Here is a 72,089-nt window from a genome sequence, read left to right as displayed (position 1 = left end):
TGGTGCGTCACGGAGTATACGGGCGAGCCGGGGGTCGCCCATTATTTGGACGACTTCCTGTGCGTAGGCCCGGCTGATTCCCCGCGTTGCGGGGCTCTCCTGAACGCAATGCAGCAGCTGTTCTTACATTTCGGAGTCCCAGTCGCGGAGGGCAAGACAGAGGGGCCGACTGAGTGCCTTTCATTCTTGGGCATTGAGATTGACACGCGGGCCGGGTGCTGCAGGTTGCCCCTTGATAAGCTTGCACGGCTGCAAGGGGCGATCTCCCAGTCCCTGGCCTCCGGCAAACTCCGGGTACGCCAGCTACAGTCCCTACTGGGCCTGTTTCACTTCTCCTGCAGGGTTATCCCCATGGGGAGGGTGTTCTGTCGGAAACTGGAACTGGCCATGGCAGGTCCAAATAGGCCCCAATTCTTTGTCCGCCTGAATGCGGAGCTCAAAAGGGATCTCAGAGTCTGGGATGTTTTCCTCCGCGACTTCAACGGTGTGTTGCTGTGGCCTAGCCCCCCCGCGGTACAGCGGGGAATTACAGCTATACACCGATGCGGCCGGGGGAATCGGCTTTGGAGCCTTCCTGCACGGCTCTTGGTGCGCTGAGACCTGGCCGGAGGAATGGGCACTAGAAGGCCTCACCAGGAACATGCTTCTGCTGGAGCTGTTCCCTATTGTGGTGGCCCTGGAACTGTGGGGCAACCGCCTACGTGATGCCTGCATCACCTTCTGGTGTGATAACCTGGGGGTGGTGCAGGCCATCAACAGACAGAGCTCTTCTTCTCTGCCTGTTGTGCGCTTGCTCTCTCGCCTTGTATTGGTATGTCTGCGGCTTAACCTGCATTTTGTGGCCAGGCACGTTCCCGGGGTGGACAACTCGGTGGCCGACGCCCTGTCCAGGCGTGACTGGGCTAGGTTCCGGTCCCTAGCTCCGGGAGCGGATTTGGTTGGTGAGCCGTGTCCTCCTTATGTTTGGCAGGTCATCAGGCCGGCATGGAGGAACTAGCCATGCGGGCTATTGCTCCAAGGACGCTGCGTTGTTACCAAGCTGGCTGGCTGGAATGGGAACAATTCAGAATGTCCGCGTCACAGCAAGGTAAGGCCCCGGGCGACGCCATGCTGGCGTTTGTGTGGAGTTTGTACTCCGGAGGGCGGACTGTGTCAGCCGTGAGACGGCTGTTGGCCGGCGTGTCGTTCTTCTCATCGCTGTATGGGAGATCGGACCCCGGTCGGTCTTTTCTTGTGTCTCGGGCCCTGAGGGGCTGGCGGCGCGCTTCCCCTGTGGCTCCAGATAGCAGAAGGCCCATTGACGTGTCCCTGCTGCCTCCCTTATTGGGGGCGGTTTGGGATGTATGTCACTCTGAGTATGAGGTCCGACTGTTTCGCTTGGCATATGCCATGGCATTCCATGGAGCTTTCAGGGTCGGCGAGCTGGTAGCCCCATCGAGGCATCGACCTTCTCCTCTGTTGTTAGAGGATGTATTGATACAGGGCGATTTGGTTTGGTGCCGGGTAAGACGTTCCAAGACGGATCAGACTGGGAGAGGCCAATGGCTGTCACTGCAACCGTGCCCGGTGGAAGGGATTTGCCCAGTGGTGATGGCAAGCGCCTACGCCCTGCTGCGTCCTGACCGCCCTGGGGCATGGTTAATGCATGAAGACGGCTCTTCATTGACAAAATACCAGTTCTGCCATGTTTTGCGACGTGCCCTGGGATCTCTTGGCCTGGATCCGCGGGAGTTTGGGACACACTCCTTTCGGATCGGGGCGGCCACATCTGCTGCTGCTGGGGGTCAATCCGACGCAGAGATACAGTCTCTGGGTCGATGGCGCTCGGCAGCGTTCCGCAGATACATTCGGCCTGGCCTGTCTCTCCATCTGCAAGACTGTAACCGACTGGACGCATAAGTACTCGTCTCACTTTAGCGGGAGTCTTGAGGTGGTCCACTTTCCCCCGGGGGCACAATTCGGCTTAATTCCAATCTGACATGGCGTCCTGGTTAGTTTACTCCGGGGGTTTTCTGTGCAGTGTGCCTCAAGGTCTGGTCGGTTACGGTTTCTTTATCTTCGCCTTCTCCGGTGTGGTTGGTCTGTTAAGTGAGGTGTGCTTTTGATGGCATGTGTCCTAACCTGTTTACATCTTACAGGTCGCAGGGACTCCAAGATGGTGTGGGTGATGGGACACTCTTTTGTCCACTGGGCATCAATGGCGTGTGGCAGCTTGAATGAAAGTATGCGAGTGAAAGCTCAGAATGTGCGTTGGTTGGGTGTGCGAGGCATGCGTTGGGGAGCGCTACAGGGCCTTTTGCTGAGGTCGGTGCGGGACTTTGGAGTCCCTGAGGTGCTAATTTTGCACCTGGGCGGAAACGATATAGGCCAATGCACCGCCTTAGAACTGCGGTCGATTATCATCAGAGACCTGCATATTGTGGCTCAGGCGCTCCCTTGCTGCAAACTGATTTGGTCCTCAATGATTCCTAGGCGAGTCTGGAGGAATGCTAGGTCAGGGCCCCGCTTGGATAGCGCACGGAGAAAGGTCAATGCTGCGGTGCAGCGATACCTGTTGGCTAATGGGGGAGGGGTCATCAGGCATGACTCCATCACCTATAAGCGGGTTTCCCTGTATAGGCCGGACGGTGTCCATTTGAGTCCTGAAGGAATGGCCATATTCCTGGACGATTTGTTTAGAGGTTTTTAGTGGATGTGTTGTTGTTTAGTAAGTGCTGAGCGTTTAGGGTGGCGGTGCTGCAGCCTAAGGCTTGGCTTGTGGCGGTAAAGAACGGTCCTTGTTCAAATGAAGTGTTATGAGGATAGTGGGGTGCGCTCTCCCGTCAATGATACGCTTGTAGCCCATGCCCCTTGGACAGGGGTGGGATACACCACTTGCCCGAGTGGGTAGCGTGGGAGAGTTGAACACCAATGACGTATGAATGGTGTGATGTCATCTTACCCCTCTTTTCTCTATGACCGTTCTTTAGGGCCGCCACCCTCTTCTATAGATTAATATATATATAGTTGTCAATTAATAAATTTGACATTCATTATTTTGAAACGCCAGCACTTGTGTCTGTCTCTTTATTTGTAGTGTTAAGTTAGATAAGTTTAGATAAGTTATTAAAGTGTTATGGCATAAAGATTGCCGATGGTACGTTTAAGAAAACCGATGGCTGAATAAGCTGGAGGTAACATAAACTACCGAAGGAGTCTGAGATGCCTGCACTTTGGTTGTGGTTTATGTTTAGGCTATGATGCTGCAGCTATAGCCAATTAGGGAGTAGGGAGGAGTTTCCTGTTGTAGGAATAGCCAGAGGTCAGGTGATCTGCACTCTGGTCCGGTTTTCCCCACCCTCCCTCCCTATTTTTCTATCCTTTCTTGGCGGCGGTAAAGAACGGTCCTTGTTCAAATGAAGTGTTATGAGGATAGTGGGGTGCGCTCTCCCGTCAATGATACGCTTGTAGCCCATGCCCCTTGGACAGGGGTGGGATACACCACTTGCCCGAGTGGGTAGCGTGGGAGAGTTGAACACCAATGACGTATGAATGGTGTGATGTCATCTTACCCCTCTTTTCTCTATGACCGTTCTTTAGGGCCGCCACCCTCTTCTATAGATTAATATATATATAGTTGTCAATTAATAAATTTGACATTCATTATTTTGAAACGCCAGCACTTGTGTCTGTCTCTTTATTTGTAGTGTTAAGTTAGATAAGTTTAGATAAGTTATTAAAGTGTTATGGCATAAAGATTGCCGATGGTACGTTTAACAGTGTTAAATTCTATTGTGTTCCAAAATAAATGTAGACAATTTTATATTTCACTGTAGCACAAAATATATTTTAAGTGCACTAAATGTTATAGAACCAAAATAAGGGCCTGATTCAAACTCAGTTGTAGTTCAGTGAGGAATTTCTAACTACAACTGCCGGGGCTAGGCTTTGGGGGGCGGGCTTCCAGCACAGGGCACGGGTCCTGTCCGTGAGGTTGCTGCAAAATTGTGCAAGTACATCGCTGAAGTGCGAGAGCTTCACTACACAGCAAAGTGCTCACGCGTCACCATCTGGCCCCTGGCTGACCAGCCTAGCTGCGAAGCTAGGCGTAGACTGGCCATATTTTGGGTCGCAGTGGCTATGTGTGACATCATGCCTCCCTCGTGTGGTCCAGACACATCTGCATTGTCCATCCCACTCTCACAAAATGCAGCTTCACCACCCCACGACAGTTTGTCGTTGCCCACTTTGCAGTTCCACTGCCCCCCATCTCTACTTACACTGCGGTCCGCTCATTGGGGCCTATCCGGGGAAGATTTGGAATTTAAAATGGCCATGGAAATTTTTTTCCAAAAGTGGCCATATAAACGCACGGCCAAAAGAAAACGCTAGTGAGATTGGCAAACCATCAGTGGAAGACACCATTAGGTCTAGAAGAATAACTGTCACCTAGCTGACCGGCAGCCCCACATGTGCTGACCGAGTGGGAATCTTCCTGAATGGGTCCTATGGCCTATCTACTCCTGGGACCTATTTATCAAGCCAGTAATGAGGTTACTTATGACTACATTGATTACCGTATGTCTCTAATGCTGCCATGTCTCTCAGAGTTTGGTAGGGAGCACACTGCACTGAAAGAGCTGATTCGCAAGCAAGTTGCAATATCTGGATTTCTGTACTCTGCACATTTGCCAAAGAAAGAAATTGACAGGTACGCATCTGGTGGTGGATCCACACGCAATGCTGCAAAATTCACAGCTTTGCCGTGGACCAGAATAACCTCCTTAACCCCTTCCTGACACAGCCAGTTTTTGCCTTCCTGACAGAGCCCTTTTTTTCAAATCTGACATGTATCACTTAAGTGGGGATAACTTTTTTTTGCTTTTACTTATCCCAGTGATTTTGACGTGACACATTGTACTTCAAATTAGTGGTAAATTTGGGTCTATACAGTCTGTGTTTTTTTGTGAAAAATACCAAAATGTCGTAAAAAAATGGAAAATTTAGCAATTTGCAAAATGTTAAATTTTCTGCTTGTGAGACAAATAATCATACCACTCAAAATAGTTAATAACTAACATAGACCATATGTCTACTTTATGTTTCCATCATTATTTCAACTTCCTTTTAATTTTTTTGGACACTAGGAGGCTTACAATATGAATAGCAAATTCTAAAATTTTCAAGAAAATTTCAAACACTGATTTTTTTAGGGACCAGTTCAGTTCTGATGTGACTTTGAGGGACTTGTATGTGAGACACCCCCATAAATGATGCCATTTCAAAAACTGCACCCCTCACAGTATTCAAAACAGCATTTTGAAAGTTTGTTAACCCTTTAGGTGTTTCACAGGAATTAAAACAAAGTGTAGGTGAAATTTCAAAATTTCATTTTTTTTGCAGATTTGCAATTTTAATACATTTTTCTAAGGAACACAGTAGATTTTACTAGAGAAATGTGACTAAAAATTGATTCCCCCAATTCTTTTGTTTTCATAAATATCCTATATGTGGCCCTAGTGTGCACGTTGACCAAACCACAGGCTTCATAATAGAAGGAGCACCTACTTGATTTTGGAGCCTCCTTTTTATGAGATTATTTTTTAGGCACCATGTAGGTTTCTAGGCACCATAAGATGCTAAAATTTAGGAACCCCCCCACAAGTGACCCCATTTTGCAAACTACACCCCTCAGGGAATTCATCTAGGGGTATAGTGTACATTTCAAACCAATTGTAGTACAACTGGGCAGTGAAAATGAAAAATTAAATTTTTTACACAAAAATGCAGTTCTGGCTCAAAATTTTTCATTTTCAGAAGGTATGAAGGAGAAAAAGCACCCCAAAATCTGTGCCCCAATTTCTCCCGAGTACGGCAATGCCTCACATGTGACCAAAAAATACCATTTGGGTGCATGGCAGGACTCAGAAGGGAAGGAGTGATTTTTGGATTTTGCGGCTCAGATTCTGGTGGAATGAATGGTGGGTGCTATGTGGCATTAGCAAGACCCCCGAAGCACGGTGAAATGATGAACCTAATAACCCATAGATGTGTGGTATATTTTAAAACACTCCTTTATACATAGGCCGGGTTTGTCGGGGCAAGTGTCACACTGGAAAATAGTTTGCTTTCTTATTCCCTTTTTATAGCAAACTTTGCACCTTTTTTGTGTCCTGCCCTTTTTTCCAGTGGAGGGGATTTCATCAGGAAAATGCTGCCCTGGTACAATACGGGGGCCAGTACTAGAAGTACTGGGGCCCTCTGCCTGCTGGTTCCCAAATATAAGGCCCTTTATGACTTCCTCTTGAAAGTGCATAAATGTCCCCCTCTGGCTGGTAGAACGGAATAGCACGTAAGCGTTATACAGTGCCATCTGGATGATATACACGGCCAGCTTCTTGTACCAGATTTTTGTTTTCCGCAGGGCACTGTACGGCTTCAGTACCTGATCTGAAAGATCCACTCCGCCCATGTACCTATTGTTATCTAGGATACAATTAGGTTTTGAGGTGTGGGTACTGGTACCTCGTACAGGGATGGAGGTGGTACTGTCTCCATGAATTGTTGTCAGTATAAGGACATCCCTCTTGTCCTTATATTTGACCAACAACATATTTTCGGTGCATATTCCCCTGCTTTCACCCCTTCTCATTACTTGGGCAATGTGCGTTTTTGGGAGGCCTCTTTGGTTCTTGCGCACAGTACCGCAAGCTGCTGTACCTCTTGAACCAAGGGCCTTAAACAGGGGGATGCTAGTGTAAAAGTTATCCACATAGAGGTGATAACCTTTATCCAGGAAGGGGTGCACTAAATCCCAGACAATTTTTCCACTAACACCTACGAGGGAGGGGGGGCATTCTGGCGGTTCAATTCTTGAATCCTTCCCTTCATATACCCTAAACCTGTGGGTGTACCCTGAGGTGCTTTCACACAGCTTATACATTTTTATGCCATACCTTGCCCTCTTACTGGGAAGGTACTGGCGGAATTTAACCCTTCCTTTAAAATGTATAAGGGACTCGTCTATGCAAATAAATTTATCTGGGATGTACATCTCAGCAAATTTGGCGCTGAAATGATCAATGACCGGCCTGACTTTAAATAGCCGGTCAAAGGTGGGATCATCTCTGGGTGGGCACAGTGTATTATCGGTGTAATGTAAAAATTTAAGGATTATCTCAAAACGAGTCCGGGTCATGGCCATACGGTAAAGTGGGGTGCTGTACAGAACATCTGTACTCCAATATTGCCTAATTTCTGGCTTTTTTACTATGCCCATATGAAACACCAGACCCTAAAACGTCATCATCTCTACTGCATCTACAGGGGTCCACCTAGCAAATGATGACGTGGGGTTTTGAGCAATAAACTGCTGGGCATATAAATTAGTTTGGTCCACCATTAAATTTATAAAATCATCAGAGAAAAATAATTTGAAAAAGTCAATTTCTCTGAGACCTGTGGAATCAAATTGGATTCCTGGGATGGCCAAAAACTCAGGAACCTGGGGCTCAAAATTGTCTGGTGGTGGGGTCCATACAAGATCAATTATTGGGGGGGGGTCTCAGCTGCTCTACGGGGGCGTCTTTGATGGGGTCCCTCATCACTAGAGGAGGAAGAGGAGCTTAAGATGAATCCTTCAAATTCCCCGCTTGCCTCACTGGCTGTGTCAGAGTCAGAGGCAAGCATGGCATATGCCTCCTCCGCTGAATACATTCTTCTGGATGACTGGGATGACATTTGGGATGACATTTGGGATGCCATTTTTATTTTTGTGTTTCTGGTAGTGAAATGTTTCAACACGTGTATAGTGTAGGGGGGGTACAAACTTTATTTCAACACGGGGGGTATGTGGTGTGTAGTGTGTATGTAGTGCAGAAAAAAAAAATACTTTATACAGGAATTTGATCCCAATAAAAAAAAAAAAAATTGAAGGAGTTAAAAAAAAAAAAAAAAAAATTGAGCACAGATGTTGGTCAGTAACGTCCGTCACTGAACAGCGCTCAAAGGCAACAGGAATTTGATCAAAAAAAAAAAAATAGATCAACCCTGTGCCGAAAAAGCTGATCAGTGATGTACGTCACTGATCAGCGCACAGTGGCCACAGGACACCCACAAAATCACAGTGTGTGCAAAAAAAATTTAAAAAAGACCCCACAGCACCCTCAAAAAAAAAAAAAAGGTGATCAGTGATGCGACACTGATTACCAGTGAGGGGCAGCAGGTGCACAACCTTTGGTGCAACTGACAGTGCAACTGGCAGCAACTGACAGGTATATATATATAAAAAAAACCCTGCACCCCCAAAAAGTTGCTGATCAGCACAGATATACTGATCAGCACAAAAGGGGGGGTAGCAGACACAAAATATAGCACTCTCTATCACTCTCTGTCACTATCTCTCTCTATCTATCTATCTCTCACTATCTATCACTATCTATCACTCTATGACACTGCAGCAGCAGCACTGACAGTTATATATATAAAAAAAAACCCTGCACCCCCAAAAAGGGGGGGTAGCAGACACAAAATATAGCACTCTCTATCACTCTCTGTCACTATCTCTCTCTATCTCTCTATCTCTCACTATCTATCACTATCTATCACTCTATGACACTGCAGCAGCAGCACTGACAGTTATATATATAAAAAAAAAACCTGCACCCCCAAAAAGGGGGGGTAGCAGACACAAAATATAGCACTCTCTGTCACTATCTCTCTCTATCTCTCTCTATCTCTCTATCACACTGCAGCAGCAGCAGGAAGTCACAAGAAGTCAGATCCAGGAAGCATCCAGCACGCTACAAGCAGTGATCAGGTGATCAGGTGATCAGGTAAGTATTTTGCAAGGATCAGGTCAGTATATCACGGCAGATAGGTACGGTGACCGCACTGCACGCAATTCCAGACCGGAATGGCGTCTGCAGTGCAGTCACCGTTAGTTTAAATCACCCTCCATGGCTGTGATTGGTCCGTCGGTCCGGCGAACCAATCACGGCCTTTGGGGGCGGGTGGGGTGAGGTGGGGTGACACCAGTGTCACCCTTACACCCCGTGGTGATTGGTGCTGTACTTTACAGCACCAATCACCACCGATCCCTGTGTCACCGGCGAACGTTATTCGCCGGTACACAGAAAACACTGTAATTGGCTGTTCACATTTGAACAGCCAATCACAGCGATCGCCGACGGGGGGGAGGCATCGCCACCCCCCTGGGCATGCAGGGACATGTCTGCTGTCAGGGACAGCAGACATGTTTAAACTGTCACCGCGTCTATAGACGCGGTGACAGTTAAATGGCATGACGTACATTTATGCCATGTGTCGGGAAGTACATCCCGGCCATGACGTAAATGTACGTCAAATGTCGGGAAGGGGTTAAAGTATTGCTATAGTGTCCTGGCGTGTTCTTCAGCAGTGCCAGTGTGGCATCCAAGCATGTCCGCATCGGCTGTCCAGCCCAGCAGTGAGAGAGTCCAGTAGCGCTGGAGAGCTCTTGCCATAAAATACTTTTGCACAATCTGAACACGGGTTGCCCATTTCACAATTTCGCTGAAAGTTACTGACATTATTGCGCTACGTTCTATAATACTATTCTGAGCCGCCAAGTAGTAGACTCCTTCATTACACAGTGGGCTCTATATACATGCATGTATATCCCGACGTCTGTATCACGTGATGTTTTGAATGGGATCTGAATGGTCTATCTGAATTCAAGCAGGGCAGCCTTAAATGGGACAGTTGCTCATTACCAATGTTACAGTGGGCCTTATTCTGGTTCACTCTTAGAGGCAAATTCCTTCTCAAATAGACAAAACCATGTGCACTGCAGGTGGGGCAGATATAACATGTGCAGAGAGAATTAGATTTGGGTGGGGTTTTTCTTCAAAGTGAGATCTATATTGCAGTGTAAAAATAAAACAGTCAGTATTTACCCTGCACAGAAACAAAATAACTCACTCAAATCTAATTCTATCTGCACTTGTTACATCTGCCCCCCTGCAGTGCACATGGTTTTGTCCATCTGATAAGGAATTTGCCTCTAATACCCCTTTCAGACAGAAAAAAAGACCCGGGAATTTCCCTGCTCTTGTCGTGTCGACCCGGGTTTTTCTTCTGTCTGAAAGGGTCAACACGGGTCTAAAGTTCCGGGACTTCGACCCAGACACGTGTTTGCAGCTGTGTGAAAGGGTCCGACCCGTGTTTTTCTCCCGACTATTGAAAAATCATGCTGATTGGCTGTGCAGCATGGCGCTGCGCGATTGGCTGATCTTTTCAGCTTCCCTGATTGGCTGAGCGGGCGTGGCAGTGGCGTGCAGCGCAACACTGGACAAAATCAGGGCTCTCCTCCGGTGCAAATACCTGCGTCGAGTGGAAGCCCTCTCCACTAAAAATTGTGCCTTCCTCCTCCTGGCATAACACTGTGCCAGGTAGCACAGTGTAAGCATCTGCATAATGCTCTGATTTGCTGTAAGCAGCAAAACACACAGAGCACTCATGACCTCCAGGTTCTGCAACTTGTCAGCCATGTTTAATGCAATGCAGTGAGCAGACACCTCCCACTTTTCATGATCTCATCTCTGTGTGCCTTTGGAACTGTCCTTTTCTTATGACACACAGAGTTTTGCAGGAAAAATCCGGCTTCTGTGTGAAAGGGGTCGACACCTTGCTGCCTAGTTCTACCCGGGTTTTTGTATCGGGGAAATACCTGGGTTTTTGGGATTTTTCCCAAGGGGTATAAGAGTGAACTAGAATAAGGCCCAGTATGTGTTGATACAGATGGAGCGGGTCCCAGCTTTGCAGGGGATGGCGGAAGAATCGCCAGCCGCCATCCCCCGCCAGCCACCATCTGATCTGCGAAAGGGGACGCGCGCGCACGAGATGCGCGTGCGTCCCCTTCCGATGGCGCTTCCCCCGGGTCCCCGCCGGCTTGCCAGCAGTCACCCGGGGTCCCCACCTCCTCCCCGCTCTCCTACCTAACCCTGTCCGTCTCCCTGAAGCGGAGATGGACAGGGTTCCCGTCGCCCCGCCGCCCGGAACCTGAGACAAGCGGAGACAATCTGGCGATTCGCCAGCAAGAGGGAGGCTGGCTCCATCTGTATGTGATATGGTGACATGTGTACGTGATATATGCTCTAATTCATGATACTGTTTTACTATTAAATAGTTGAACCTGAGATAAATTTATACTTACTGCAGTAGATAGTAGTAGATAGAATTGTTAGTTGAATATGGTGACATACTGTACTGCACTAAGATTTGCTTATGGCATTGAATTGACTTTTGCATATTCTATTGGTTATATGTTTTGTGGATCTACTTGATGGTTCTGTTTTCCCTTTTCTTTCAACTCCCCCTTCAAATAAAACGCACTCCCCATGATATCTTAAAACAACAATACACAGTGTGGGCATGTACTCCTTCTTTTACTCCTACAAAGCAAGAAAAGAAGAACCTGCAAGGAACCGACTAATACCGCGTTCACACTGCCAGTGTGAACAACGTGGCTTTTACCCGGCATTTTAATGCCGGGGACAGCGGCGCCGGGCCCCGTTCTCATTGCTATGGAAAATTCCTGGGTGAAGCAGTTCTAACCAGTAATTTTACTTTTGACACAGGTTTTTTTTGCAGTGTGAACGGGTCAACCCATGTCTGCATACCAGGGCTCGAAACCTGGGTAAAAAGCAGGGTTGGAGACCCAGAAATGTCTACACAGAACATTAAAAAAAAAACTGTGTGAAAAGGCAAATTCTAGGGTCGACATGTTAGACCCGGCAATTTGCCTAGCAGTGAGAAGTGAGAACGGGGTATAATACCAGCTATCCCGTAAGGGCATTACACTTCACCCATGGCAGGGTATCGCACATCATACTATCTTACCCTGTCTAGTCTACTAACCCTCTACCTTAGCTTGTGCCCCTTTTTACCTGTGCATCTCTGGCATGTGATGGAGCTCTACAAAGGGTATAGATGTGAAGATGAGTGCAATATACAGTATGTGCTTGCAGAGTATCCAGGGCTGGCAGCCAGCGGCGCAGTATATAACAGTCATTGTGAAGACCCCAGGACTCAGCACCAGGCTTCACTCTACTACAGTGATAAATAGCTCAGAAATGCATATCTTACTCACCACGTGTGTAAATGGAAAGGTCAGCAATCAATTGGTCTACACCACAAAGTCGACATTGACAAAATGTCAACATTCAAAGGGGCAAAATAACTTGCAAAATGTCAACATTGAAAAGGTAGGCACAAGGAACATGTCGAAATGAAAAATGGAGACACATGAAAAAAGGTCGACATGAGATTTTTTGTTTGGCAATGTCAACACATGTCAACATACCCCACCAATTAGTGTAGCGCATACCCTTGAATGGTGCCTTGTTGTGCCAGTTGGACTCCACGTGGATGTTAAAGAATAAAAAAAGTCCCCCCAAAAAATGACAAATAAAAGCGAAAACACTTTGTTAGCGTCAATTCTTTAATGTTGACATTTTGTGTGTGTCAACCTTTTTGTCAATGTCAATCTTTTGAATGTCGATCATTTGTCAATGTCCACCTTTTTGAAGGTCAACATTTTGTCAGTCACCCTGTTGAATGTCGGCATTTTTGTGTCAAACTATTGATGTCAACCTAGACACTGTAGACCTCTCAACATGATACCATCCTTATCATTACTGTTTCCGACCCCTGTTCTGGGTATTTAGAGAGAGCTCATTTAGTATTATATATGCCCAATGCTATATTCTATTCCATTCTATATTCTAGCTTTTTTCCATAAAATCCTAAATTTGTAATTGCATTATATTTGCTTATTTCTTATTTGAGGCGAATCCAATCCTATCGCCCTCTTCATATATTTTTATTGATGAACCTGCTACTATTTATGACATTAGTTTTGATGGCAGATATGCGGATAGGTCACTGATCAATTCTAGACCAATACACGTCAGTGAAAATTGCCCTCCTCTGTCCTTCAGCCTTTGCAGTTGACCAAAATAATGCTGCACCTGTCGGGTCTCACTCATTTCCAGGCATCCTTTCTTTGAAAATAAGTCATTAGTTCTAACACAAACCTTCATTGTCTCTCTGTGGAATCATGTGTATTCTGTGACAATGACATGTTTGGCCCAGAGCTCCAGAATCAAACCAAATTTGAGTCATGAATGTTGACATCTGTGCAATATGCTAGTGAACATCCGCCAGAAAATCTAGTTACGCAAGTCGGCTTAGAGTCAAGCGGCGGTCAGAGTCCACTTATTTATTTTATTTGAAAAAGCTAAGCAATCATTACTTGTATAAATTGTAATACCAATGTATTTTACTACCTGGACTTCCAAGGAAATCTTTACAACACAAAAAGATGCTACACACTGTAATATGGTTCAGTGCAGCAATGTTATATAAGGCTTACATCTCACTATGACAAATGCTCATTTCAAAGCATGTCCACAATCCTAGATACCCTTAAAAATAATTGTCCTTCCCCACACCAGTGATTTCATAAGCATTGATGCCTTTGTATCCCCTATGTATACCAAGATTTATTGGTGGTGTACCAATTTGTTTTTAATTACATGTGCTTTGATTTTCACATATGCATATTTAACATTTAAGGCTTGTATAAATTTGATTAATGATTGTATTTGGAGTCCCCGCATCATCGCCTAACATCAGTGAATGCATTTAAATTCCAAACCTGCGGCAGACTGTGTTTAGTTATTCCGCAATCATCTAAACATGTCGAAAGGGCAATTTGGCATCTGTGTTTTGCTTCTAAACATGTATGTATTAAAATCACAATCATGTCACAGGCAATGAGCATGTGCTAGGATGGGCAGGGTTTGCTAATATACCATATGGGACATAAGCTTCATAAATACTGAGAGTTCTGACTGCAGCATGACCTAAATTTGCTGGAATGACTAGTGAAGAGATAATGATAAACAATAAAAAAAAATGTAAATACAAGTATTCCGTATGTAAATCCTATTACAGAATAAGGACTCGCATTGATAAATACATGAAGGGAGATTTCTTAAAGTGCTGTTTTGTATGGCGCTTTAAAATTGTCCCACATAGAGGGTTATCCTGGTTCACTTGGTTCAAAGGCAAATTCGCTGTCAGATGGAACGAAACCATATGCACTGCAGGTGGGCTCCAACTTTTTCATACCCCACTATCCACGTCGGCGTAGAGTTGATTTTCTATAGTGTGCCGAGCGCAGCGAGCCACCGAGCCCGAAGCGTGGCGAGGGGACGCAAATTACTTTACATGGATTCCGCGTCCGCTCGCTGCGCTCGCCACACTATATATAATCAACTCCACGCCGACGTGTATAGTGGGGTAATGAAAAAGTCGGAGGATGCGTTCCGCCGACGCTCGCCACGCTTCGGGGTGACGTGGATAGTGGGGGGGGGGGGAGGCATCCTATCTTTTACATGTATTCACTGACTTAGCCCACTAAAAAGATAGGATGCGATAAAAAATTGCATCGCATCTCATGCCACTAATGGCATGCGATGCGATTTTTTATCGCACCCTATCTTTTTAATGGACTGTCAGTGAACACATTAAAAAGATAGGATGCGATAAAAAAATCGCATCGCATCACATGCCATTAATGGCATGCGATGCAATTTCCTCACCCTGAATAGCCCACTATGTAAATGGAGTAGGGGGCGCCGTGCTAGGAAACAAGTACACACTGAGGTCATGGGTTCGATTCCCGCCATGGCTGTGCAGAGTTTGTATATTCTCCCCGTGCTTGCGTGGGTTTCCTCCTGGTACTCCGGTTTCCTCCCACAATCCCAAAATATACTGGTAGGTCAATTGGCTTCCAAAAAAATTAACCCTAGAATGTCTGTGTTCACATGTGGTAGGGAATATAGATTGTAAGCTCCACTGGGGCAGGGACTGATGTGACTATTCTCTGTGAAGTGCTGCAGAATATGTATGCGCTATATAAGAAACTGGTAATAAAATAAAATAATGGTAGGATCACTACTGAGGCAGGAGGTGTCCACTTCAGGTCGAAATACCAACGCCGGAATCCCGACTGCCGCAATGCTGACAAGGGAGGCCGTGGATCCCCCCCCCCTTTGCGGGCTCACTGTGCTCACCACACAGCGGGCCCGGTACCTCGCTACGCACGCCACACTATTTTATTCTCCCTCTATGGACAAGGGGGGGCCGTGGATCGCGCCCCCCCCCACTTACGGGCTCGCTGTGCTCACCACACAGCGGGCCCGGTACCTCGCTACGCTCGGCACACTATTTTATTCTCCCTCTATGGACAAGGGGGGCCGTGGATCGCCCCCCCTTGCGGGCTCACTGTGCTCACCACGCAGCGGGCCCGGTACCTCGCTACGCTCGCCACACTATTTTATTCTCCCTCTATGGACAAGGGGGGGCCGTGGTTCGCCCCCCCCCCCCCCCTTGCGGGCTCGCTGTGCTCACCACGCAGCGGGCCCGGTATCTCACTACGCTCGGCACACTATTTTATTCTCCCTCTATGGACAAGGGGGGGCCGTGGTTCGCCCCCCCCCCCCCCCCCCTTGCGGGCTCGCTGTGCTCACCACGCAGCGGGCCCGGTATCTCACTACGCTCGGCACACTATTTTATTCTCCCTCTATGGGTGTCATGGACACCCATAGAGGGACAAAGTGCCGGCATTGTGGCGGTCGGGATTCCGGCGGCGGTATTCGACCACCAGGATTCCGACCGCCGGCGTATTGACCGCATCCCCTAAAACACACTGGCTTCACCCAGGTTATCAAATCAGCGTGAAAGATGAATAAATAAATATTATTGCCATACTTTCCAACTCTAAAGAGGCTTGGGTCGAGACTTCTGAGCTTGCGGACAGGCAACAGGACGACCACAGGACTGCGAGTGCAAAAGCAAGACAGTGGCCAAAAAGTGGGACTGTTCTGCTGAAACAGATGTTCTGCTGGAGGTTTGTTGTCTGCCGGTTGGATGCACTTCAAATGTTATTCCTGGCCATGATATGGGTGTGTTATATGAGAGGTTTCTGATGAATAATCTCTTACACTAGAGTCCATACTCTGATGGGCATTCTGCAGCTAGCACTGGATTGGTGTAACTCAACGGTGTGACCAATATACACAATGGAAGTTTGTTGTGGTATTTGCATAAAGTTGTAGAATGGCAAAAGACGCACAGACTTCTCTGCTTTCGGCTCAGAACCTGGTCCTATATGTTTTCATTCCATTTTCCTCTCGCAGTGCTCCACTGGAGGATTGTTATCTTCTTGTCTGTAGACAATATATTAACAAACATCAATATTAATATTTCATTTAGAAAATAATATATAATATATGCAATGTATTGTTAAAATTCAGAGCTGTGGATGTGAGAGTTAATATACTGTGTCTCATTGGATATATGCCTGTGAAACCAAGCTAGCGGATTTACACCCACACAGAGTGGAACTTAGAGCAAGGACTTGTGGAACGCACAGAAGTATACCCACAGTCATCTTTATGGAAAGAAGTGCACAGATCCTCCCGCGTCTCCTTGTTGTGGGTGAGGGAATTAATCCAGGAAGAAAACAGTAACAACCGCCTCCTAGTAAGAAATCACCCAAAAACACCAATGTGACCCCAATTCTATGTGAAAATATGGTTGACCCCATACCAAAAATAAAAATGTGCTTATCTGAACTTTCATTCAAATATGTCCAAATAACCAATGAATGATCTTCAAAGAAATGGGAGAAAAATAAATCCAAGTATAACAGATACAATTTTTTACTAGATAAAAATGCAAATGTACAATTAAATCAAATATAGCTTATCTGAACAGATATACAGGATATAGAGTCATACACGTGACTATGATCCTACAAAATCCCTGACTTTGTGCAAAGAACTTACAGCATGTGCAGGGTGGTCACAAAAAGCATTGATTTGATTTAGATGTTTCTTCCGTTCATCCATTTTGTATAAATTGATAAATATAAACTATTACAGATGGAGTGCTCTCCATCCAGCCAGGGGCTGGCGATTTGACAATCCCCACGATTTGAAGTACAAACCCCACCCAAATCTAAAGGTGGCCATACATCAGAAAGATATTGTACCCAATCATACAATCTCAATTGATTGTAAGATGGATCTTATGCAGATTGTGTGCACATCTTGTGTACACAATCATGCAGCAGATGGATTGTATGACTGATTGTATGATGGATTGTGAGTAGATTGTGTGTCCAAAAACCACCAAGGACTGCCGGGGATTTCAAGGGAAATTGTACACAATCATGAGCGCAATCGATCTTAAGATCGATCTTTCTGATGTATGGCCAGCTTAACTCTCTCTGCACATGTTGCATCAGCCTCACCTGCAGTGCATATGGTTTTGTCCATTAGAGAGTGATTGTGCCTTTGTGAGTGAACCAGAATAACCCCCTAGAGGCCAAACCACCTGTCTGTATTCACTTATTGGAGCAAATTTAACACTAAAATGCTCTGGAGTTCTTTCTTTGTAGAAAGCCTGAATCTACCTGGGCTACCTGTAAAGCTTCCTCTAATCATCCATCTGCAGAGAGAGGAAAAATAACAGACTATACTGTAGTAGAGCGATTTCAGAATCAAAAAAAGAATGTTTTTTAATGTGTTGAGCAATACTCCGTTCAGTTGATTAATTACACACCAAATATTACATTAAGTGCTCACACTCCATTGTAACGTACCTAAAAACGTCCAGATGCACTGAAACAGGCCACTGAAGCGTGAAATTAATTCCTATTCCAAAGACAGGAGGACAGTTTTAAAATGTAAACTAACACTGAAATGATTTGAGTTTCATCTGGCATTTTGAGGCAACTACTGCCTACCCAGAGTGGACCAGCTGACCCCTAGCATTCTATTTGCTGGGGTGGTAGGGGCTTACTGAGGGTGTCTCCAGCCTGGAAAATGCAATACACGCATACTGTCCAATCAGATATATACACACACACACACACACACAAAAGCTCTATACAAAATCAAGGCTTTCACCAGCGTGTGTGAGTGTGTGATATAATATAAATTAGGGATGTGCTCTGAGCACTTTTCGTGTTTTGTGAAATACATTTTGGGTCTGTATCTCAGGCCAGTGTTTTGGATCTGGATCTGTTCCAAAACACCAGCAATTTTCGGGTTTTGGGTTCTGATTCTTTTTTTTTTTTTAAAGCATAAAAACAGCTAAAATCACAGATTTTTTTGTTGTTCCTACACTATTATTAACCTCAATATATTTATTTATTTATTGCCAGTTTCTTATATAGCGCACACAGATTCTGCAGCGCTTTACAGAGAATATTTGAACATTCACATCAGTCCCTGCCCCAGTGGAGCTTACAATCTATATTCCCTACCACATGTACACGCACATACAGACATTCAAGGGTTAGTTTTGTTGGGAACCAATTAGCCTACCAGTATATTTTTGGATTGTGGGAGGAAACCGGAGTACCCAGAGGAAACCCACACAAACACAGGGAGAATATACAAACTCAGCACGATTAGGGCCATGGTGGGAATCGGACCCATGACCTCAGTCTGGATACTGGCGGAAACCCTGCCCGCCTCCGCTTCAAGGATTAAGTGGTGGTACGGGGAGGCGGTGGGGACCGGCAACGGCAGACGGAGAGGTGGCGGACTGCTGCGGGGAGCTCCATCAAAACAGGGCACGTGAGCTTCTAGTCAGAGCTGACCCTATCCTAAATGACACCCTAGGCAAGATTTTGGCTGGTGCCCCCTAGCACCGCCACTAGTTCCGTCTCTGACCCTGCTCCCCTTTCCCAGCACCATCAACCCTCATCATAGCAGTCATCATTTTGGTGCTCCTACCCGCCATATTTATATAGAAATAGTGCACACATTCCGTGCACAGCCCAAACAGGGGTGTGTTCTTGCTGGGATGGGGCATGGCCACACAATAGTACCCCCAATTCAAATTATGCCACACAGTAGTGTAACTTTATTCACATATCATGCGATGGTGTCCCTTATTCACGTTACATCACACTGAGAAAATATTGTACTTTAAGCAGCTCCATGGCCACACTGCAACCCAGCACAAAGCAGTGTGTGCTGGGCAGAGGAGAAGAGCTGCAGCTGCTGCTGTCACTTAAGGGGAGGGGGCCCGGGGCCCCCACTGGGCCCTTCCATCAGACTTTGGCCTGGATAATTTGTACCCCCTACCCCTTTCTCTCGGCACCCCTGATAATACCACACAGTAATGCCCCTTACACATGACACACATTATTAACTTATAAACATAATGCCCCTTACACATTATGCCAACCTTTATTAATTCCCTTCATACACATAATGACACACATAATGCCTTTTACACATATCTTGCACATTATTAATGCCCTTATACACATGACACACATAATGCCTTTTACACATATGTCGCACATTATTAATGCATTTATACATGACACACATAATGCCCCTTACACATATGTCGAACACTATTGTACAACCAACCCACCCGCAGACAGCACTCGCACAGCCGCTAACACTGTGACCTCTGCCTCTGCTTGGATACAGATGTTTCCTCATACATCGTGCCTCAATAGGCCATACACTCCTGGCCAGTTTTTTTGCTGAAAATATGTATTATTTGCATTGTTATGTGACCAGGACACACAAGGAGCTTCTGATGATTAAAATGATATGCAGCATGCCTATATTATGTGTGCGACTGTGGCTGTACCTGAATACGGAGTGCTATGTTACAGTGATTTCCATGAATACACTATTTCATATGCAGATAAAGCCTCGCTCACACACAGAATATAGGCATGCTGCATATCATTTTAATCAGCAGAAGCTGCTGGTGCACCTAGGCATTCCAAACGCCCTAGGCATTTGCCTATGCCTAGGGCCGGCTCTGCTTCTCGTGCACGTGAGCCCCCTTCCGACGGATGGCGGGGCCTGGGGGCTGGCCGGGGCTGGCATTTCTATCACTAGCCCCCGCTCCTATTCCGCAGGTCCCGGACTGATGCATGAAAGCATCATACAGGAGCATGATGCAGGAGGAGTCTGCAGCTGGTGCACAGACAGCGTGGGCACTGGGGATCCGGGCAGCACGGTGCGTGCTCAGGAGGAGGAAGCGGAGGAAGCGTGTCCATTAGGAAATAAGCGCATATGTAATGAGCGGGCCCGCTAGTTCCCATTTGCAGCGGTGACCCCGCCGATGAAATGACAATAGTCTCATTCACAGTCAACTGCGTGTACATTGGAACTGCAGCAACCTCTGAATCCAGCGTTAAACTCTAATAAATTACAAGGGCTGCCAATAAATGTGGTCATCAATACAATATAACTATACCTAGTATGGTGTCAGGAGGAAACAAGCAGTTCAGCCTCACTCCCTGTGAGGCCCTGCGATCCAGCGGTGGCCACTAGTGTCAAGAGTGGTTGGCCCAGGTCCAAGAATATGCTTTGGGCACCGTCCCTTCTAGTCCCAAGACCACCAACCAGTACAAACAGCATCACAGTATCTAATAAGATTCTGTGCCCCATTTAATGAAACAATAATACTCTGTATAGCCTTTTATTGATAATAATAATAATCTGTAATCCCCTTAAAAAGACCAGTGTCTGATGTCAGCAATGCTGCTCGGAGAGTGATGGGGTAAGGTAAGGTTGGCAGGGGATGATAGGCAGAGAGTGACAGGGAGGGGCAGAAACTAATGGACAGATGGTAAAGGGTAGAGGCAGAGTGTGATGGACAATGGATGACAGAGAGAGGTAGAGGGTGACAGACAGATGGCGACTTGGAGAGGCAAGGGTTGACAGGGAGAGGCACAGAATGACAGACAGGGGGTGATAGGGGTGAGATGCATTAAGAGTGATAAACCACCAACCAATCAGCTCCTAGCTGTCAATTTTCAAACAGCCTGTGACATGGCAGTAATGAGCTGATTGGCTGGTACTTTATCACTCTCAGTTTTATCACTTTTCAAGGCTTAGTACATCTGGTCCAAGGAGAGAGAGGTTAACCTACTGAGGTGGTGACTGGTCATTGCCAAACATTATACCTTACTTATTGAATACACCTCTGAATACACTAATTGTCTAATAATAGTAATTAAGTTTAGCTTATAAATCTGTTTTCAGACAGTAGCTTACTTACTACAGCACTACAATGGGGGAAGAGGAGGAACCCAATAACTGTGGCGTTCTACCCTATGAGATATCCAAGTGTATGGCCGCTGTAGGTGCTGGATGTCAGGCTGTCAGATAGAATGTCTGTCGGCCTGACAGCTAGTTCTTCAGACTGTGTATGCCCATCCTAACACTTCATCAGGATGAGTCTGTTCTGTTCCCTGGACAGTATATCAGCCACCAGCTGGGACTAAACTTTACACATCATTGGCGTGTAGAGACTATTCCATCACTATGTCATTCATCAGAATTGCACACTTTATCCCTTAAGACTGGGAGATTCTCCGTCCATGTACCACTTACGATGATTGCTACAGTTACACCATAATTTCACTGACCTCGAATGTTTCTTTTATTGTGCGGTCTCTATTCAATCAGGAAAAATGATCTGCCCGCCCTGCATTCAAAGTGAAGAAAGGAATTTCATTTTTTTAATAGAACTATGGTTACCAGATATCACTAGCCATTTGGAACCATTACAAGACAATACTACTGTCAGCGCAGCCTGTTAATACATTCATAGATGTAGAGTACTGTAATTGACTGCATATATTTTTTCGTCTTTGTGTTGTATAGAAGTGACACATGAAATGCAATGTTCCCCCAGGCACACGGCTACTCAGGAAGATAAATATCTTGGATGTAACAATCTGTTTCTTACAATGGTAAATGCTGCATCATTTTTCTTAAGAAGAACTTTGTGCGTACATGTTACTACCTGACCACAAGGAACAATCAGCCCTGCATGCTTGAGGAATTAGAAGCAACAGGAACAATTCAAGTGGTTGTTAAAGAGAAGATGACATCTGATTGTATTGTAGGTTTAGCCATCCAATCAATAATGACTTTCTCTTCACAGCAGGTGCAGCAGCCAGTTAGATTCAGTAACCCAGCTGTGATACTAGTTAAATGGTGATATTACTAGTATTCCTGTAATATTGATTAAATTGGCCAGATTCAGTGTCAAACGCAGGATTTTTAGAGTGGGGTTTCCAAATGTAATCCAAAATCTCCCACTCTGCAGCACAATGGAGTATGTATGGGAGTCTGGGGGAATGGTAACAGCCATTAAAATTGGTCTTTTTATACACAGGATACTGTATGGAATGCAGTAATAATATTTAACAGTACACTACATGTCCCAGCATGCCCTGCCACAGATTTTATATAATGGGTTGCTAAAACTGTTGCAAAGCATGCTGGGACGTGTAGTCCCACAACAGCTGGAGGACCATGAATTTGACTCCACTGGTCTATGGTATAGGCTGTTTCAAACATTGGTGGTCAGGATATGTTTTTTTTTTTTTATCCTTTTATAATTCTCTTTATTTAATTTTTATACATTAACAAAAAATAAAGATATACATATGACATACATATACATATTCTACCTAACATAACAAAATAGCTTAGCCTGTACTCCAATTAATGTTCATAAATTACTTCCTCTAGCTTCCCATATCATCCCGCTATCACTTCAACCTTGCATGATCGTTACAATGATACCATTATTTAAATTTCTATTCTACCCACTAGTGTCGTTAGAGCTTTTAGCCGCATTAGTGCGAGTCTTAAATATTTATTGACGACTGAAACCCTTACATGCACTCTATATGGTAATGAAAGGTCAGGATATGTTAATACATACACTAACATAATAGAAACAGTATTGCACTTTCTAAGCTTGCAATGTCCCACTTCATGGTAAGGCTCCTGTCTCTTCCTCTTGGCAGCTGCTCTCTGGTCCATTGCGATGTTTGAGGGCTCAGATCCACACATACAGTAAATGTGGTAGAAGAAGCTGGTACACTGGGCATGTGCAGCAGCTCTGCTCTGTCCCTTACACTGCATGATGTGGTGGCAGCTCTATTGATCATATTATATACCAGTGCTATTGTCATAATTTAAGGCACTTGCCAAGAGGAGGAGTGTTTCCAGGCAACCAGAACACCACCACCACCACCCTACATTTGCATATTAGATTCTGTGTCACATACAAAAAACACAAGCAGCAGGGATTGGCGGTCGCCCATCTGCAAGTTTATACACTCCTTCCCTGGAATGCATCCATGTGGGTGAATGTGCAAGGACTGAGTTGTCCACTTTTAGTGCCCATGAGCCTGATTCAGACGTGATCACTGGGCTGCTGATCTTCCGAGCCCTGGGATCAGATAACTGCTGCACTGCCAGAGTGTAAACACGCCACTGGGCAAGCCTGCAAATTTCTGAGCAGAGCTTGTGAAAAGTAGCTGGATCGTTGATCAGATGCAAGTCCATTCGCAAGCAGCTCACCTTCAAATAGTTTTTCCAGTGTGTGCAGTTAGTGCAGAGCCCTGGAATTACTTGGCAGCTGTGATAGAACCAGGCTGTTCAGGTGCTTGGACGATGGGGGTTATTCTGGTTCACTTGCAAAGGCAAATTCATTCTCTAATGGACAAAACCATGTGCACTGCAGGTAGGGCAGATGTAACATATGCAGAGAGAGTTAGATTTGGGTGAGTTATTTTGTTTCTTTGCAGGGAAAATACTGGCTGCATTATTTTTACACTGCAATATCGATATCAGTTTGAAGTACACCCCCCACCCAAATCTAACTATCTCTGCACATGTTAGATCTGCTGCCCCTCCCCCCCTCCCCCTGCAGTGCACATGGTTTTGTCCATTAGAGAGTGAATTTGCCTTTGCGAGTGAACCAGAATAACGCCGATATTAGGACATTACCCTGGCTATCCAACATTTTGTCCAGGAAGTTTAAGTACTGGATCTTAATAGGATAGGAACACTTTTGAAACCTGAGAATGCTTACACATTTAATGTTTTATGGTGTCTTGGAAAACAAATCTTTGTTACCCCCATTATTAGTGTCACCGATTAACTTAAAACCTAAGCACACAACGGAGCATTGAGAGGGAACAAGACACGTTACTAAGCTATTTCACCTTAAGGGTGAGCACAATAAAGGCCCACCCTGTGGTGATGTCAGGAATGACACATTGGGCAGAGGCATGTTATGTGTGTATACACTTACCAATAGTTAGGTCAGCAGACTGGCCAACCCACAACCGATCAGGTAAGCGTAAACAGAACAGAAATCATCAGGACACTTGTACAGTGCCATTTGTACTCGTGTGCAGAATAAGGAGGCCATTTGTACTAAACCATGTATTCCACATAAAGCTGGAGCACAGGTGTGTTATGGGTCTACAAGTAGTATTAATTATTCCTGAGGATACCTTGAAAACATGCACTTGTTGGGTTCCATGAGGACCCAATTTGGCACTGGACTACAGATACTGTATACGAATATAAAGCATGGTTGCCTACCTGACCCTCTCCTTCAGGGAGAAAATGCTCTGTTCCTGGACTTGCCTGGTTATGTATGATTACCATCACCTGTGGTGAGCTGGGTAATTGATAAGAAAGGTGTTTCACCACAGGTGATGGCAATCATACATTACCAGGGAAGTCCAGGAACAGAGCATTTGCTCTCTGAATGAGAGGGTCAGGTAGGCCAGTGGTTTTCAACCTCGGTCCTCAAGGACCCCCAACAGTGCATGTTTTCCAGGTCTCCACTCAAAATCACAGGTAAAATTATTACTCCACTTGCAATCTTTTAAAATGTGTCAGTGAATAATTAGTGCACCTGCCGGGTGACCTGGAAAACATGCAGTATTGGGGGTCCTTGAGGACCAAGGTTGAGTACCACTGAGGTAGGCAACCATGATATAAAGTGGTCACTTTTGCTGAACTCTTCATACTATTTGGGTAATCATTTTGTGATTGATTGATTGACAAACACACACACACACACACACACACACACAAGAAAAATCCTTAATAAAATGAGGAAATGCAATCTATTGAATTTTCAACTTTGCCCCAATGCCATGGCGCCGCCCTTTAGCTAAGACAAGTGTTCAGATGGAGACGGGGCAGGGAAGTGGCGCAGCCATAGGGTAGGGGCTTGCACCTGGTCTCCATAGAAACCGGAAGTGCTGTGCATTCCAAAAAACAGAGAAACACTTCACTTCCGGATACCCGGAAGCGCTATTCATACTATTCATTCACTTTTTTCTTTTTTCTGGTGTGAAGGGGAGAGAAATCCACCACCCTCTGCCTCGCCCCTTTAACTGGCTATATTGTTTAACCAGCTATATCTTCAGAACCAACTGACCCATTTACATGAGAGCAGTGTTATATTGAAGAACTTTTGAGTGGCCTTTGAATGATATTGATACTGGTCCATTTGTTTCCAGAATAATCTGCCCTCAAAGTACATGAACAGCCATGAAATTGCATTTCAGAAATAAAACAATCGTTTTACCCGCAATATCTCCAGAACTCATTGACCCATATGGACCAGCCTGGTATCAGCCGTCGGAACTGGGTGGGGGTCGAAATTAGCAGGTCCCATGTTATCCTATGGGGAAAACTTTGGTATCTCCGGTTCCCGGGGGAGCTAGCGACACAAGACTGGACTCATTGGAAAGCCCTGGTCCTCAGCTACAAAAGGAGCTATGTCTGAAATGACAGGGGGGGGGGGCACGTGCCCGGGTGCCCCCCCCCCTGAATCCGCCCATGCTGACAACCAATCACTATCTCGCTGCAGTCTGGGCGGAAGATAAAGAATGGTTCCTCGTTGGCCAGCATCCTCTACCTTCATCCCAAGCTATCTATATGTTAAGATGGCCATTTGTGGTTTATTAAAGGGCAGTAACAGGAAGCAGATTAACACAGGGTTAAATGCAGGCTTTTCAGATAATGGTATAACAGCAGACATAACAGATACCGACAGGAACAGAAGGCATGTGCAAGTTTAACAGTAGTGTGCTATAAGAGGCCCCTCAAAAAATAACGCATGGAGAAGCCACGTATTTGGTAGAAGGTTGTGTTGAAGTTTTTGCACTTCTGGCTCAGTGGAATCCCGGACCGCAATAGGCATGAGACATCAGAGCTTCTCAAATGAAAAGGTTTACCATGGCAAACAGACTGCAGCCATCAGGACTCCACTAACATGTGTGCCTATATCAGTGACATACCAGTTGCTAACATCATCAGACTATGGTTGCTAATCAACACTGGACAATATCCACCAGTGGCGTAACTATAGCCATGCAGTCCCCGCGGTGGCGGGGATGCGCTGAGAAGTTGCGGGCCCCGGGGGGGCTGCGGGGCTATAGTTAGCCGCTGCCAGGGCCAGACTGGCCATCTGGCACTTCTGGCAAATGCCATAGGGGCCGATAGCCAAGTAGGCCGATTTAACCCTATGGGGGGGGTTGTTAAAACTTATGGGGGAGGGGGGTTGTTAACCCTACTGGGGGGGCTGGCAAAATTTTCGGCAGGGGGCGCATAATTAATAGTTACGCCACTGATATCCACCCCTACCCCAAGCTCTCATTATTGCAGAACAGTATTGGGGAAGATGTCATTGAATATTCTCTATGACTCCACTTGGTGCACACTGCACATATAAATACTTGTCCTATCTAATTAAAAGGATAATTCTGCTCATCATCTCTTTGGGGGGAATTCAAGTGTTTTGCACCGCGGTAGCCACTATATGGCACAGAATAAGGCAATTCATATGCTGCTCCATTTGGTCACGCACAGCTGCTGGCATTGAATTTAGTGTTATGTTGTTTGTCATTTTGATGGCCTGGTAATTAGCAGAAATTATATTGTATTATTGCCTGCTTGATTTATCTTTTTCATTTTTACATTTATTTGTTTTTACGCATTTTGCGCCTTGACTACAACCCCTTAACGCCTGTAAAACATAATATTTTTATATAATTATCACTAGATCCATTAGCTATCTAGCTGTGGAAATAAACGGGCAATTTTCTGTGATGTCAGCCGGCGTATTTATTAACCTTTTGAGTGCCAACATCTGTGAGTGATATGCAAAATCTCTGCTACAAATGCACACATTTGTTATATAAATTCAAATAAAATGTTGTGTAAAAAAAAGATTATATTTCCTATATAAGGTGAACATTACAGGTCATTATGAGGAATAAATATGTTTATTTGGCAATGTTCACACCTTTTTTGTCAAATTCACTCGGCACTCAAAGTTTTATTTCTGGTATTGCCACCTTTGCCATTACAGTGACTATACACTATGTTATACAGTATGTAGCTGCTCAAATACCATTATACTGTGTGATCTCAGCTAGTTGTTTGAAAACATTCAGGTAGGCCAGTGTTTTTCAACCCATGTGCCGTGGCACACCAGTGTGCCTTGAGCTGTTCACAAGTGTGCCCCCAGATCTAGAGATGCCCAAACCAGTTTACAGCCACCACCAGTCCAACTGTTATTTACTGGTCTCTTTTCATGTAAAGGGCCAATGTGTTTTATTTTTGTTACCTGTGGGGACCAGTGTGATTGTTTTTTTATATGGGGGCCAATATGTTTTTTTTTTTCCTGTGGGGGCCAATGTGTTTGCCCTGTGGGGATCTCCTGATGTGCCTTGGTAATTTTAAAATCTTATTAAGGGCCTTATTCTGCTCGGTGCGGATATTCCCGAATTCTTTCGGATGGCGTTTTTTATCCGTCTGCGCATGCGTGGAGAACGCTACGCGCATGTGCCACGCATGGTCTCCGTACTTGTTCTCACTAATCCCGTACAGAAATGTGCACCGCAATCACTCGGCCAATATGGGTGTGTTATGGGCGTCATGCGGAATGACACAGGGGCGTAGTTTCAAAGTGGGCTAAACTGGGCGGAAACATGGGCGGACACGGGGGAGTACACATATTTGGGTAGGCGTGCATTCGGACAGCACGCCCAATGCACGCGAACAAAAAGGGTAGAAATGTGCGGTGTCCAAAAGGCTAGTATTGCTTTGCGGACACCACTCGGTCATGCGCTAGGCAATCGGAACACCTAATCAGGGCGGACGCACCTCAACCAATGTCACCTGAACCCAATACAATCACATACTTTACCCATTACTTGTTAATTACACGCTTCTCACTGCTACAATTGGAAGCATTGCTGCTTAAAGGGAACTTTACATGCTGCCCTTGTCACACACTTTTACACTGCAAATAATGCACACAACTTAATATTAATAATACTAATACACATGGCACTTCTGCATGTATCAATTAATACAGACATTTGGGGGGCCAACATAACATTTATTAAAGCAACTTTGGTACAAATTTCAAAACCATAACAAAAAAAATGGTACCATACCAGGACAAAAAATACATAATATATAATAAATGTATGTTAGGGTCACATGCTGTAAGGGTTAATGTGTGTCATGAATGTAGTAGGAATGTGGGTCAGTATAGATGAGCATTTAATTGATTGAAATTGCTAACAATCCCTTTTTCAGGAGGTTGCCTAATAGCCTAAGTGGGTCATGTGATCGCTGTGTGTACTCAGTACAAAAGTGTTGGATTGTGCGTAACTACTCCGCATCGGGGCGTACGGACAGCTTTCCGTACGTTCTCACGCGGGAAGACCGTGCTTGTGCGGGAAGACCGTGCAAGAATCTGAGTGTTTCCCCCGCACACGCATGGTTTGTATGTCGTCCGTACACACGCCCTGTTCTTAAAGAGTGAGTCCGTCCGAATGCGGAGGACACGTGGGCGTTTCTACGGACGATGCCCGCACGCTGCCGCACAGCGATGCGTGCGGCCCGCGCCGAAAGAATTCGGGAATATCCGCACCGAGCAGAATAAGGCCCTAAGTGTGCCACAAGGTAAAAAAGGTTGAAAATCACTGAGGTAGGCATTCGCACACATTCGCTGCGTAACATCGCTAGCATGCCATGTTCGCTAACACATCCCCTCGCATGCGCCTGCTAGCAGAAAAAACCATTAGATAGTTGCTGACCATCAAATAATTTCTCCTGCCTTAGGTAATCACAGGGGGTCTGCACATCTGCAAATACACACATGCACAGACCCCCCCCCCCCCCCACCCCTCCACCACCACCACGGACCGGGGCCGTTACCATTCCAGTCTTAGATCACAGACAATTCATTCTGATTCCGACTGGGGTATTTGTTGCAGAAACTCTTCTGCCACTTATACGGTAAGAAAAGGAAATAAGTCAGGGAAGGGCGTCACTGTGTTCTCTTACATAATGGCAAAAAAAAAATCTATTTTGATGGAAATGGAGCAGATTATTTAAGAAACTAAATGGAAGAAGATGAAGAGACTCCCAGTTCTGCAATTTAGGACAGAGAATACATGAACGGCTCTATAGTTCTTCCAGCCAATTATTATCCACTGGAACACAGAAGAGGCTTGAATATTGCTCAGAATTAGCTTGGAAATGAAATGCATTGCTGTCCATGATCTATTGTATAGTTACTGCTGCCCATGGAAATGTAGCCGAAAAGTCAGTTATCCCCCAAAGTCGTGCACAACAAAATTCATTCTAGGCTAACAACAGTAAAAGGGTACACGTACTGTGCAGTATGTAAGAGAAAAAATAAAACTATACATTTATAATAGCATGCCTCCCAACTGTCCACATTTCAGGCACAGTCCCAACCGCATTCTTGCCTACTTTTGAAAACTAGTTTCAGGGAGATTATAGTTTATAGTAGAATTTTGCACAGTGTCTCATTGAGGGGCGTGTCATGCTCCACCAAAAGGGCGTGTCTAGTTCCATATATGGAGAGATTGTGAAAAGAGATTGTGAACGTGGCACCTAGAATTGTGGCTGTGTACTGCTACATCTGAGGGGAATCTTTTAAAATGACTTATATCCAAATGTAGATGAGCCCCAAAGCAGTTAGTAAGAGATACTATACTTGGTAAAGTGCTGGGAAATGGCGCTGATGGTTCAATGTAAATGTGTCTATCTTTCATTCCTTTTTTCACAAAAAATGTAACAGTGTAATGTGGGATAGGTGACATGGGGGAGATTGCTAGACTAATGAGGGAGAGAGAGAGATTGCTGTTATTTCTGGGAGTCTCCTGCAGAATGCAGGAGGGGAGGCAACTATGCCCAACCGTGGACTAGTGTTGGGAGGCTAGGGGTCACCCCTGTGGTGAATGGAACACATGCTTCATCTATTTCCAGTACTGCTGGGAGGAGGCTAAGCATGCCCCCAGAGTGATGAAAGTGCAACATAGCCTTAAATGGCATTCCAGGGAATATGGCTTAGCAGGCATAAGGCCATTCCCTTTTGGTGGGCTCATAAAGTACTGCATCGTACCTCCCAACTGTTCTGATTCTGATGGAACAGTCTCACTGATTGGACAGTATCTCGTTATCCTGTCCACAGTTGCAGTGTCCTGTGGACAGGGGGCAGGGGGTGGGGAGTGACAGTTGGGGGAGCTGGTGCTCTGAAAACGAGCCTCCTATCACAAAAAAGGCCACACCCCCTTCCTGAGTCATACATCTTTGGCACGCAAGTGTCATGATGTGTGCCAGGAAAGTTGGGAGAAATGCTGTATTAAATAAATAGGTGAGGTGTATGCAACATTGGACCCTGGACCCAGTGGCATGAGAGTACCACACACCCTGCACGCAGTATAGATACACCACGGTCAGGAGAAATGATGAAGTGTGTGAGCCAGATGCACTAAGCTTCAAAAGTGATAACATGGAGAGTGATAAACAACCAACCAATCAGCCCCTGCCTGACATTTTTCAAACACAGTCTTGTCATTATAGATACACCACGGTCAGGATATATGATGAAGTGAGTGAGACAGTTATAGGGGAAGTGGATGGTTCTCATAGATTTCAGCATAGTTCACATGGTCCAAAGTAAGAAATTGTGATAGAAAATTCAGACGTACATGACGTCCAAGATAACTAGTTCAAGCTGATTGAGTTATTTAAGGATGAACCACATTTTCCATGAAATAGGTGGTACAGTAACCGGTTAGGAACTATGCGGACTCATCGAGTAGAACTATTCCATATCTTGTAATTAAGGTGGGGGTGTAAGCTGACTTCCATGCTAGCTTGTGGCATGTGGAAAGAAATTGGATGCCTAAACTAATGTTCAAAAGTTTGGGGTCCCTTAGATATTTCCGTATTTTTGAAAGAAAAGCACTGTATTTTTCAGTGAAGATAACATTAAATTAATCAGAAATGCACTCTATACATTGTTAATGTGGTATATGAATATACTATCTGCAAACATCTGGTTTTTAAAGGAATATCTACATAAGAGTACAGAGGCCCATTTCCAGCAACCAACAATCCAGTGTTCTAATGGTACATTGTCTTTGCTAATCACATTAGCACAGCTTAAAATGGGTTTGCTCATCAGAGAAGCTATTAAACGGGCTTTCTTTGAACTAGTTGAGTAACTGGAGCATCACATTTCTCGGTTCGATTATACTCTCAAATTGGACAGAAAAAGACAACTTTCATGTGAAACTTGACAGTCTATACTTGCTCTTAGAAATGAAGGCTATTTCATGCGAGAAATTACCAAGAAGCGGAACATTTATTACAACGGTTTGTACTACTCCCTTCAGAGAACAGCACAAACAGGGACCAACCAGAGTAGGAAGAGAAGTGTGAGGTCCCGATGTACAACCAAGCAGGAAGACATTAGAGTCTCTTATTTGAGAAATAGATGCCTTACAGATCCTTAACTCATTAAATGGTACCCGCAAAATGCCAGTGTTAACGCCTACCATGAAGAGGCGACTCCGGGTTGGTCGCCTTCTAGGCAGAGTGGCAAAGAAAAAAACATATCTAAGACTGGCCAATAAAAGGAAAATATCAATATGCGCAAAATAACACAGACATTGTAAGACAGAGGAAGATTGGGAAAAAGTTTTATGGACCAAATAGAAGGCAACCTCTTCACTATAAATGTTGACACTGGTGTTTTCCAGGTACCATTTAATGAAGCTGCCAGTTGAGGACATATGAGGTGTGTATTTCTTAAACTAGAGACTCTAATGTACTTATCTTCTTGCTCAGTTGTGCACCAGGGCATTCCATTTCTCTTCTACTCTGGTTAGAGCCTGTTTGTGCTGTTCTCTGAAGGGATAATCACATGTGATTTATTGCATGTAACAAAATGGCACATCAAGTCTTATGGAAGCCCTCCCGGGAGTTTAAGGGAAATCATGTCCAACTTGCCCTTCAGACAAGTCGCACAAGTTTGTTATCATCTTTTTCTACACATGAATTTTTAATTTGAATTGATATATTTCCTATATAAGATAAACATTATGAAAACGCTGGGCTTTCCCATGGGTTCCAGCGCATGCCAATGCCTGCCGGCAGTCCCGGATTAACAATGGGCCTGATGGAGCTACAGCTCCAGGCCCACTTTCCAAGTAGGCCCATTTTGTAGCTGAGAGCCAGGGCTTTCCAACGAGCCCAGCCCGAATTGCTAGCCCCCGGGAACCGGAGATACCACCAGGCAAAGCTGGAACATTTTCCCCATAGGATAAAATGGGACCCGCTAATTTCACGGCTGCCAGTTCCCCCTCCGGCATTACAGAAGCTCAAGGTTGATTTCAGTCGAACCCAAATTGCTGGGCCTTCAATCTGATACCAGGCTGGTCCATATGGGTTCATTGGTTCTAGAGCAGGGGTGTCAAACACAAGGCCCGCAGGCCAAATCCAGCCCGCCAGACCTCTTCATGTGGCCCGCGCAGCCGCCGCCAGCCTTCACCTTTTTATTCTCGATTTTTTTTTTTAAACAAGAAAGCCGCCTCTTCAGCGCATGCGCGGCAGCCTACAAGCCAGAGAACGTCTGCCCTCTAGCGCAGTGCCGCCGGTCGTCAACCCCTCCTCCGCTCCCACCTGCTGTATAGGAGCCAGAGAGAGGAAAGTGCAGGTCCGTCGTGGTGAAAGGTGCTGCTGCTGCTGTGCGCTCCAGGTCACTTACTGCTGAGTGTGCACTGCACAGTGACCGGGAGCACGCTGCCCCCCACTCCTGGATAGATAGTGCGAGGAGCGCTACTCACAGGAGGGAGGGGGAAATGTGCCTGTGTGAGAGCGCAGTTGTGTCCTTGGTGGTGGAACAGCTCAGACTGGAGTGGACGCATCAGAGCGGGTAAGTGTCAAACTCTCTGCCTATGTGTGTGTGTGTGCACTGGCACATTGCAGCCCATCATTAATTGCTGTGTCCCATGATAATAAGCAGGACATATGCCCTAAGACTGAGTGCTGCCCCCCTGTGCAGGCAGCGTGTGCCCTAATGCACTGCAGTTCACAGCAATAGCAGGAGGGAAATGCTACTGCTGAGTTACAGTGGTATTATTTGGGACATACTTGTATGAAGGACACTATTATGATAATAAAGAGTGGACACTTAGTCCTACAGATACAACCGGCCCTTTGAGGGTGACCAAACTGCTGATGCGGCCCCCGATGAATTTGAGTTTGACACCCCTGTTCTAGAGATATTGCAGATAAACTGATTTTTTTCATTTCTGAAATGTAATTTCATGGCTGTTCATGTTGTTTGAGGACAGATTTCTCTGGAACCAAACGGCCCAGTTTCACAAGACCAAAATCTTTTGAAGCCCACATGTAAATGGGTCCGTTGGTTCCGAAAATATAGTTGGTTGTTTAAAGGGGGGGGGGGGGTTGTTTTCTCTCCCCCTCACACCAGAAAATGCAGGGAATAGGCTGGTGTAAAAGGGGCCAGCCCAGAAATGTCCCTGCATGATCCTTGGACCATACTCCCGGGTAAGTCCCTGCATTTTCTGGTTTGAAAGGGGTATTATTTCAAATAGCCGGGACCTGCAATGCTCTGAATACAGTCGGGCAGCCCCCTGCTCTCTGCTCAGCTGTCAATGGCTGTCATTTCTGCCTGGCGGCGGCTGTCCCCCAGCATGTATTCCCCCTTGGCAATGAGCATGTAATCCCACATGGCAATGAGCATGGAAACTCTGGCAATGAGCATGTAGGTAAGCAGCACTTATGTAGCATCATTTTTAATAGGCATTATTGTATTTGGCATAATACAGAATGGACATTATGGTGTGTGGCTTAACATGTAATGGGCATTATGGTGTAAATTTTTAATGCGCGCCTTCGGCACGCAATGCCCCTCTTTATGAAGCATATTGTGCATTATTGCTCAATCTGTTTGGTATAGTGTGTATTTTGGCTCAATCCATGTGGCAAAATGTGAATTTTGCCTTAATATGTGTGGCACAGGGCTTTATTCTAGTTCACTCTTTCTGACAAAATCCTTCTTAGATGGACAAAACCATGTGCACTGCAGGGGGGCAGATGTAACTTGTGCAGAGAGAATTAGATTTGGGTGAGTTATTTTGTTTCTGTGCAGGGTAAATACTGGCTGCTTTATTTCTACACTGCAATATAGATTTCACTTTGAAGTAAAACCCCACCCAGATCTAATTCTCTCTGCACAAGTAATATCTTCCCCCCCTGCAGTGCACATGGGCCCTTATTCTGATCTGTGCGGCCGGAGCCGCATACGTTGCTCCGGCCGCACAAACCAATCCCCGCCTACAATACGGATCGCCACGGCCGTCCGTACGCGGACGGCTGGCGATCCGCATGAAAATGGTGGGGCGTACGCCTCCACCATGGTGGGAGCTGCCCCCTGCATTCGATGGTCGGCGACCATCGAAGGCAGGGCCGCACGCTCCACCAGCTCCCGCAAGCTTAGACCACACGTACAATCGTCCGTGTGAAGGCTTGTATGGGGGCGGAGAGCTGACATCCGGCGATGTCAGCTTTCCGCCCCCATCACTGGCGTCATAGCCTCATTACCATGCATACGCCCCGCGTTTGCATGGGAACGCCCATGAAACGCTGGGCGTATGCATAGGGTAATGAGGCTATTAAGCCCCTCACGCCCCTATACGCCCCCTTTGCGGCGTATACATTTTTTGTGCGGCGATTTCCCCTGCACATGCGCAGAGTGACTTCTGCGCATGTGCAGAGTGAAAACATCGGCGGTACGGCCGCACGCGGGCCGTACCGCCGAGATCAGAATAAGGGCCATGGTTTTGTCCATCTAAGAAGGATTTTGTCAGAAAGAGTGAACTAGAATAAGGCTAATAGTGTGAATTTTGGCTCAGTCGGTGTGAATTTTGGCTCATTCGATGTGGCATAATGTGTAAGAGTAAATAGTGTAATAGTAACCCCCTTACAGTATAAGGGGGTTACTATTGTGTTGCATGATTTGTATAAGGGGTTTATGTTGTGGTAAACTTAGGTGACCACATAAAAGGTGCTCAAATTATGTCTACCAAGTTTCGGCTTTCAGTATTTTTTTTTATGACTGGAGTGCCGCCTCACCCCGCAAGTATCTTAAGACATCGGCATCCTGCGGGTGCACCTTTGGAGGGCACCCGCCAATATATCTCCCTGCATTTTTCCTATGCCAGCCCCCTGCCTTTTCCAGACATATGTAATTAGTTGAAAATATTTACACAAATAGAGACACACCCATGAGCAGGCCACCCAACTAGAACACTGGTCACGCCTCCCACATTATTAGGTGCTCGCCACGGGATGCGGTCATTTGGTCTACTGCATTATGGTAGAAAGTCATTAGGTCGAATCCATTAGGTCGACATGCTAAAAGGTCGACATGACTCTAGGTCGACATGGGAAAAGGTCGACATGATTCTAGTTCGAAAGGTCATTAGTTCGACAGGTCATTAGTTCGACAAGGTCATTAGTTCGACATTGTCTATGTCGACATTCACAAGGTCGACATGGAGTTTTTCACTGTTTTTTGAGCCAACATGTGCCGACAGGCGGTATTTCATGCCCTACCATCCACTAGGGCGTGGTGGGAGAATAAAATAGTGTGCCGAGCGTAGCGAGGCACCGTGCCCGACGCATAGCGAGCGCAGCGAGCGATGCGAGGGGATGCAGTGCACTTTAAACTGTGTCCATGTCGACTGTGTTGACATTCAGGTAAAAAAACAGTGAAAAACCCCATGTCGACCTTGTGAATGTCGACATAGACAATGTCGAACTAATGACCTTGTCGAACTAATGACCTGTCGAACTAATGACCTTTCGACCTAGAATCATGTCGACCTTTTCCCATGTCGACCTAGAATCATGTCGACCTTTTAGCATGTCGACCTAATGGATTCGACCTAATGACTTTCTACCATAATGCAATAGACCAAATGATCCCAACCCCTGGCCACAATCCCTATTATTGTGCATAATAGGCCCTTGATAATTTTCAGCTCTAGGCCCATTTAGACCTTAATCTGGCACTGCCCTTGACGGCAGGCACACGGCAGGGGACGGGGGGATGGGGGCGGTGTAATGTATCTCCCTGGGGTAAAACTGGAGTGGTCAGGACCATAAAGGGAGGCTGTAATCTCTCCCTCCCAGTAATAGCTGTTCACAGAAAACGTTAGGTAAAAAATGGCAGAGATCCAATTACCATTTTGTGTGCTTTCTGGGTACAACCCTGCAAGCTGTACAGGCTGTGTTTTCTGGTCACTGGACCTGGGTTTTTATTTCTTTATTTTGTGTACCCTTTTAAGGGGTTGATGTGCAGTGGAAAAAGGGTATTAATGAGAACTTACCCCTAACACTGACTTTGTATGAAATTAAAAATAACTAGTGCATACATACATACATACATACATACATACATACTAGAGTGGGCGTCACCTACTGTAGCTCCCTAGTGTTTCCTCCTTTGTATTGTTCAGCCCCTGCATGTCTTCGCTAAGCCAAAAAGCCACTGTTGGTTGCAGGCCCATATATCCCCTCCCCCACCACTGTGCCCAGTGTTGTTTTAGAACAGTGGTCCTCAAGTACCCCCAACAGTGCACGTTTTCCATGTCACCCGGCAGGTGCACTCATTATTCAGGCACATTTGAAAAGATCCACAGGTTGAGCTAATTATAGCACTTGTGATTCTGTGTGGAGACCTGAAAAACATGCACTGTTGGGGGTACTTGAGGACCAGGGTTGGGAACCACTGTTTTATAATAGGATCTGCAGGTTCTGGTAGATGCTCCGTGTACCACAGACCGGCATTCTCTTCTAGAGGAGGAGAACAACATCTTCCATCGTATGAGGACAAAGCAGCGTCATAGGGTGCCACTGCTACAGACTATGCTCCTGGTGTAAGTCACTGATACCTAGGTCTCTGTATTATGCCAGAACTTTTAGAACTACAGTATTCAATGATTTTCAGGTTGAGTATCCCTTATCCAAATATCCGTTATCCAAATGATTCCAAAAACCATAGTTTCCAAAATGTAAAGGTTTTTTTGTATCCTAAAAACCTACTGGGTACATCTGTAACTGGCATTGCTGTGGACATGCTATGTAACTGGCACTAAATATGTGCAAGAAAATGATTGCTTGGCATTCAAAGTCAGTACCTGAGATAGCACACAGACTTTTTTTCATGTTTTATAACCTTGTTTCATGCACAGATAGATATTTGTGTGTATCACACGTGTTTGATGTGCTTATACAGGTTGAGTATCCCGTATCCAAAAAGCTCGGGACCAGGAGAATTTTGGATAACGGATTATTCCGTATTTCGGAATATTTTAATATTTCAATTATGTATTTTGAAGTATCTTGCATGTATGCTGTATAAACACATAAAATACACACAAATATATTTTATTACCACATAAAATACACACAAATATATTTTATTTGTTCAAAAACAAGGTTTCAAAACATGAAACAAAATTTGTGTACTATCTCAGCACTGAATTTGAATGCCAAGCAATCATTGTCTTGCACATATATAGTGCCAGTTACATATCATGTCCCCAGTAGGGCTGTTACAAATGTCCCCAGTGAGTTTTTAGCAAAAAAAAATAATTTTTTTTTCACTCTCTGGAATGTATGGTTTTCGGAATAATTCGGATAACGGATACTCGGATACGGGATACTCAACCTGTACAACATAAATGCAAGATATCTCATTCAAATATAAAAATACTCCAAAATACGGAATAATGCGTTATCCAAAATACTTCTGGTCCTGAGAATTTTGGCTTAACCTGTATATCCTTGATGCTGGTTCCTAGATTTTAGAGAATTTTGTTGAGCTCTGCTTTCTCTCTCGTATCCTGATTTATAACATGGTGAACTCCTTATTCTTCCTTGGTTAGCATCCATGTTTCCACATACATGGCCTGACTTGCACTTGCCTCTTCCTTAAAGAACCAAAAGGCTCTTTACATGTGGTCCCAACAATCCGCCTAATAGGATTGTTATTGCAATCGGTAAAAAGACTGTATATCTATGATTGTGATCAGTGATTTTCAGCCTAGGTTAACACGAAATGAACCTTCACCAAAATTGTTCGTGAAACAATGTATACCAGAAAATGTTATTGTGCAACCCTGGCGAAAAACATATACAATACACTTACACAATTTTGTAAATGGATCACTTTCAATGCCAAGTAACCCTGTAACTTGGAAGAAAAAAACAGACCATCGTGCAAATATTGTATTAAAAAGTAGCCAATCTAATGGTAACTATATGCACTCACATGGAAATGCAATTTGATTGGCAAATAAAGGGTCTTTCAATCAAAAGCAGTGAACAGAAATCCTAGGAAAACTTAAAAAAATGACATCTAGTGCAACATTGTAAGTAAAAGGTATCAATTGACATTTATTGGACAAACTCACATTTTTTTTAAGTAAAATCGCATATACATTAACCCACAAGGGGTATAAAATCTCTCAAAGGACAATGGGCGGCAACATGAATCTTTAAAGTCCGTCCAGTCCTGAGGAAACCGGTCAGCAGCAGTGATAGGCTTTAGTGCGCTTTCAGGCTTAGGTAGCCCTTCATCAGAACTTTTTGAATGTTTGTATCACATGGTTCTCTAAAAAGATACTTACAAATCATCATGACGGCTGGAATTCAGACAAAAGTGCTCGATCGCCTATAGTGAGCAATTTTGAAAGAATTTTGTGTAAAACCAGCCTCTGAAGGGTGCAAAATCGGGAGTCGTTGCTGGCGTTTAAACTTTGTGGGAACGACACCTCGCACCCTAGGATCGACCTCCTATACTGTGTGTGTGTTTCCTTGCTATTCTTGTTATGTTATTCTAGAGGTAAAATGTTGCCACCGTTCAGATTGTCTTGTACGGAGAATGATTCTCTCTTATTTTCCCACAGATCCGGCCTTCGGGCTGCGGCACCAGGAGGAGAGGTGGTGTACGCCACTTGCTCTCTTTCCCAACTCCAGAACGAGTGTGTAGTGGAGAGAGCCCTCGAGCTGGCGGCCTCGGAGTCCATGCCGAGATTCAGAGCCTCCGATCCTTCCGGGATGTGTTCAGAAATACTGGTCGTCCCGCATCTCACTGCAAACTTTGGACCTATTTACCTCTGTAAGCTGCTCCGCATGCGTTATCGACATGCATGGAACACGGTAGAAGAGAGCCTGGAGGGAATCCTAGAACTGCATCCTTTTCAGGTGTAAATGGTTCACCACTGTTACTGTCAGGGATAAACTGGGGCTAAACTTAAGCCCTGGCATTCCTTCTGTCTGTGTATGCACACAAACAGGGGGAGTGGTCACGTGCCACGCCCCAAAGTACGCATACCAGTCTAGCAGCACTGCTGGGAAGAGGCCTCAAGACGTCTGAACGGTGCATCAGGCCATTGGTCCTTATGACATTTGTCAGATGGCTAGTCCTGCCTTGGTGTCCGCTGATAAGGAGGGGTCCTGTGTGTGCATCCTGGGCATAAGATGCCATGCTATGCTGACCACCAGAGCACGAGATAAGGAAATGTATAAACTACATTCTTATATTCACTATTGTGTGATATTTCCTTTGGAGTCTTCTCCTGGTAAGTGAATCCATAATAAATCTGCCAGGAACCTATTTTCTACTATAAAATTGTGCAAGCCAACAAACGAATATGCCCATAAAAATAAATTATAGATTTGATTGTAAATATCAAAACGTTAAATGATTTCATTGTGGAGTCATTTTTTTTTTTGCACCTTTTTAAAAACACCGACCTACATACAAATGATTTTTATGAGAAATAAACAATAGAAAGGTTGGATGAATTGACATTATGGGCCCGATTCAGTCCTGTTCGTATTGTTGCAGCCTAGCCGCCCGGGGTCCGCTCAGGCATAGACGTTAGCAGGGGAGCGTTTTTATGGGTACGTTCCCCTGCTGTTGTCCACCCATTCACGAGTATCCTGGAGCCAACGGGCCGGCGAGTGTGAAACTTGCCTAGGCTACTTGGTCCCTGGGTTTGCGGATGTGCATATTCACACAAGTGCTAACCCCGAACATCGGGATCGGGGACGAATTTGGACCTTAACGAATGGGTCTGAATCGGCTCCTACAGAGCCATCCTCATCTAGCCCTTTAATAGGATTAAGTGAGTAAAAGGATTACTCTGCTAATCCCGTACTGTATTGTTCTATGTATTGTATTTCTGTTGAAAACAATAGGCCTTGGCTCACCATGGCTCTCCAGAGAAGGCTGGCTGGGGAGGGCTCCATCTGTATATATGCATTAATGTTTGTGAAAATGGAGAACGCCTGCATTAACTAGGGGACTGCACAGCACAGCATGTGACAAATGATAGTCCTGTTATATGGACAAGTGTTACTATAAAACATGAGAAAAGTACCAAGGCCTCCCCATTTCCAGGTGCTCGTTACATGCATCAGCCCCACTGAAAACTGGAAGGTGAAAATGTGCTCATCGAAAGTGAAAGGACCAATGTGCTAGATGAAGAAGATGTGTAACAAAGAGGTGCCAACGTCGGGAGCCTATTGCACGCTGGGTAGTACAGAGCCTAGCTGGGCCCCGGTACGTTTCAGGGGGCATGGCCATACACCCTTAAGTTAAAATCTTGAGAAAAATAGCACTTTAATCACCACCCTGGCCACACTGCACACTGGAAGCATGTGCTGGATTGAGGAGAGCTGCTGCTGGCAGGTAATAAAGCCCCATTGGGCCCCTCCATCAGACATGTGCACTGGTAATTAGTACCCCCTTTATCGGCACCACTGACTGCATGCAATAGCTATTGACCTGGTTATTGCCCACAGCATTAGAATTCCACCACTGGCAGCAGTGGCAAACGCAGGATTTTTAGGGAGGGGTTTCCAAATGTAGTCCAAAATCTCCCACTCTGCAAGGCAACGGAGTAAGTACAGGAGTCTGGGGGAGCGGTAACTGCCCTGAAAATTGGTCTTTTCATACACTGGATACCAGGGGCGGAACTACCGGCGGAACTACCGGCGGTGCAGCCGGTGCATTGCACCGCGGCCCATCGCAATGAAAGAGCCCACAACTGTGAACTTCATATTTGCCGATACTCATTAATCCCCACAAAGCCTACCCAATCCTATGGAATCCCCCATAAAACGCGGAAAGCGCATGATGATGCGCAAGTTCAGCGGCGACGGGGGGGGCGGAGCTTGACATTGGGATGCGCACAGCAGGCTCAGGGCAGCCATGAAATAAGACTCCCACCTCATACCTGGAGCCGCCGCAGGAGAGGACAGCACCCAGCGGTGGGTGTGGCCTCAGCCTGCTGCCGCTAAGCTGGGAGACCCGGCTGCCGCTGTGCGGAGATCGTCACTACAGCTGCATGCTATGCCTCGCTGGGATGGTTGACCACGTCACAGCTGACAAGCTGTGAGAGGTAGAATTACCATGTGTGGGGGGTGCGCTGAATGTAGGAGAGCAGGGGGGGGGGGGGGCTGTATCAAAATAGTGTGAGTGGGGAAGGTGGTGGGGATCTCCCAGGGACATCTCCCACAATTATTACTCTTCAGTATTCCACTATTCCTCCTCTCTCCCACCTCTCCCCCACTATTATATTCCTCCTCTCTCTTATTATTCCTCCTTTCTCCCACTATTCCTCCTCTCTCCCATTATTCCTCCTTTCTCCCACTATTCCTCCTCTCTCCCATTATTCCTCCTCTCCTCTCTCCCACTATTCCTCCTCTCTCCCATTATTCCTCCTCTCCTCTCTCCCACTATTCCTCCTTTCTCCCACTATTCCTCCTTTCTCCCACTATTCCTCCTCTCTCCCATTATTCCTCCTCTCTCCCACTATTCCTCCTCTCTCCCATTATTCCTCCTTTCTCCCACTATTCCTCCTCTCCTCTCTTCCACTATTACCTCTCTCCCAATATTTATCCTCTCCTCTCTCCCGCTGTTCCTCCTCTCTTCTCTCCCACTATTCCTTCTCTCTCCCAATATTTCTCCTCTCCTCTCTCCCGCTGTTCCTCCTCTCCTCTCTCCCGCTATTCCTCCTCTCCTCTCTCCCACTATTCCTCCTCTCCTTTCTCCCACTATTCCTCCTCTTTTCTGCTCTCCTCTTTCCCACTATTCCTTTTCCCAATATTCCTCCTGCTTCCCACTATTCCTCCTTCTCTCCCACCTTTATGATAATATCATACCACACCAGCAACCATGCTCCCCAATCACAGTCCCCTCCTGTCATTTTTTTTTATATCTGCCTCTACATTAAAGTACATTAGCCAGCTAGTCACTACAGGCCCATAACTAAGGATGGGGCAGTTCATGATGTAGGAGGGGAAGCCATACTTTAGGGGACAGTTTCTGCAGGACCAGGCATGCCGTCTTCCCACCTAACCTGATTAATCCCTACCATTCTGAGGACTAGACCCCATCCCAGGTCTGCCCAGCTGCCAAATGCTTTGTTACAGGGGGAATGGAGATCTGGGCAAAGCCAGTGGAGAAATGGTGTGTTATTACATTTACATTAACAGAATTGGTTCAGCAGGCAGAAGCTGGGCTGATAGAAGATGTGGGCTACGGGCAGGGGCGCGACACTGCATTCTGCAGATTTTGGCAGTGTAGTGATGTATTGCAGCGAATTGTGGTGATGTTGTGTAGTGATGTATTACAGCATATTGTGATGATGTTGTGTAGTTACTGTATGTATTGCAGTGTATTGTGGTGATGTGTAGTTATGTATTGTGGTGATCTTGTGTAGTTATGTAATTTTGTGTATTTTGGTGATGTTGTGTAACGATATATGCAGCATTTATGGGGATGTAGTGTAGTGATGTGGGGAACATGTTGCTGTGGAGGGGCATGTTAGTGAGACAGTGGGGCCATTTGGGGCACACAGGGGATCATGTGAGGAAGACGCTGTTAGGTGAGCACAGCCATGGGCACTCATTGAAATAACACACCAACCGCCTTGTTTTTCTTTAGTGGGGGTGGGGGCCCAAAGCATATGCTTGCACCTGGGCCTACCAGTTGCTAGTTCCGCCACTGATGGATACTGTATTGATATTTAACAGTACAGATGGTCTATAGTATAGGCTCTTTCAAACATTTAAATACAATAAGTAGTCAGGAAAAGGTTAAACATATAATAATAAATAAATACACAAACATAATAGAACCAGTGCTGCACTTTCTAAGTTCACAATCTCACACTTCATGGTAAGGCTCCTGTCTCTTCCTCCTAGCAGCTGCTCTCTGGTCCATTTTAACATGGCCAATATCAAAACATGTAGCAGTGCATGCTGGGATGTGTAGTTCAGCAACAGATGGAGGGCCAAAGTTCCCCATCCCTGATTCAAGGCACTTGCCAAGAGGAGGGGGGTTTCTGGGTAACCAACCCCCCCTCCCCCCCCCCCGCGTTTGCATAATCATTCATGAACACTTCCTTCGTTAAAAAATTTACTAAGCTTTGAAAAGTGATAAAGTGGAGAGGTATAAACCTCCAACCAACCAGCTCCTAGCTTTCATTTTTCAAACACAGTCTGTAACATGGCATTTAAAAACTGATTGGTCATTACATTATCACTCTTCGTGTTATCAAGCTTAGTACATCTGGCAGGGTGAAAATGTCGGCTACTGTATATGACAAAAGAAATAAGCAAATGATTCATGCAGCAGGAAATGTATTCTGCAGCTGCTTGATACACTTGTCTCGCAGCATTTGTTGCTAATAGAGATCTCAGTGCATTTGTGCATTCGCTGTAGAAATATGGTATGAGTAAAACACCATTAACATTCAGGGCCGGTGCAAGGCAGCGGAGCGCCCCAGGCAAGTCGCGGTGGGGGCGCCCCGGTGCCGGGGGGAGGGAGGGGGCGGGGGGGGGGGTGGTACCTCTATAAAAAATTGCTGCCACGGCGTCCCTGCAGTGCTGGGGCGGTCAGGGGTGTCCGTGCCGTAGGGGTACCTGCGGCGCCATCATGTGTATAAAGCTGGCTGCGGCCGGCGGGGTCCCTGTAGTGAATAGCAAATAACTAGCGCTTCCGGCGCCGCCGCGCGCATAGCGCTAGTTATTTGCTATTCACTACAGGGACCCCGCCGGCCGCAGCCAGCTTTATACACATGACGGCGCCGCAGGTACCCCTACAGCACGGACACCCCTGACCGCCCCAGCACTGCAGGGACGCCGGGGCAGCAATTTTTTTACACAGTTCGCTGGGGGTGAGGGGCGAACTGCCGCCCTCCAGGTGCCGGCGCCCTAGGCAAATGCCTAGAGCTGCCTAGTGGTGGCGCCGGCCCTGTTAACATTACAATGATGGCACCTATACAAATGTGTCAGTAACAAAATAAAAGCTAAGGTTACATTGGTAATATATTTCACGTAAGAATACCTATTGCACCTATATATTATACACAGATATCATTGTCTATCATACATAGCACACAGACATAAACCTCATTGACAGCCATATATTGAACAGAAATCGGAATCCTCCCCCACCACCACCACCACTATTGTCGTCAAACATTGTCATTCATCACATTCTCCAGAGACAGAAGATTCTTAAGGACAGAATGGTTGGAACTTCCTCATCTTTGCGGCCACAGCTTACGCCAGTTACATTAGCAGCTTTCAGCATCATCGTCCCCTTGCGGGCTCGCTTCGCTCGCCACGCTTCGGGCTTAGTGTCTCGCTTTGCTTCACTTAACTCGCCACAACTTTACTAATGGTAATAGATGGTGGCGTGGACACAGGAGGGTGGCGTGGACCCAGGGTGGTGCGAGTTACGATACGTAAGTTCCGTAGCGTAAGCTGTGGCTGCAAAGATGTATGTATATGCATATATATATAAAATGCTGGCTTGGGGGCAGTGGCACTCGGATGCAAAAAAATAGACAAGAATCGGTGTGTGGGACCACACACCGCCTCTTGTCTATTTTTTTGCATCCGAGTGCCGCCGCCCCCAAGCCAGCATTGTATTGAGTGGTCAGCAGTGACCATCTCCTAGGAGGGCACCTGAGTTTATATCCGAAAATCGTGGTGTGGACATCCAGGAGGGCCACCTGAAGCAACACTATATATATATATATATATATATATATATATATATATATATATATATATGTTGTAACCACTAGGGGGTGTGCATTTAGAAAAATAATCTTGAATAATAGCACGTGTCTCGCCATAGGACTAATATAGATATACATGCGGTCCAAAGGGAACGTATGCGGTCCAGGTGACGTAATACGCACGCTGGATGATGCGTTATACGCATCTAACTAAATTGCATTTGGGGCATTGTGACAGAGACGGGACACGTGATGTGCATGTTGCGCTCACGTGACCGGAATGAGTAGGTCTATGTGCGGTCCAGATGACGCTGCTGTGCGTCTCAATTGGACGTTATTCACGCCCTCTGACGGGATAAATAGTGGACATAGCCCAGGATAGAGGCACACACCGTTGACACGTTCAACAGGTCGTGTTGCCGGACTTATACACCTTGAGATATGTTTTATGGACTGCTTGATACTTGGCATATGGTATAATAATTTTACTGTAGCAAGTGGGAGGTGCGGTATTAGATGGATAAGTGGATCCCTCCGCATGATGTATAGATTTATGTGAATACCAGCAACACCGCTAAAAGTAGTTTATTGAGACATGTGGGATTTTCTAATATGCACTTTATACCATTCTATGACTGATACACATTTTCTCTTGCTTTATATGTATTTTTCTATAGGTGTATTTTTTCACTTGATGTATAACGGATGGCTGTCAACAAGTCTTGAAAAAGGACCTGATTCGGGTCGAAACGTTGACCAGAGTGTATATGTATATATATATATATATATATATATATATATATATATATTATGGATGGCCATCGCCCATCGATTATTCAAAATCATTGATGGTTCATGGCCGATGTTGAATACTTTTGCCATCGATGGGGGAGAACCAGACGGTTTCTCTCCATCGATGGAACAGCAAAACAGTGTTTTGCTGTTTTTTGTCAAAGCGCCAGGACACGGAGCATAGCTCCGACACCTGCGTAGCCCCGCCTCCCATATTTTGATTGGCCCACAGGCCAATCAATCAAACACAATGGATGACCATCAATATGTAAAAATATCGATGGTCATCCATTGCATAGTTTAGCACTATCGATGGCCAGTTGCAGAATTGTCATCGATGGCAACCATCGATTGTAACGATGGTCATCCCTAATAAATATATATATATATATATAGATAGATAGATAGATAGATAGATAGATAGACAGACAGACAGACAGACAGACAGACAGACAGAGATTTATATATATCTATATGGATATATATATAAATATTAATTTTATTTATATAGCTATATATATATATATATATATCAATACATTCATATACAGATAGATAGATAGATAGATAGATAGATAGATAGATAGATAGATAGATAGATAGATAGATAGATCTATAGATAGATATGTGTAGAAATATAGATAGATATTTTTGCTCCTAAGGAATGGTAGCTGTCACAACAGTGAAGAGATGGCAGAGGCAATGACAGATTAAAAAAAACTGGGTCCCCATGCCCAAAAACCACCCTACCCTTGGTGTGGTGTCCCCTGAGCACTAATCTGTCACTTTTCACTGATTTCCCAAATGTTTTACTGTGTAATATCAGTGGGAAGATGATGTGAGGCATGGGACAGAGAGACCAACTGCCATTTCCAACTGCCGCATGCCACATGGGCCAGGTGTAAAACCTCAGTGTGCTGGCCTCTCACTGGCATTTCTTGAGCAGGAGCAGAGGTGAGCGCAAGAAAAAATACCCCCCCTAGAGAGATCTAGCTTTTACAGCGAGTTTACTCCAGGTATTATCAGTGATCAGAGAGATCAGCGCACATTAACATCTGTGTTTTCTTTTCTTTTTTTCTTTTTTTTTTGTGCACCTTTGGTGCAATTTACCATCAACAATGAGCCGGAGGGAACTGGCCCAGTTATTTGGAACTGGGCCATATCCGAACACCTCCTGGCTACGATCTGGACGCCGCAGACCATCTTCAGGCGTACCATCTGCAGCAGACCAACCAGCAGCGGCACCGTCCTCAGGAGCACCAGCAGCGGCAGCACCATCCTTGGTAGCACGGAGACCAGCAGTCATCCTTGCCCGCCTTCCATCCTACAGGAGATGCACCTTTACAGGAGGCGGCGCTGTAGAGTCCTGCACCATCTGCATCTCCCAGTTTCGGGTTTGTGAGGAAGTGGCGGTCACATCCTGCAGGCATGTTTTCCACGTCTCATGCCTGACACAGTGGCTGGACGTCAACAGCATCTGCCCCCTGTGCCGCGCCCGATGCTTTGACCTGAGCAGATTTCCCCAGCGTCATCTTTAGAGGAAATCAAGAACATCATTGCCCCCAAACATCCAGGGGTGCAATCCAAGGACGTAAGTACTATTCTAACTGGTCATGTCCTTGTTGTCTTGTCTCCCCCTGTCTACCCTACTCGGGGATTAGCTACTTGCTGCTGTTGTCAGCAGAAGTCTTGAGGGATTTTACCTTTTTTACCTGAACTGACGGACTTAATTTGGCACATTGAAATTTGGCTAATTGGCAACAATTCAAATTCTTCAGTCCCTCAGCAGGGTTTTGGGTTCACCTCTTGCCGAGTTTTGCTTGTGTTATCCTTGCTCTCCCCCAACCCCATTTCCCCTCATGTGTCTTTATGTTGCTTCTGATTGGCCCTGAAGCTTGTCATTATTTAGCTAATTGGCATTCAATTAAACATTTTTTTTTTTTTTTGGCAGATCATCCATTTTACTAAATTTTAATGCTTTGGGGGCTATCCATGAAGCAGTGAAAAGAGGGGAGAATTGTGATTGGTTGCTATTGGTAACATCTATTTTGGCTCATCCCTCCACTCTTCTCATTGCTTCCCCAATAGACCCCTTTGTCACCAATCTTAGTTTAAACATATTTAAATATTTTTAATGTGTTTCAAATAAATTCCACCTTTTATTCTGCCAAATACATGTCTCTGAGTCTTTATTTATATTATGGTTACTTATGATTGTGTGATTATATGGTATATACATGGGACAACCCTCAGATGGTGGAAGGTAATGGGCACCATACATTTCCTAATTGATTTAGTTCTAATAAATAAACAAATAACCAATGAATGGCAATCACTGTGTCTGAGTCTTTCTGTTATATAATTTTATTAATGGTATTTTACAGTTATTATTATTTTGTGGCTGGCGTGGGGGTCAGATAGAAGATGTTAATCCTATGTCGCATAATGCATGTGCAAGGGTGATTAGCGTCAGAAAATGCACATGGGTCATAAACACAAACTGTCCAGACTCTGGGCCAGATGCACTAAGCTTCAAAAGTGATAAAATGGAGAGTGATAACCAAACAACCAATCAGCACCTGCCTGACATTTTTCAAACACAGTCTGTGACATGTCAGGTAGGAGCTGATTGGCTGGCTGTTCATCACTCTCCATTTTATCACTTTTGAAGCTTAGTGCATCTGGCCATGTGACTGACAGGAAACTGGTGTTTGGGGTGTGGAAACCTGCCATATTCCAGGTGTTCCTGAAAAATGCAGCCGTGCCCAGGTATTTAAGAGGAGGGTCTGTGATGTCAGCAATGACCACTGTCACAGTCCTAGATTAATGGAAGGGGGGAAATTTGAGGAAGAATTACTTCACAGAAAGAGTAGTGGATAAGTGGAATAGCCTCCCATCAGAGGAGGTAGCGGCAAATACAGCAGTACAATGTAAACATGCTTGGGATAGGCATATTGATATCCTTACAAAAAAATAAGGATCAAATATGGTTTGAGGTAACGGGGGAAATTTACTAAGAAAAATTTGTGGAAAAAAATTGTATTTTCATACGAAAATACAAATTTTTGGGGGGCGTATTCGTATTTTTGGCATTTACTATGCCAAAAATATGAATTTTCGTATTCATATTGATGGGACATTCGTATTTGTATTTACAAATACAAATGGATACACCATCGATAGAATACGACAGAAATCACCATTCAAAAGAATGGTGATTCCTGATTTACTAAGCGGCCGTATTAAAAATACGGCCGCGAATGGCCAGGCAAATACGGCAGGAAAATACACTTAATTTTCCTGTTGTATTTGCAGCCTTCAGTGTCAAAATAATAATAATAAAAAATAAATAAATTTAAAAAAATGGCGTGGGTTCCCCCCCCCCCACAGCTGAAAGAGCCGGGCTGGTAATAAAAAATCAGGAAACCCGACAAATAGGGCCTCCTCGGTTTTTTTAAACCAGCCCCAGCAGGCTCCAGGTCCGGGGCTGGTTCCCAAAATACGGGGGACAAAATGAATAGGGGTCCCCCGTATTTTAAGAACCAGCCCCAGACCAAACCAGCAGGGCCGATGCTAGGGTGTTCAGCGCCCCCCTGCAAACTATACATTTGCGCCCTCCTATACTTTGCAAAGAGACAGCGCATGCTGAAATAAAAGGGTGTACAGTATAATGCCCATAGTAGTATTGCGTCATACACATAATGTGCCCAGTAGCAGCAGTGCCATAACTTGATATTTTATTGCCCTGTGCCAGAAAAGGAATTGGTGCCCACACACACATAATAGGGACAAAGCGCACTGTAGGCGGGCATCACAATTTTTGCACTGTAATGTCCCTTATGCATTATGCCACACACCATAATGCCCATTACAAATTATGCCACCCAATGTAATGTTTATTGCACATTGTACAATAATGTGTAATTCTCATTACACATTATGTCACACATCGTAATTCCCATTACGCCACACACCACGTAATGGCCATTACACATTATGCTACACATCGTTATGCTTTTTACACATTATACCACTGTACACTGTAATGCATATTACATATTACTCAACATAAGTGTCACTTGCCACTTACCTACATGCTCATTAACAGGAGTTACATGCACACTGAAAGGGGTTACATGCTCGTTGCCAGGGATTTCTTGCTCAATGCCAGGGATTTCTTGCTACTTTCCATGTGGTATTATGTGCTCGTTGCCAAGGAGGATTACATGCTCATTGCCAAGGGGGATTACATGCTCGTTGCCAAGGGGGATTACTTGCTCATTGCCATGGGGGATTACATGTTTATCACCTAGGGGGTTTACATGGTTGTTATCCGGGGGTGGGGGGGATTAAATGCTCATTGTCTAGGGGGTTACATTCTCATTGCCCAGGGGGATTACATGCTCATTGTCCAGGGGTAGGTACCCTGCGCTACAGGAATCCACACTTCTGGGTAGTGGTGGGCACCCTTACAGATGCTGCTGGGCAGAGGGGGAGGGGGCAGGTGCTGGGCCGAGAGAGGGGGAGAAATACATGTACAAAAAGTAGGGTGACAAATTCTGTGCAGAGAGACGGAGAGGGGGGACAAATGTGCAGAAAAAGGGGGGTTCAGATGCTGGGTAGAAGGGGGGCAGATTCTGTGTAAAGAGACAGGAGCAGATACTGGGTAGAGAGAGTGGGGGACAGATACAGGGTAGAGAGGAGGAGGGCAGATGCTGGGCAGAGAGAGGATGAGGGCAGATGCTGGGCACAGAAGGGGGACAGATGCTGGGCAGAGGAGGGGACACATATGCTGGGCAGATTCTGGGTAGAGGAGGGCAGAAGTTGGGCAAAGAGGGGGGCAGAAACTGGGCACAGAATATAGAGAATAAATATAAAACATGCAGGAGAGTGAGAGAATGACTGTAAGAGAGGGGAGAGGAAGGAACAGTAGCTACAGAGACATGGGTGCTAGATGGATGTATACTGTAACTCACAGATGGGGCCATTCTTCTGTTATCTGATTATCCTCAGTATTCCAAGGGTCGGGGGAGCACGTGACCCAGCCCTCCAATCAGGAGCTCCTCTAACCAGCATGTGCCGAGCTCCTCCAATCACAGCTTGGCACAGGCTGTTCTTCTGACCCTAATTCTGTCATCAGGGGGGAGGAGCTCGGCACCGCAGTGAGTTTAGGAGATGAAGAGACTTCCAGTGCTGCTGCTGCTGGTCTGGTCTCAGTTTCATCATGTAAGTCCTCCTCCGCTCTGCTGCAGGTGCCGCTGCCTGCCTTACACACATCAGCAGCATCCGGCAGCACTGATTTACCTGCTCACAGCAGAGTCCCAGAGCAGGGAGAGCAGCGCCTTCACAGCCTGGCGCCTCCCTGCTTTGCAGGATCTGCTGAGCAGGTAGCGCCGGTCCTGCAAACCAGCCAGCAGGGTAATGTCAAAGCCGGGGGACACTTATTATATAAGGTCCCGCGGCCAAAACATTCATCCCTACTGACCAGTCAGCCTGGCCAGGGGCCCTGGGGGAGTGGGGACCCCCCCAATAAAGCCCCCCCCCCCCCCTCCAGGACTTACCTGACCAGGCTGAAGCCTGGTGCTCTCCTCGGTGCCCCTGGGCGGTGGGCATCCAGCTGATTACAGTGTAAAAAAAAGAATAAACTATTGTTTAATACTGTGGAACTATGAGTCCCAGCAAGCCTCCCCCACAAGCTGGGACGTGGAGAACCACAAGTCCCAGCATGAAGGGCATTAAAGGGCCCGCTGCTACTTGTAGTTCCACAGTATGAAAAACAGACAAATACACACTGACACGTGAAAAATAAAACTTTAATACAGCCAAAGCCCATACATACTGATACTTACCTATATTGAGCCAGTCGGTAGGTCCCGGGGTCTGGGGCTCCATGGTCCAGGGTCCGGTGCCTTGGTTCCTGGGTCCGTGGCTGCAGAGTCCGGGATCTTGGTTCCGGGGCTCCAGGGCTGAAGAGTCCGGGGTCCAGGATCCGAAGAAATCCATATGGTGACCTGTGGAAGGAAATCCTACTCACCAGGTCCTCTGGCGAAGATCCCGTCTTGTTCTCTCCGCCTCAGTCCAAGTCGCGCATCACCCCGCTCGGACTGAGGAGAGACGCAGAGAACATTCATCTTCTGCGCCTCTCCTCCGAATTATTCTATTGGCCGCCCAGCGGCCAATCAGGAGCCGACTTTCTCGGCTCCTGATTGCCCACTAGGCAGCCATGTATGTGGGTATGTGGGAAATCAGTTTACTTTACATGTGACACAGGTAGTAAGCTACTTCCATAAGACCTAGAGCCTGATTCAGATTTGTACTCAATGCCGATGTTCATGCAGCTGAGCCTTTATAGGTAAACCCTGCATGCTCCAAGGTACTTTATCTATGGCGCCTTCAATCAGCAGCAAGATTATAGTGCTATGGATTGTTTGAGGAGGGCCTCAAACCGGTATCTTGCCTTGGGCACCATGAGGTTAAAATCCGCCTCTGGTGTGACCAGCTGTAGGTGGGTGCAGTGGCATTGAGGGGGGGAGCCAGTACTTTTTACCTGGGTCCAGGTCTGCTGGAGGGTCCAGGGCCCACTCCCCCTCCACTGTTGCAGGGAGCCGGGCAGTCGGCAGAAATGAAAGGCTGCCGCAGCACAGCCTCTCTCTTCTGCTCAGGACATGCTGCTCAGTGCTGTGTGCGGAGCTGGGGAGAGAGGCAGATACTGCAGCCCTGATGCAGGCGTGATCCCTCCCTGCCACCCACCTGTAGTGTCCACTGTTTTTTAATATCAATTCAAATAACAAATGTGTAAAAATGTATTATATTTCCTCAGTGGCGTAACTAGAAATTTTGCTCCCCCCTGCCAAAAAAATTCTGGCGCCCCCCCTCCTTCCTTCCATTTTTTGGTAAAAGAAACAGGACAGTTTCTCAGCTATTCGGCTCTCAATAAAAACACCCCCCCCCCCCCCCCAAATTAAAGAAAAACACAAAGAATTTATGAAGAACCTATAGTGTGCCCATTTCAAAAAGGTGTGTGGCGATGCTTATTAGACAATATGCAAAACACTGTAATGTCTATTACATATTATACCACACACCATAATGACCCTTAAGGCGATTGCGACCAATCGGCCCAAGTCGTCCCTCCCTGACATGCCGTCGGGTCCGATGCGCGCTCCCATGCGCATCTGACCCGACCAGGTGGTCAGACCGGTAGGCCGTCCGACCACCCGTTTCTCCTGGTGGTGAGGCGGGTGGGAAACAGGGACGCATGCAATCCATCACAACGAATCGCATGCGTCCCTGCCGCCGGGAAGGTCCTCGCAGGCTATCGGGTGTCCGTACACTGCTGCGAGACATTGCAGACAGTGTATGGACACCTTAACACATCGCTATCCATACACACTGGGCAAAAATGCCCAGTGTGTATGGACCTTTAGTGTGAGTGCCAATCCACAAATAAGATACCCCCTTCAGAGCTGACAGGGGGGCCTTGAGGTATATATATGTGTGTGTGTGTATACACATATTTTATTGTCGAGAGATCCTGCGTTACCCAGAAATGTTTCTAATACATACAGGATATACACGCACACATACCATACAGACACACAGGACTTACATGCACATATACCATACAGACATGCATCACATACACGCACATACATACATACACACAGGACATGCATGCACACATACAGTTATCGCACACATACCGTACAGACACACAGGACATACATGCACACATACCATAGACACACACAGGACATTCAAGCACACATACCATACAGACACACAGGACATACACGCACAGATACCATACAGACACACAGGACATACACGCACACATACCATAGACACACACAGGACATTCAAGCACACATACCATGCAGACACACAGGATATACACGCACACATACCATATACACACACACACACACACAAGACATACAAGCACACATACCATACAGACACACAGGACATACACGCACACATACCATATACACACACAGGATATACACGCACACATACCATACACACACACACACACACACACACACACACAAGACATACAAGCACACATACCATACAGACACACAAGACATACACGCGCACATACCATACACATAAACACACACACACACACAGGACATACACGCACACATACCATAGACACAAAGGACATACACACACATGGCATACAGGCACAGATACCATACATACACACACACAAAGCATATTTATAAATATACACAAGCTATAGACACACATAGTATACACAAAGGACAAAAACACACACACACACTCACACATAGCATTTAAACAAAGTATACATACATTATACATACACACAGCATACTTACAAACACCAATACTAAAACAAATAACCCCCACAAGCAATGGAGGGCACCCAGTTTCCACATACCCAGCCCTCCCCCTTCCCACTGCAGCTACCAGTACAACATAGTGCTCACTGGGCCACCAGCATACATTAATGGTGCCCACATTCTTCACCCCCTGCCCATGCCCCTCCAGCTGGCACCCACAACAAGGGACACAGACCTGTCAGTTGTCCATTCCAGGCAGGTTAATCTTCGTGTCTCAGGCAGCCCCATGCGTTGTAGACACATAGAGAAGAGCTTCCTGAGTGCCGAGGATCTCTGCGCTGCAGCGCCACCTACAGGCAGCTCAGCAGTACATCCTTAGCTTTCTCCCAGCAGCTTGCACAGGACAGCCTTCGGCTCCGAGAGAGCCGTGACCCTCCTGCGCCCCAGTGGCGCCGGCTCCCCCCCGCGACCGCTGGGGCTGCCTATGCCTAGTTACGCCACTGTATTTCCTATATAAGGTAAACATTGCCGGTCGTTATGATGATGTTTGCTTGGCAAGTTTCACACCAATTTTGACAAATTCATTGGCAAAGGGTTAAAACACCACAAAACCATTCCCCAATGAAATGCAATCCAGTAAAGGGCTTTTTTTCTATAACCACAAAAGGCCTGAAGCAGCGGTATCTCATATGTTCCACCCTGCGCATGTTGTCCAATTCAGACATACGGTATACATCTCTATGGATCTGTGGCCAATATGGGCTGTGCACAACTGAACTTCATCTCCTCGTGTGGCTACATGGGGGACACTGGATGGCTTCAGGGCATTTGCACATAGAGTATAAATCAGGTTGGCATGCAAATGCATACACAGCTATGATTTTCTAGTTTATGTTACCACCAATCATCACAGGAGAAGCTGCCATCCAAGAAAGAAGACAGACACCCAGCGGAGCCATCTCAAGTCACTATTGAGGAACATCAACTCCTAGGGTTAACCTATGGTTCTTCAGTCTGGGTGACGCCAGTGGCGTAACAAAAACAATTTTGACGCTCTCTCCGGTTAAAAGACAAGACACCCCCCCCCCCCCCCGGGAGCTAGCAGGGGGCTACCTGCGTTGAGGGAGAGGTCCCCGCGGTGCTGAGTATCATGTTGCCGGGGTCCCTGCAATGACTTGGAAATGACAAGCTATCTGCCGCCCGGTGGCGCGGGAAGCACTTCTGACTTTGAAAACACTGGGCACACGCTGATTGGCTGAGACTCAGCCAATCAGCATGCGCCCAGTGTTTTCAAAGTCAGAAGTGCTTCCCACACCGCCGCACGGTGGATAGTGCGTTATTTCCAGGTCACTGCAGGGACCTTTAAACGTCATACTCAGCACCGCAGGGACCTCCAGGATCTCCCTGACCGCAGGTACCCCCACGCTGCACGGACCCCCCTGCTCGCTCCCCGCTGCACCCATAAGGAGGGGGGAGCTGGGGGAATAACAATAGCGCCCGCAGACCCCCCGGCACCTCCCCACCGCCGTGGGGCCTGCGTCGCTATAGTTACGCCACTGGCCGACGCAGTGGTGAGGCTGATGACATGATTCTCTGCATGCAATATAGCAGCTAACGAGGTAATGGGCAAGTACTAAGGGGATGTACTAAGCCTTGAAAAGTGATAAAATGGAGAGTGATAAAGCACCAACCAATCAGCGCCTGTCATTTTTCAAAACAGCCTGTAACATATGGCCTAATTCAGACCAGACCACTGGGCTGTGAGTCTCCGGAGCCCACATCCATGGTAAAGACATGAAAGAGTTTTCTTTCCTGATTATGAAGCTGTATAAATGCGGCAATATCTACCTTTTAGGTTGACAATTTCTGTCACTGGTGTTAGTGTCAGATCATATCGCTGTATACATACTGTGCGTGTACCTGAGGAATTACACAGATGGTAATAGAGGAATGTGTTTTTCTAGTATTACATCAGCGTATGCATGCGTGGGGGGGGGGGGGGTGTCAGTTGAATACTGACCAGGTGAGCAACAGACAGCCCTGCTCGCTGTCACCGCTCGCCCCCGGCATTGAATACACCCCAATGAATTCATCACCGATAATTGGTATGATTTTATCACTTAGACCACTGGTTCCCAAACTGTGTGCCTAGGCACCCTGGGGTCAGGGCCGAATTTAGGGCTCAGGCCGCCCCTAGGCACAAAATCATTGGCCGCCCCCCCCCCCCCCCCCCCCCCCCATTTTTACATATTCTTGCAGATCCAACTGTGCAATTCACATTGCATATCAATCTGCTGGAGGGGGTATTGAGACGCAAGGAGGTGGTACCGTGATGCAGGGTGGCACGGAATGGGTAGAGACGCATGGTGGAAGGTAGTGGGTAGAGACAAGCATGGTGGTAGGGAGGGAGTTGAGATGCAAACACAGGACCCCTCATTGTCAGTGAGGAAGCCTGGGTCACCTGCACCTGGCCATGCACTCTCACCTTATCTGTGCTGTTGCTCCTTCTCCCTCTCAGGTCCTGCTGCTGCCACTCTGAAGGTTGTTCTACTGATGGTCACCGGCTCCTCTTCTGCTTTTCAGAGGGGTACTGTCCGTCCGCTCTCCTCCTTTACCGCAACTGTTCCTGGTCGAGGAGAGGGGGGGGGGGGGCACTGTCTCGTGATACTACCGCTGCTCCTGGTTGAGGAGAGGGGAAGACTGTCCCCTGGTACTGCTGGCAGACAACCGCACTGCCTCTACTTGTCTGCCAGCTCACTTAAGCCCTGGACCCGCCGCATCAGTGTTTAAAAAAAAACCGCTGCTCTCTAGCTGGCGCCGGCATGGCCCGCCTCTGCTGTCTGACAGGTCCTGCGTCTCCGGTCCCTGCAGCAGTGCTGACAATCCAGGAGACAGCCGCGCAGACTCCCCCGGCTGCCCCAAGTAACGGCGCTAGTGCATTAGCACTATTATTTACGGTACTGTGCTCTGCTTCCCCTCCACCACTGCCTGTCACTTGCTTCTGCCTGATCTGCCATGGTGACAGGCAGCATGCCGCCCATGATAGGTGCCGCCCCTAGGCCCGTGCCTCACGGGCCTAGTTACAAATCCGGCTCTGCCTGGGGTGCCTCAGGACACTTGCAGGGGTGCCTTGGGTTGATGGGCTAGGATCAATTCATATTATTAATGGACAACGTAACAGGCAAACCAGTGCTGGTGGCTTCCAATCATAACATATGTGGACAAACAGAAGCAAATTTGGTGTTTCCTGTTGTTTCCAGTCCACAAAAGCACTTGAATATTTATCAGGCATGAATTGTGAATCCGAATGAGGGCAAATTTGTGCAAATATATTTATTTCAGCACTCATAACTGATCATCGTCAGTGCCAACTACAGTACAGTATGCGTGCGTGATAAAATAATATTTTTCTGTGAAATGTGGCAGTTTGAAGCAGGGTCTGGGCAGGATGACATTACACACGGCACTGTCATGCCCTCTGGAACCTTTCTTATACACCAAGCAGAAACACATTTGTTTTTAGGCAGCAAAAAAACAAGACGAAAATTATTTTGCACACCAGCTACCTGTAGTAATGCATTCAAACATATAAAGAGTTAAAGGTACTGTACTAGGGAATGGATTATATACAGGAACATGGCAGTTTACAGAGAAGTTGATCTTCAGCAAGAATTAAATTACTTTGTAGATCTTACAAATCACAGGTCAAGCTTCCGTGAACCTTCAACGTACTGAACTCTTTCTCCTCTCCCCGGTGGATCTTCTGCTATCTGTGCACCTGGTAGGGATAATTAATTCACTGCTTAGAGCATGTAACACATTTCATTTTTTCCTATTTTTTTTTCTCTTTGGTTCCAATGGAGTTAATGAGAAACCATTATTATTACAGCAGGAGAATGATGTTTGTAGATCTGACTTAGATGGCCAGGGCCTGTTGTCATGGATTGATGGTCACTGCAGCATGTACCTATTACTTTGCCCATAGGTCTTGTTTCCTGCTGCTGTGATCAGCAAATCCCAAGCGGAATTAGTCTCACGAAGCCTCGGAGTGGCCTCTTACTACCAGTCTTTTATTTCTTCCTCCCAGCTAATGCCGGACAGGTTGGTGTCAAATCGTCAAACAGATTCAATGAGGCAATATTCCTTCAACCTCACGTGGGTATAGTTACATCTCTGCCAGGAGGCCCCTCGCAGGGAAAGCTGATCATCACGGAGATGGTAAACATTCATATACTGCTGGATGTTGTGTCACTTTGTGTGTGTGTGTTGCCTGACATTGCCTACTGCATAATGCAACCAGGCAACACAAACTATTCACAACAATATATATATATAATATCTACATCAAGGACAGGGTTTCAGGCAGGACTGGGACACCTATAGTACGGTAGCAGCAGTGCAGAGGCAGAACTCTGGGAGGCAATGGAGTCATCTGCCGCCGGGCTCCTGCTCCCAAGGGGGCACCTATCCTCCCCTGCAGGTTTGAATCAGTAAATTGAAAGCCATTGATATTACTGCTGTGGCTGACTCCCCCTCCCAGCAGGATGATAGAAGTCACAGTTTCTTTATTTTTAAACATAATATACATAACATACATATATATTTACTGTATGTAAGGTGCAGTGTGTGTTTGTGCGCGGGGGGGGGGCACCAATATTTATCTTGCCTCCGGGCAACTGGGACGAATTTACGCCACTGCAGCAGTGTATTGTATTTGTTTTTATTTACTGAATGTGATGACAGCACCTGAAACTTGCACCTACTGTAAGTAAGGAAAGTGGGGCAATTTATTAAATAGAAAAACAATATGTTACCGACACTGCAATTCTGTGTGTATTAGGGATGCCAATCCCGGGGCATTTTTTTTAAATCCCGGGAATCGGGATTGAAAAATGCTCAATCCCGGGATTCTCAAGAAAAACGACCATTAACTTACTTTGGGGGAACAGGTGGAGGCAGTGGGTGGGTCAGGTGGAGGCAGTGGGTGGGTGTTGCGCCAGGCGGTGAGGTGTCGGGTGGCTGAACTTCTAAAGTGTAGCCTGGAGCGGGATGTGGGAGGGCTCCGGTAGCTTCATGCGGCCTGCGCAGTGTGACCTATGACCTAACCAAGCTGCGCAGGCCGCACGCTGGGGTCGGGAACAGCCCGGCAAGTGCTCAGATGCTGCCCGGCATTAGACTGCCCAGTCTAATCCCGAAATCCTGGGATTGGATACTCCAATCCTGGAATTTAAATCCCGGACATTTTGGCGAGAAATCCCGGGATCCCTCCGATTCCCATCCTGGGATTGGCCACCCTAATGTGTGTCTAACAAATAAAAGTATGGGGATTTTGTTTAAGCTTTAATCAAAACAGGCGTATCTGCCCATGTGAACAATCCGAACAGGGGGTGGAGAGGGGCGTGAAGGGCTGTTTGGGCTAATTACCATATGCGTATGCCCTGCGTTTCATGGGCGTTCCCATAAAAAAAGCTGGCCGTACGTATGGTAATCCGGCCGTGACGCACGTGTGGGGGGCAGACATATGACATAGCCGGATGCCAGCTGATCCCCCCCCCCCCCCCCCCCCCCATATCCCTGCGTTTGCACGTAGAAATGCCCAAGTGGTCTGGAGCACTCGGTGCTGCCTGACCACTCGGTCCAGCATTCAATGGTCGGCAACCATCGAATGATGGGGGAGGTTCCCACAGATGGAGGAGGTGTTCACATGAAAAATCCACTCGCGGTCTGTTCGGTCGGCGTCTTACCGCATACGGACGGTGTGAGCGATCCGTATGGAAGGCGGGGCTAAGAACACTAAGAACACTCGGTTCCTGTCCAAAAATACGCATCCGACCGATTCAACTAGAATAGTCATGGACTGGAACACAGGAGAACTAGGAATCAGGTAACATAAATCACCAAAAGGACTAGATGCTGGAGAATGGTGTACTAGCCTGTATCCGCATTTGTCAGTGCTCAGAGACCCAGTCATAAAGGCAGGGAGTGGTGTGTGCACCCCTATGGAAGCTGGGACCACCTGTCAATTGATGGTGGACTGAATATCTCACTGCAGCGAGCACCCACAGCCGCCCACCCATAACCACGATCCTGCAGCACTGAGACACCAACAGCACTGGACCCGGTAAGTGAATGTCAGGCTCCACTCAGCTGTATTATATTAGAACTAGCTGTGGTACTGGCATTGCTCGGGTTTGGATGTGCTTTTAGAATTACTAGAACTTATTCGTTCTCTTGTTTTAAGCTTGACAGCTCTTCCAACAGACCCAGGAGGTGGCTGCGTAGTGTCATCTGAAGTTCTCATCCAAATCCATTTAGCGGAAGGCCCTGAACATGCTGCCCATGCCCATGGTGTACCCAGCATACACCTCTCTGTGGTCGGCTCCTGGATCTGGCCACATTTTTTTCCAAAACCTCTACCCCTTTATGTTATGCAATTTTGCCATATCATGCTTCTCTTACCCACTTTGTGTAGTGGGCGTACCCCTTTTGGGCCCCCGGGACCCCCAAGTGGTCAGGAGGATTAGGGTTTTAGTGGCCGTGAACCTAATCTGGACCAAATCAAGCCACCTTGCATTGGTTTTGTCCAAATCGGTCCAACAGTGTCCGAATGCATACTGGACAGACAGACAAATAACAGATGACAATTATGTAAGAGATATGATAGTATGGTATATTTTGTTGAAAATCATTGTCCACATAAGAATGTTGACATTCATTATATCAACATTCATGATTTCAATTGTGATGACTTACTGACAGGATTAGAATGATAACAAAATCTTCCTTGTGGTCCAATAGTGACTAAGCTTTTTCAGTTTTTGTGCTTTACAATAACCACCATATCGAGGAAGTGGTAGTCTGCTATAATCTGGCCACAAATTGTAGGTGTCTGCTGCTGAACACCGGGGGACACATTTCTGATGGAAGCCTGCCTTGAGTGACCTGCATCACTCCTTGCCACTTTACAGCCAAGGTGACTTTAATCAGCTGCCAGGAAAGTGTTTATTCTGTAATGTGTATAAAATAATATGAAGGAAAGAATGGCACAAAAGGGCTCATTATGAGTCCTATGCTATTGCGTCCATGTCCGTGTCTTTTGCCGGTGAACAGTGTGGGCAAATGTATGCCAATACTGCTACAAGCTCTTGACGGGTGAAGAACTGAGTGTCCGAATATGCAAGGAATAAGATGTATACTTTAAGCATCTATAGGCACTGAAATACCGGTCGGTACATCTTTAGAACGCACCATCAAAACTTATACCAACCCCATACTAGATGAAGAATCTGTGTTATGGTGCATACACACTGTACAATTGTTTTGACCAATTTCATTCATTTTGGCCCTTCTGAACGATATTGGTCAAAATATCTTTCAGTGTGTATACGACGAATGACTATGCCAATACACGCCAGCTGTTCATCAAGGTTGTTCATCAACTGTGCATGCAGCTCAATTTGGATATCTTTAAAGAAAACCCTATAGATTGTAGCTAGATCATTCGTCTTTCGTCAACATCTTTCATCAACATCCTTCGTCCAGGACACTGGGTTCAAGGGAAATTGGTCATCAGTGTCTTTCAAAAAATTGGTCAAAAAAATTGTACAGCGTGTATGCAACGTTAGAGTACAGCTTCCAATGTGAGCAATTAATGGTCTGAGGGTCGCATGCGGTACATTGTATGCTAAAGGCGGCACTGTGCACTTGCCCAGATATCGGAGGTTAGGCCCAGACGATTTGGGCACTTTCCGATTTCGTCCTGATCCATCAGAATTGGGTGAAAAGGGCCCAAAGAGTTCCAGTTTATGACTAGCTTACAACATATCAATCATACCTGCATATTGCCTTCAATTTTATTTAAAAATATGAAGATGCATTATTACTAAATTCATGGGAACGTCTCACATTGAATTCAGCAGGCAATTGGTATAAAAAGACTTAAAAAATAAATGAACTGAAAAAGCGAGCGATTCAGCTTGTTTCTCCAGTTGGCCTACAGCATTGCCTACTGTAATCAGCGCTGTTACCAGACATCTCAGTTTGTATGGCTGGTTTCATTACATGTTCGGAAGTCTTAGCAGGTATAACAATATTTTATTCCTTAATGACCCATTTTAAAACTTTGCCATAAAAAGGTGCTGAAATGTTATAATAGAAGGCTGGGGACTATGGAGATAAAAGAATAGTATCATTTAATTAAAGTACAGCTAGTCATTTCTTCAGCACTGGAGAAACTATCATCTATTATTTAACTGAATTATATGTAAAATGATTGGAATGCTTTACACATATACCAGTTAAATGATATATTGCATGATCTAACATCTTACTCCCACTAGTACAGTAGTATTCATAGGCGAAAATAATGTTTTACACATAGGGGCGGGTGTTTTAAACCTTGAAGAGTAAAAAAGTGGAGGGAGATAAACTAGTACTAACCAACCACGTCTGGGCCACCGACTGCTTCGCAGAGCAGCAATGATGATCACTGGCTCTTCCAACTGTCCGTGCCCCCCCCCTCCCCGCACACAGTACACAGCAACCTGCGGGTGGGACAGTGGGACTGACCTGCCACAATCAGGACACATTTGGGAGATATTCCTTACACTGATCTTATCATTATCACAATTTTTTTCTATTGTTAATATTTCCAACTATTCTGTGGCTCATGAGGATGGCATATCAAGTGATGCCATGCCACTTGTTGTTGTGAGGCCACACAACTCTTCTAGGAGCATTCACACTGAAGGCACACATATATTCCTACTACCTCCCCTGGATCCCACCCTGTATGTATATATATATATATATATATATATATATATATATATATATATATACATATGCAGAATGAAGATGGCACTCAAAGCATCTTTCAAAAACTTGTTGTGTTCAAAATAACATGGACTAAAGATACGGGACTGGCACGCCCCTATGTCAAGGTGTGTAGGTGAATAAGATTCACCCACTGTACACACCTTGACAAAGGGACGTGCCAGCTCCGAAACATTGGTCCATGTTATTTTGAATACAACACATTTTTGACAGACCCTTTGAGTGCCATCTTCATTCTGCATTGTAAACTACATCCCAGAAGGGCACTGGGGCCAGTGAACAGGAGAGGAGAGTGCCGGGCCTTACAAACACTATATATAGAGACAGTCATGGCAGTTCTGTACGTGTAGGGGGATTGTGGGGGATTTAGATGGCTTTGTGGGGCAGCAGGAGTATGTAAGGTGGAGTGGGAGCCTCCTGAAGAATGGCCTTTGGCAGAAAGCTTGTGGTCTCTGTCACTCTGTGACTGTGTGTGGGCAGATTCAGAGGCAATGGGCAAATATACTATATAAGAAATATATATATTGTGTTAATTCAATACTAGTGTCATCTATCACTATGATAGAGTGCGTTCTTAAGGTTGTGTTTGCTCACCACCTTCTTTCACCCAAGATAAAGGTTGCAAAAATATATAATTGGTATCACCAATAAAAAGGTCTTTAAAATACAAACATTTTTAATACAACAAATGGAAATTGCGGTTAAAATACAGCTTATTTTGAAGTTCTTCGAACTTGACACTTTCAAATGTTATATTAATTCCAAAATAAAACCATACGCGTTTAATCCTATTGCAGACTTCATCTGGGGCAATCACTGCATGTCACAGTCTGTTTATGTATAGACCAATTCCACCAATGAAACCACCGATGAGGAGAGGAAAGGTCCTTTGTAAAGGCCTTTGCCCGTGAGGCCACAATTGATTCATATGTATTAAATAGTGAAAAAAATCTCCAAGAATAAGAAATAAAGGGTGAGATTTAATAGGATGAGAGATTCAGAAAGTGAGAGATTCAGTAAGAAATCTCCAGTTTTTTTAAAGCGGCAATCATTTACACTGCAGTACCAGTTTGATTTTGCAGTGTAAATGATTGCAGCTTTAAAAAAACTGGAGATTTCTTACTGAATCTCTCACTTTCTGAATCTCTCATTCTTTTAAATCTCACCAAACATCTTTTAAATGGTCTGGAGATGGAGATTTACACAGCACAACTCCTTTGCTCCCAATCAGCTGAGTACATTGTCTCCAGCTTGACTCCATGTGAGCCACCTAGGAGTCCCATATGACCCCATACACACTCATGGCCGCCTGGTTGACAAATTATAAACAGCACAAAAGATATGACCTCTCCATTCCGACCGATGCTGGATTGCTATAAGCCGTTTATCAGCAGCCTGTTCACCCAATATCATGTGATCGTGCCAGGGATCATACACAATTAACTACTCCAGTAATCATTTAGCTAACAAAAATGAGTAACTTCCTGGGGGAACTATTTTTTGACAACACAACATGGGAAGAAAATCATTATGGCAAACATGAATATTTGCAAGCGTTCCCTATTTATCACCTTATGCTCAGATTTCAGACTCATCAGCAACATCACACTCAAAGCAGAAATCAGAATGAATCGGATCACCTTGGAGCCGGAGCAGATGGTTACATCTCTCGAGCTCTCTTCATCTCCTCTGGTCTTTACCGTTCTACCTTTCCTGACATCCTCACTATTCTTCTTGTACCTTCTAATCAGCCATCGCCAGATAAGACATTCTGGCTTTGGTTGGTTTCGGAAGAACGATGCTATCCAAGTTGTAAATGATCTGGCGCCTACACAGCTTTTTGAAAGGGCTAAAAATGAGCAGGTCACTCTCATGTCCAGAGTTCTTTATTGTAATAATGCACCTTCTCCACCGCCATATGGCATTCATGCTAATATAGTTTTGTCAGCTCTCCCTCACTTGGACTGATTCCCACTAATTGGAAGCTGCTGTCAGTCATCTTTTTCTCTGTAATAGAAAAAAATAGATATTTTACAGAAGCGAACACACCGGTATGTGCTTCTATTTTCCAGGTCTCTTATTCCCAATGTTAATGGTGTCACAGCCTTCAGTGGGTTTTGACTAATTGCTGTCAGAGCTATTTTTCATTTTTACTAATTTGGGTCTCTGGGATCTGGCAGCTAGTTGGATCCATGACGTCTTTTTGGGAAAATTGAATGCGGGGAATGGATAAGAGGCTAGAAAATAAAAATGCACTGTTCCAATATAGCACGCACTATGTGGCAGTGGTAGAAGGAGATAACCTTATAGTCACACATAAAACATTACACAGATGCCTCCGTTTCAGTGTGATACAAAACAGGAATAAGAGTTGGACAAATAAACCACTTAGAAACCTTTTGCAGAAAAAAACATAGCAATAGTGTTTTTAACAGTAGTCATAACAAATACATACATAAGACATTAATAGAGTATTAATAGAGCCTAATTCATACCTGCTTTCTAAGCAGCATCATTTCACTTCCTAGGGAGCAGGAAAATGCTGCCCGCTGTCCGAATTCCCCCCAATCCCGTCGCCGCATGAGGGATGCGGCTGTATGGGTGAAAAACCATTGGATATTTTTGTTCCCGCTCACAGATAAAAGACAGTCTGAGCAGGGGCATAGCGAGGGCGGAGCACATACTCCGGGCGCCGGAAGATAATAGGTTGCCGTGCCGTCCCCTGCACGCTGCTCTGCCTGCTACCCCGCCCGCTCCCGGCTCCCCGCTGTTTCCGGGAAACGTGCTGCTATTTAATTTTAAATAGCAGCACAGGGGGGGGGGGGGGTGCGCAGATTGCACCCCTGCTTTGCCTTCTGGTGGGGGGATTCTGACCGCACGCTGCCTCTGTCAGCTCAGGCGGGGGGGGGGGGTGGACGCACACTGATTTGCCGGCTGGGGGGAGGGGGGATTATGCCGATGGCACACTGCCCCTGACGGCTCGGGTGGGGGGGTGCGCGGCTCCCATTCCGCACTATCCCTCCCACCCTTCCTCCCTACTCCTCACTATTACTCCCTCCCTGCTCCACACCACTACTATGCTTGATGGGGAGGGGGGCCTCACAGATATCATTGTATTGGGCCCCATGATTTATGTTGCCGCCCTGGGAGCACTGTGGTAAGAAGCCCATAGGCTTCAGCACGTAATCGCCAGCCTTTGCTGGTGATTCCCTCCGCAGGGCTAACACTGTGGAGGGGGGTTAGAGAATCCAGAAATTCAGTAAAACCCAGATAATGGGGTTTTTAACCGCATTTCTGGTATAGAGCATCCTGCCCAGACTCTGAACTGACTTTAATATGGGCTGGAGATGGCCTGACTAGGCAGCGGCCTACCCGCATTCCCATAAAATCCTGGCCGTTCCCATGCCCCAGCCTGCTCTCCACCCTCCCCTGCACGTGTGAATGCCCGCTGAAGGCATTCGCATTGTGGGTCTAGAATTACAGACTTTCTGTCTGGACATGGGCGTTTGGGCCCCTAAATGTGATTCCAGAGGCTAATCCAGAGGTTAATCAACACCACCTTTCCTTTTGAGTGGGTTCCCCGACCTCTCACTTGGGATTCATGCTCTCTTTTTATCTCCTGGACACTCTATAGTCACTGTAGGGTTAGTTTTAGAGAGGAGAAGTCCCGTGTGTTGGCTCTGTAATGCCCAATTTTTCTCACACATTTATTTATTTTATGTCTTTTTTCTTCCAATTTCAAACCAGGTCTTTTTTTTCCTATCTTCTCTCTTCTTACCCACTTTTTTTTCATCCTATTCATCCTAATTTCATTACCATTCTTTATGTCCTTTACATTCATTCTGTGCCTGTTTGTGTCTCTTTATATATAAATCAGCTGGCTACTCCTGCAGTAGTTAGTGTGCCTTTTATAGTGTATAACAATGTCTGGGAGAAATAAAAACGATCGGAAGAATTCTGCATGAAACACTTAAGGGCAAATCTCGTCTGAGAAATATGGCAAATGCACAGCCAATCGTGGAATGAGATGAATATTCAGTGGAACAATTCGGAAAATCTGCTCATCTCTATTAATTAAATGGCTCCTCCTCTCTCCTAATACTCTCTCTAGTATGTGTCACTGGTATATATTCATATAAAAACAAGTCTGCAATTTTAGAACCACAGTCAAATGAAATCATCCATATACTGTATCTGCCTGTTCATAACAGAGGACAAAGAAGACCCCCACCTCACGCCAGAAAATTCCATTGGTTTCAATATTTAAAAAAAAAAATCTATTTTTACAGAACAGAAACAGTGGCTGGTTACCCATTTGGGAGACTTTGATGTATGTAACCTGCTGCATGCCACCAAGGCCTCACACACAGGCCTGGAAAATAATCAAAGTCATAAGACAATCAGCCATGGAGACACACACCTAATACAGGCGGTGGCAGTTTCCTCACTGATTCATTAGTGTCATTAACAGAAGAGATGTGCAGGGATCTAAAACCAAAGACGCTATAAACCATTCTAGCCTAGCAATTCGCAAAGGCTAATTTTTGTCCTCTTTGCTGATTCACACACCCCAAGCCTAGGGATTTAGCACACCAGCCGTTCAGGATGCGTCCAGTGGCGAAGCCTCCTTTCGGCAATCATTCAGAGAGACTGATGATAAAACAATTTTGTTTCCCCTGCTCTGAACCACATTTTCATTAAAATTAAAGCTGAGCAAAATCCTCAAAAGATTCTTGTAATGTATTTTCAATTCCCAGCCCTAACAAAGAGAGAAAGTAAAGGAGAGGTGAATGACTTGGAGTAGAGAGAGGAAGGGGGGGGGGAGGGGGTTGCGATGGCATTGCACAGATGAGACGGGTCACAGGTAATACGCACCAACATCAGTGAGCAGAAATATATCAGGAGTTATAAGGACGAGAGGATCCTGTGACAAAATAAGACAGCTTTGGACTCTGTATTTTCTTTTCACTTTTTCATTTCTTACCTGGTTGTAAAAAACTAATAAAACAGTCAAGTAGTCCCACAAGACGGCAAGTGAAAAAACAGCAGCAGCGAAGGTGAAAAAATATATATGTATGGAGGAAGGCAAAGAGAAAGGATATAAATATATATATACATGGAGGATTGGATGGAGAAGAAATATAGAGAGGAATGCCGGCGAGGAAGCTACACATAGCAGCGGGCAAAGATTGATGTATTATCATGCACATATAGGCCAGTGATATACAATTGCATGAGTACGATATATTTAAATATCTCTAGCAAGAGAGGGCGTGTGTGTGCATGTAAAAGAGAAGGAGCGGGGGAAAGATCTTATTTGTTCTCTCTCTCTCTCTCTGATGTTACAGAATATTGACTCTGCCACATACAGTAATTAACAGATGTTTGTTATTGTTAAAACACTTGTTTTTCATCATCTCTAGGAGGAAGAGACCTTGGACAGAAAGCCTATGGACTGACAGTTCTTTGTGATTCACTCTCGGGGGATTTTAGTGGCTTTTTTAAAAGAATCGATGGAGGAGGTGCCAGGCACGCGGAATCTGTTTATTTGTTCTGTTCCAACCTATAATTGGTAAAACTGAAGAGGCTCGCATTTTACGGAAAATCAGAAATGATAAATAAAACACTTATGCGGCACATAATAGGAATTGTAATATAGTTTTCCTTCTGTAATCTTTATATAGAGCTCGATTCACCGGGTATGGGTAAAAACCGGACCAGGACAAGACCCCCGGGCCGCCGGACTGGACATCAAAATCTGCAGTCCGGAGCTTGTAGCGTCTGGTCCGGGGGGTGTCCTGTCCGGGGGGCTGCCTGTGACACCTGTCACCAGGGAGAGGAGGAGGGAGAGAATAAAGCCTCCCTGTATGGTCCGGGCATGTAGCAAAAACAAGATGGGCCGGACCACACAGGGAGGCTGTAATCTCCCCTTCCCCATGTCCCTGGTGATAGCTATCACAGGGATCCCCCCTGACAACACACCCCCCGGATGGGACACACCATTTTGATGTCCGGTCCGGCGGTCCTGGGTTTAGTCCGGGTCCGGTTTTTACATAGCACCCGATTCACAGGGGTGTCAAACTCAAATTCATCGTTGGCCGCATCAGCAGTTTGGTCACCCTCAAAGGGCCGGTTGTATCTGTAGGACTATGTGTCCACTCTTTATTATCATAATAGTGTCCTTCATACAAGTATGTCCCAAATAAATACCACTGTAACTCAGCAGTAGCATTTCCCTCCTGCTATTGCTGTGAACTGCAGTGCATTAGGGCACACGCTGCCTGCACAGGGGGGCAGCACTCAGTCTTAGGGCATATGTCCTGCTTATTATCATGGGACACAGCAATTAATGATGGGCTGCAATGTGCCAGTGCACACACACACACATAGGCAGAGAGTTTGACACTTACCCGCTCTGATGCGTCCACTCCAGTCTGAGCTGCTCCACCACCAAGGACACAGCTGCGCTCTCACACAGGCGCATTTCCCCCTCCCTCCTGTGGGTAGCGCTCCTCGCACTATCTATCCAGGAGTGGGGGGCAGCGTGCTCCCGGTCACTGTGCAGTGCACACTCAGCAGTAAGTGACCTGGAGCGCACAGCAGCAGCAGCACCATTCACCACGACGGACCTGCTCTTTCCTCTTTCTGGCTCCTATACAGCAGGTGGGAGCGGAGGAGGGGTTGACGACCGGCGGCACTGCGCTAGAGGGCAGACGTTCTCTGGCTTGTAGGCTGCCGCGCATGCGCTGAAGAGGCGGCTTTCTTGTTTTAAAAAAAAATCGAGAATAAAAGGTGAAGGCTGGCGGCGGCTGCGCGGGCCACATGAAGAGATCTGGCGGGCAGGATTTGGCCCGCGGGCCTTGTGTTTGACACCCCTGACCTAATGTATCTGCTATATGCTGTACACTAGAGAAAGGCATTCACAACCAAGGTCCTAATGGGTATTGGGTTGTTAACTAAATAGTGTCTAGGTCAACCACTCAAATGGTCGCCCACTAGTGGTCGATCTTTTGACTGTCAACATAGACTGTGTCGACCAAATGACTACATACCATCCTCATGGCACACTAAAGCCGGATAAACAACTAAAGATAATCATAGGCCGGTGATTCCCATCCTCGGTCCTCAAGTACCTCCAACAATTAACGTTTTCCAGGTCTTCTGGCAGATGCACAGATGTACTCATTATTCACTGACACATTTTAAAAGATCCACAGATGGAGCTAATTATTTCACTTGCGATTCTGTGTGGAGAGCTGGAAAATGTGAACTGTTGGGGGTACTTGGGGTCTGAGCTTGGGAATCACTGTCATAGGCAAAGTTGCCCAGAAACCCCCTTCCTTTTGGCAAGTGGCTTGAATATACTAGCAATGTTATATAATACGATTACTAGAGCTGAACTGTTGCACAGCGGAACTGTTGCACATGACCAGTGGCAGCAGCTTCTTCTACCAAGTTTGTTGTGGGTGGGGATCTGAGTTCTCAATGTGCATAGGACCAGAAAGTAGCTACCAGGAAGAAGAGACAGGTACCTTACCATGTGGTGGGAGAATGTGAGCTTGTGACGTGCAGTACTGGTTCTATTATGTTTGTGTATTTATATATTATGGTATGTTTAACATTTTCTTCACCACTTAATTGCTACAGATTGCTACCAGCAGGTAAATGAGCAGGTACTGTAAATGAGGCCCCTCAGAGCGCATGCCCTCCCCGCTGCCCGAATCCTTGTGCTACAATTCATGCGGATGTGGAGGCACATCCGATGGCATGCGTCTGCACAGAGGAGAAATTATTCAATGAATACTTACCATCAAATTATTTTTTTATCTGTTCATAATGAAAAGTAAGCCTGTACTTATGTTTCTAAAGGATGCTTCCCGACGAATTTGTGGCGGGCTCTGACTTCATGTAATGTCATACGCCTGGCCCAAGCAGGCGGGACCACACCTACGTTTGCCGGGATTCACCCAATGTTTCTATGGGCACGCCCACCGTTTTTATGGGCACGCCCATGAAACACTGGGTGAAACCCAGTGACCACCTCCTTCCTGCCACTAAATCTCACCTTTCCACAAGAGTAGGCAAGAATGCTTCACATTCAGGACACGATTTACTAAGCCTGAACAGTGATGAAATAGAGACTGAAAAACCACCAGCCAATCAGCTCCTAACTGCCATGTCATAGACTGAAAATTGACATTTATGAGCTTGTTGCTTGGTGGTTTATCACTCTCAATTTTACCACTTTTCAAGGTCTTGAAGGAGAACAACCACCGGCTCTTCTCAGCAGCAGATTGTTCTAGTAAACCATCCTCCTCATGCAAACAGTATTTACTCAATCAATGCACTTGCATCCGAGTTGTTGGTGGGGCTTAAACACAACTAATATCCAGGTCTACCTCCACAAGTTCCTTGTTTCTCTGTGTACATACTGTACAGGGCTGCCATGAAAAATAAGCCAGTACAAATAAAATGAGCAGTCCCGCTGATGCCCATTTCCACCTCACTTTTCCGACACCTCCAATAACTCTGTCCACTTGCACCAGCCCCTTACAGCACCGCATCTTAATAAAAAAATATATAAATAACAAGGAATAGTTACTTTTATATTATACTTACTGTATAATAACAAGAAAATATATAACATATGGCAAAATTAAGTAATAAAGTGTTAATAATGAGGTTGAGTTTGTCCTTGTATAAAGTTAGGTGTATTTATACCATCATAATAGCGCCTTAACAACATGTACTGGCTTGGCTTGTTG

General features: G+C 45.8%; 2 long non-coding RNA genes across 2 annotated transcripts; one reads left to right on the top strand and one right to left on the bottom strand.

Moving 5' to 3' along the window:
• Positions 1-15,544: 15,544 nt before the first annotated feature.
• LOC146058737 (uncharacterized) lies at positions 15,545-54,981 on the bottom strand. The gene is made up of 3 exons (XR_014469928.1): positions 54,725-54,981; positions 21,509-21,567; positions 15,545-16,256 (listed from the first exon to the last, which is right to left on the bottom strand). It is a non-coding gene; the product is annotated as an uncharacterized LOC146058737 (long non-coding RNA).
• Positions 54,982-56,517: 1,536 nt separating this feature from the next.
• On the top strand, positions 56,518-69,054 carry LOC146058736 (uncharacterized). Its single transcript, XR_014469927.1, has 3 exons — positions 56,518-56,594; positions 58,577-58,707; positions 68,748-69,054. It is a non-coding gene; the product is annotated as an uncharacterized LOC146058736 (long non-coding RNA).
• Positions 69,055-72,089: the final 3,035 nt, after the last annotated feature.

This window comes from Crinia signifera, chromosome 2, assembly GCF_055691185.1.
Source record: "Crinia signifera chromosome 2, ASM5569118v1, whole genome shotgun sequence".
In the NCBI taxonomy this organism is placed as follows: domain Eukaryota; kingdom Metazoa; phylum Chordata; class Amphibia; order Anura; family Myobatrachidae; genus Crinia; species Crinia signifera.
This window is presented reverse-complemented; position numbering and strand designations above follow the sequence as displayed.